Consider the following 72,089-nt stretch of genomic DNA (forward strand, 5'->3'; position numbering starts at 1 on the left):
ATCTTTGGAAAAGCTTCTCCTAATAGGATTCAGTTAGGACCATGGTTGCCATGCCCCCCTCCACTCCTCCAAAAGAAGTCTTTGGCTTACTGATGTTACTAGTCTTTGGGAACAGGCTATGGTATGTGATTTATAACCCATGAGCTGCTTGTCTCAAATTTGTTCCAGTGTTTAAAAATAAAGCCATATGTTCCCTATCATTATTTAGATGGATACGAGCAGTGTAAGGAAGAAGAGATTGCAAATCTGTGGAAAGACACAAGATACCTCTACAAATCAATGAGACTTTGTGGCAGACTCCCAAAATATGTTATATTTCTGGAACCTTCTCTGTAATAATTTGTTTCCTTTAATATCAGCAATATGGATACTGTGGACTTATGGCTGATCCAAAATACCAAGTGTATGCAGTGGACAAATTTCAGCTAGCAGCAAGAGTCATGTGGTGCTGTAAGACACCATTAATTAAATCTCACAGCATCCCAGGGAACTAGGTAGTGATATCTCCATTTAGCATATGGGAAACAACCAGCAAAAGATTAGCAACTCTCTGAGTCTACAAAACAGAAATGGCATTTGAGCTTTTCTGTCCAGTCGCTAGAGTTTCCATCTCCTCAAAAAGAACAGGGAGCACTTGCTTACCTTTTCACTTGCTTTTGTATGCAGATCACAAAATCTCCAAGAGGATACGCAGTACCAGGTACACTATTTCCACACATGGGGCCAAATCCAGTTATACAGCTGGAAATGTGAACAGCTTTCCAGATATCAGATGCCATTCAGAGGGACCTCAACAGGCTTGAAAGATGGGCCCAGGTGAACATGATGAGGTTCAACACAGCAAAGTGCAAGGTTTTGCTCTTGGTCTGGAGGAATCCCAGGCATCCATACAGACTGGAAGGAGCAGTCCTTGAGAGCAGCCCTGCAGAGAAGGACCTGGGGGTCTTGATAGATGAAAAGCTTAACATGAGCCAGCAGTGTGTTCTTGCAGCTTGGAAAACAAATGGTATCCTGGGCTCCATCAGAAGAGGGGTGGCCAGCAGGGACAGGGAGGTGATTGTCCCTCTCTACTCTGCTCTTGTGAGGCCCCATCTGGAGTATTGTGTCCAGGTATGGAGCTCCCGGTACAAGAAAGACAGAGAGCTGTTGAAGAGGGTCCAGAGGAGAGCCACAAAGATGATCAGGGGACTGGAGCACCTCCTCTATGAAGACAGGCTGAGGGAGCTGGGCTTGTTCAGCCTGGAGAAAAGAAGGCTGCAGGGTGACCTCATTGCAGCCTTTCAGTACCTAAAGGGAGCCTACAAACAGAAGGGGAATCAACTCTTTGAAAGGATTGATAACAGCAGGATGAGGGGAAATGGTTTTAAGTTGAGGGAGGGAAGATTTAGGTTGGATGTCAGAGAGAAGTTCTTTACAGAGAGAGTGGTGAGGTGCTGGAACTCTGCCCAGAAAGGTTGTGGATGCCCGTCCCTGGAGGTGTTCAAGGCCAGATTGGATGGAGTCTTGGGTAGCCTGGTCTAGTATTAAATGTGGAGGTTGGTAGCCCTGCGTGTGACAGGGGGGTTGGAGATTCATGATCCTTGAGGTCCCCTCCAACTCTGGCCATTCTGTGATTCTGTGATATTAAATACAATCACACGAGCTCCTACTGATGTAACAGCTGTGTGCAGAACAGTTTTTAATATAAATCTAGTCAGAAGTGGACACTGAACACTGAGAAACATTTCTTTCAAATGCCTTCTTCTTCATAGTTTGTTAAGGACACAAATGCCAATTCTTTTGTACAAAAAGAAAAGACACTCTTTTCAAAAGACAACTGCTTCTACTCTCTCCTCAGCATAGAGAGACATAACCAGACATTTCCTATTAGGAGTAAAAGAAATTATGCAGGCTGAATATCATATGCACCAACATTAAAATTGCTAAAGGATAAGAAGAACGATGGGTGTGCTGCTATTTGTAACACAAAATGATCAGAACAAAAGTCAAAGCTGTAATGCATTCACTTACTTAAAAATGTGTATTGTTACACAAGGCAGTTAAAGAGTTTCAGACTATTCTGTATGCAGGAGACCTAAAATTGAAACATTTGATGATTAAAGCTCAAGTGGCAGTTTTCATTAGAGATGTTAACCCTATTATACTCTCCAAATTCTAAATCAGTTCATCATGTTCTTCCAAAATTCTGTACAGCTTTTATATGATAAGATATTCTTCTCTTCCATTCCTAAAAACTATTCTAAAAGTACTATTCACACCATGTGTATGTATGGTTGTATATCATTTCAATATTGAATGGAGTAAACTTTATATATAGATTATATATTATTTAACAAATTTGACCATTTGATCTGCATAACATGTTTTCCATCTACCTAGATAGAGAAGATGTTAAACAAGAAATGTCTCTCCTCTGTATATCTATAGGCACAGTGAAGAGTGAACTTTTGACTGGAAGAGGATCTCAGCATATCTGTAAATAATAATAATAACCATTTAAAAATGTAAATAGGTATCCAAAACAACTAAATATCAAAATTCAGTTGGTGGACTCCCAAGATAGACACCTAAAAGCTTCACCAAAAACATTTTCTTGGCTTGTTTGTGTTTTGCTTAGTTGTTTGTTTCTTTGTTTTTTCCCAGACAGTCTCTTATTTAGGGGTATACCTCAAGTATTCCAAAAACCCACCCCACACCTTTCAGGTCTCAGAAAAGTCAACTATAGTGACAGAAATTTAAAAAAATGATGCGCTCTTGCACAACAGACAAGGATAGACATTTGGTACATACTTCATCAGCAATGAATTCAAAAATTTTGTGAGCGTGTAGAAGTCATTACTATTTGTGCTCTTCAAAACTGCAGCGCAGCTAAGAGCTGATTTTGCACATTTATACTTTGCCCATCATATCAAAGCAAAAACAGTAAGTAAAGAGGTTAATAAAATAACAGAAATGCTATCTTTTTAGTCTCATTAGCTCATATATGATTCAAGGATTTCAAGAGGTAATGGACAATTAACACTTCTGCACAATATAGGTTTCAATTTGCTAGTGATTTTAAAATCAACATAACTAAAATTACTGTAGAATTTTGTAAAGCATTTGAACATAATCTTGTTACAGTTTTCACTAAAGGCAGAGAGTGAGCTGCCTATGTCTTGTTACAAATATACAGAATTTAGTGGTGACTACTGGCACTTGTAAAACCTCTGTTTTACCTAATTCCATGTTTTGCCTTGTTTTTCAATCACAGAAAATAATTCAGTAGCAAATGCTCTCATATATAAATGCAACTGGAATAGCTTCACCACTACGAATCTGATTGGCTGAATAAAGCAGGCAATGAAATAAAAAGAAAAAAGTAGTATTTTAAAAAACATTCATTCCCAGGAGGACATGGGTGTATTGTAAATATAACACAGTCGTATCAAAGCAACATTTCTTTTGAACTGAATAATGCAAATTAGGTTTACCTTACTTCCATATCATTTACTGTTTTTAATCCAAATAATAAATTGTTTTCAAAAGAAAGCTAGATGTGCTCTGCCCTTGTTTTCTACCTGAAAACTGGGTCTTGTAAACAATTCCAACTTCCTAGCTGTCAACATTTTTTGCAAGGTCTGAAATGCATTTTAAAGTTTATTAATAAGTCAAGGTGGAAAAATAATAATTTGCAGTGAGTAGGGTAAACTTTTGATCATTCCTGACTGGCAATATTTTTTAACTGCTGTGCTGCCACATTCTGCCCTCCAGTAATACACATAAACAGTCCTTCTTGAAGGTAGGGAGAGATCAGAAAGACACAGCCACCCGCCCCTTGATACGCTCCATGCCGTTCCCTCGGGCCCTGTCACTGTCACATAGAGCAAAGCTCAGCGCTGCCCCTCCGTTCCCTGTAAGGAGCTGCAGCCGCCATCAGGCCTCAACTCCGCTCCTCTGCTCTGGGCTGTGCAACCAAGAGGGGCCTCAGCTGCTTCTCACACGTCTTGCTTTCTATACCTTTCACCATCTTCATAGCCCTCCTTTGGATGCTCTCTAATAGTTTTATGTCCTGTGACTGGGGCACCCAGATCTGCACAATGGTGCAGTGGAAAAACTACATCAGTGTAGAATCTACTGCTCCTCATGTCTCATCTGCAAACTTACTTAGTGTGCACTGAGGTTCTATGTACAAATCATTGATAAAAACTTTGAAGAGAACCATTCTCCATGTGAATATATCAGGGTATCTCAATGTTGAGCTTGGTTAAGAGTTCAACTTTGAAAAGTTTGCAGTGTGCATCTTAAGTAATATTTAGGTGTCATGGAGACAGTAGTATTTAAAAACCCATTTGAGGTCCAAATCTGCTCCTTCTAATGTCAGTCAGATAATTTTCATTACACCCAGATGAAGCAGGGTGAGGACCATGTTATATACAAGGCTGTATTCCTCTCTTCAGATTCAGTATGTCTGCCTAAATTATATTTATTATCACCTTGGTATTTTTCCTTGCATATATTTGGTTATTACTTACATGCAGTGATCGTTTATCCTTTCTTCCTATGCTTTTATCCTTTCTTCCTTAGATCCTTTGATATTTAGTGCGATCATTTTGCAGCACAATGAAGAGTGATTACGATGCAGGTCACTCCAAATTACTTTTGCCCTTTTTCTGTTTTAATTATTTCTAATCACCGTATAAAATGTTCAGATTGTGGACAAACTGTGTTCAAAGTTGGTCATTTTTCAGTTTTTCATATTAGGAATCTTTTTTTTTTTTTTTTTTTTTTTTTTTTGCTTATTTATGCCTCCATTCTGTGAACTTGTGCAACATGCAGTCTGTCAAACAAGATCTCTGGAAAAGTAAATTTATGTGTTATTTCAGAGAAGAGCTATGGCACACCTCTGCTGTCAGTGCAAGATGTGAAGCTCACAGAAAAAGAGGAGTGGTTAGTAGAAGATCCTTAAAAATGAGTATTTATGGAAATTACTCCAGACATTCATTTAAACCTATTGAATCATACAAACAACTCTTAGTTCTCATCTCCAACATGAAGAACATTCTTTGATGGGTAGTCATACGTTCCTTTCTCTTTTTTTTTTTTTTTAACTGAGAAGTATGTCTGCTTCATGTTTGCATACACCTTCATTTTGCAAGGAAAAATGCATGTGTAACTCAACCTGCGGATTATCTCTGTGTAGTTCTGCTTATGCACCTTTGCAGTGGACAGAACAATAAGGGCTGTAAACAAATACCTACTCAAGCTGTTCCATTTCCTTTAAAACAATGTATGTTAAAAGGCTAGTCTAGAATTTATCTCATTTTAGCTTTCTAAAAGTTAACTTAGCTAATTGCCCAGGCTCACTTAACTATCAGTGGAGAAAAAAATAGATCTCCATGACACAGTTCATCTGCTGTCTCTAATTGCTATTTTGGGGTGGGGTGATTCATCCTCTTGAAGTACTTCCTACTTTACATTGACTACAGAAGAAGACTAGGTGTCTAACTCTTAGAAGGCTAATGGCAGAAGAGATAAATGGCTCTCTTGTGAAGTATTTTGTACTTGTCTCAAACAAAGGAGTCATATGGTCAAAGAGTCTCATGTACAACTGCCAACTCCCAAACCTGTCTGCAACTCAGGAAAAAGAACTTTAACTCTTACCTGAATGTCCCTATCATTTGGACGTGTGCCTCATTTACTCTGAAATTCATTTTCTCTTTCTGGGGAATGGAATGAAGACCTGTCTTCAGAATCTTACAAGACCAAATTTAAATTGTCAAAGGGCTTAGATAAACCTGAAAGAAGGACACTTGTATGTAAAGGCAACATACTATTTTTATGTGATGAAAAGATCTCATTTGTGAATTACACTGTAGGTGCAGAACTTCTCTTGGTTGTGGTAGAACCTGCTTAAAGGATTCTGAGCACTCTTACACTGTTTTCCATAACCCACAGGCTAGAAATATCATGTCAGGCTTCATCTTAGTTTTTTTTTCTTTTTTCTTTTTTTCTTTTTTTTTAATCTTAGGTAAATACCTGAGATATTTACAATGCAGGTAAGCAGAAAGTAGGAATGAAGAACTTTTTTTTTTTTTTTTTTTTTTTTTTAAATAAAAGTCGTAAATGGATAAAACTTTACAGGCATTACTTTAAAAAGATTATGCCCTAGACAATCTCTCCTACCACTGTCAACAGCGAAAACAAGTTAAAAGCTTGAGTTAAATGGTTTGTATATAATACATTGTCCTTTTGAATAACTGAGTTTGAATCCATTTGAATCAACAATATTACCTGTCATAAGGAACTACAGTTTTCAATATCAGAGCAACTTGAATAAAATCCATTACTTTTTTTTTTTTTTAAGAAATAGAAAGTGATTTTGTTTGTGCTTTTAATAGCAGAAGTACTACTGTTAACTTTACATTTATTTGAAGTGATTTCTCTGTGAATATTTCTTTGCAGCTTTACTGAAGTATCTATGGCTGGACAGTATCTCCTATTGTATGATTCAGTAAGATTAGAAGGGAGAGCTCTGGTCTGTTCTGATGTTGTGCTTGTTTTTGTTTGTTTGCTTTTTTCTTTCATTTGGAATATTTTGTATGTATTAATTCAACAGAAGAGACTCAGGGAAGAGGAAAAAAAAATCTCCTGTCAATTCTTGTAAATGCAAAAGAAGTATTGCTGTTAAATCAGAAGGAACTGCTGCTGCTGTGCGACTGTGACTATTTGCCTTTGTCTCCCTATGTGTTTTGGTCTGCAGCCATTAATAGCTTGGACACCACAAAGCGGGAGCAAAGGGGAGTGTGTCAGAGCAGCAGGCCAAACTTAAATTACAGCAACCTCGCACTTTGCATTAAAATGTCCAGTAAGCAATGGAGGCTTGTAATCGTCTGGATTTTCCTTAAAGACAATGGCCCTCCATGCAACTGGCTACACTCAGTTAATTCATGCTGTCAGCTTCCTTTATTGGCTGTGGGGAATGCAGTATTGATTCTTGAACTCAACAGCAGCACAAAGAGCCACTAGTGCATGGTCAAAATGCAGCAATAAAGGGCTGGCAGCCTGAGAAAAGCAGCCATTCCGTTGCACAAACAAGGTCAATTAGAGGACAGTGCAGCATAATATAAATAGCATTAGCAGCCCTCTTCAACCATGATGGTACCATGCTGGGAAGATGACAATAAACAAAATAGAGTTTAATGAAGAATAAATACAAAACCATTTAATGCAATTTAATTTAAAACCTTGCATCCATTCAATTAAAAAAAATATATTAAAAAATACTCTCTTTTTTGGGTAAAAGTCTGTATAAATTAATTATGTACATGTACATTATGTAGAATTAAATGAGAATGTATTGTTTGATAAATAGTTAATTTTTAAATTACAGATGTGGTATATTATATCTGTGTAATCTCTTTTATTAACACAAACCTCTCAGTGTCATTTGAGAATAATATGACAAAATCATATCAGCATTTTTAGTTCAGGAGTTAAAAAAAGTTGCCAAGGTTCTTTATGTCCTTTAAGATCTTGTAATTATTACTTTTTCTGAGAGAAAGAGACTATTATGCCAGCTCAGAATTAATTGCAAATGTAATATACATCATTCTGCTAAAACATAGAATACTCTAAGCGAATTAGGCTCTTAAAATAGATAATGGGCCTCAGATAGGTGGCTGATAAACCCAGGCCATACATAATTTGAAAAGGTTTTGAAACTATTTAACTATTTAGACAGCAAAATAAATATTTGTTTTAAAACTCTGCTAAATAAAGAACGCACTGAAACCTAATAGAAGAATTAGAACTCCAATCTACTTCTGCCATATTACAATTTTCTGGCATTATAACCCTACTGCTGGACCCCTCTTTACCTTCTTGAGCTCTCAGAGTATTCGTACTGATGTTGAGTGTACTTCAACATCCATTAAAACTGGAATACTCAGATTGAACCCTGTGATGAAGGCTGAATATGAAGTCATCATTCATATCAAATCTTACCTATGATGTAAAGCTGCATTTTGTATCTGCTACAGTGCAGTAATAACCATGTTATTTTACATGTAGTTTGTAAAATGTTATCTCTGCCCCTCCTCAATGGATGGTGACAGAAATAATAAGGCTTTGCTTGTAAATCAAAAAGGACTTCCAAATTATTCTGTGAGAAATGGCTTCCCATACCGTCAATGGAATCAGAAGGAGCTATTTGCCTCAGAGAACATGAAAAATACCTTCTGGACTGACTGGAATTATATTCCGCTACTAAGTGGAGTAATGTGTAGAATACTGTTTCTATTTTTATGAACTTGAAATGTCAGTGCAGCTTGAATGTAGTGAGGAAAGAGAAACAAATAGACTTATGAGTGTTTCTAGCTACAAAAACACAAGGTAAAGGATTGCAAGTCTTCTTAATATGTAGGTTCTAGGCTGCAACTGTATTTTCTTGGAAAATGCAGCTATCCTTGACTCATTTTTGAGGTTGTTGCTTTTTGTGAGATAAGGTAAAACCAGAGGATAAATACAATTGGAAAAAGACAAAGACTAATAAAATACAGGGATTGAACATGAGAAGCTTTAATTTTAATTCTTTGTCACTAGGAGAACTGAGTTTGTGACTTCTTTTCCCGCTATATCTCATTCTGGAGCAAAGGAAAATTACAGTGTAAAAGTTCTTAGGCAAAGAAATGCTTTTAATCACCAACTGGATCTTCTGCATGTTTTTGCTTCTCTTTAGCTCCTCTTCCTTCAAATCTGTATACAACTGGACTTGTGATTTTATTCAGGTACGTCTTTTTTTTTTCTTGACTTTAAAGATGTAAAAAATCTATCAAAAGGGTGCAAGGAAGACAGTGTTTCTAAGAGCTTCTTGATATTTTGGGAATACGTGCATCGACTACTGGGTCTAAGGGATAACAAAGCAATTTTCTTCCTTCCTCTCCTTTTTGCTCATCATTTTTATCCCAATGTCCCATAAGTGCCTATAAAAATATAATGGACGTAAATTACCTCTGGAATATTCACTTGGTGACTTCTGAATACTAGCGAGATGCTTCAAGTGATCTACTTTTAATCTCTTAGTAAGGAGCAGAGACATAACTATAAGAAATGATTAGTGCTCAAAAATTCCACTCACAAAGAGTATGCTACTAATGAAATTAAAATTTTTAAACACTTTCTTTTGCTTCCAATGCCTCCAAACTGCAATTCTCTTTTGGAATGAACTTCCCACCTTCATCTTCATTTGGAGAGATGAGCCTGTCCTGACATACTAGAGTGTTACTCTGAAAAGTAGCAGGCATTCCATTGCTTATTCTGTTTGACACCATGTTATTTCACTCTGAGAAGTAAGAAATAGATACTTTTAAACTTTAATTTTGATTTTAAAATGGGCCTCAAGGATGTTTTTTAAGAATGCAAAAATTCTGCCTTATCTGAATAATATAGACAAGAGAAAGGAAAACCTTAAGACAACACATTTTGCACCTCCAAGCTGATAATATATAAATGACAGGGAGAGGTGAGTAGACAAGTAAGAGCCACTTTGGAGAAACTAAGACAATTTGTTCCTCAGAAATCTGGAAAGCTGCAAGTTTGGTTGCAACTCAGGCTCAGCAAGATTTTTCAGCTTCTGTGAAGGAAGCACGCAATTTGGCAACTCATTTCAGAACATTAAAAAAAAATTAGTCTGGTTACATAGATGTCAGATAAATGCTTGTTCCTTATTCCTGAAAGTGTAAGAAAGATTTATGTCATTCTAGGCATAGGTCATTCTTCAATCTCATCATGACAAGATCAAGAAACAAGGTTGTAAGTAGTTCTCCCATGGGTCAGTATAGTGTCTTTTTTATCCAAGTCTGCAAAGGAAATATATATGGGAAGCAGAATTTGAAAGACATTGATTCTGTCTCCTGCTGGAGGAAATCTGCCTTTGAAGTATGTACTAGTGTAACATGCAGAAACACCTGGGAATGGAATCAATTATTCAAATTTCTGACAATGGTTCTGGCCCGGTTTGGCCTGGTTCTGTGACTAAAAGGGTGGACTCATGCCTTGAGAGAGGAGGAAGGGAGCAAAGATAAGGAGATGGGCCTAAAAACAGAATAGTTGCTGTGAGCTAAGAGAGAAAAACTAATTTACTAAATATGATATAGGAATGCAAGATAACACAATATAATACAATATAAGTGGAATTGAGGCTAATCAAATGAAATGAGAGAGAGAATATAAAAAGACCAGAGGCCTTACTCTAATGCTGAAAGCAAGATGGCTAGGGAGCACACACTACAAAGACGAGCAAAAAGATGGGGTAAGTCTTGTGACTCCCAAGCTGTTTTATCTTTCCCTTTAAATGGAAAACAGAAATGGAACAATGAAGTCTTCTGGAGTATGTAGTTATTCTCTTCTGAGAAAGGTATTCTGGAACTATCAACAATCCGTGGAACTGGAGCATTACCTCTTTAAATCCCATTGCACTACATGATGTTATGATGTGGAATACTGATAATGAAAATCAAAAAGACATGACAAGTTCTTGTGAAATATAGGAATATCATGGTTTGGAGTCTCTGACTAGTTTACAGAAAGTGACCTTCAGAAGGTATATTTTGAAGAAATACTTTCAAATTTCCTTCATAGAGCAATTTTCATGCACAAAAATGTCTTTAGGAAAGGGCAATTCAAGAGTTTTTCTCCTTAGCACATTTCTAATATGGTACTCATAGCCAAGAACGAATGTTATATGGTGAGAAATGAGAGCCTGATTTTTTTCTGTGCATGATGACCAAAGAATCTCAAGAGCTGAATTCATAAGTCTTAATGGGTAATGATGCTTACAGGACAGCTGTATTGCTGGTATGCCAGAGACAATTATTCAGTTCCGAAGATAATCCCAAAAAACATTTTGCACTTAAAAGTAATATGAGATTTCACAATTGGTTTTTTTTTTTTTTTGCTTGTAAAAGAGGGAAATGCTTGACACTTTACAAACAAAACGTCCTTTCTGTAACCTCTCCACTAGTGCAGAAGAATAAGAAGATTCTGAAATGACTTTTACAGAATTCATTTGTTATAGGAACAAGTATGAGTATGCAAGAGTATAAGGAGCCTAACTTTTCTACTGTACAAATATGTTCTGCATCTTTTTTTTTTTCTCATGTATCCCAATTGGGTTCCCAATGGTACTCCTGTATGCTGTATTTTATCACAGAATATCCTGAGTTAGAACTGGCCCACAAGGATCATCAAGTTCAACTCCTGTCTCCATCCAAAGATTAAACCATGTTTCTGAGACCACTGACCAAACACTTCTTGAACTCTGGCATACATGGTGTATGGCCACTGCCCTCGGGAGCCTGTTTCAGTGCACAACCATTCTTTTGGTGAAAAGCCATTTCCTAATATTCAGCATGTCATTTCATGTCTCACTGAATTTTTTCTTCCTTTGGTCTCTTTCTAAAATCTTTTTATCAAAAAAGTCCTTTTACAGGTTTTTAGCTGCATATATATAAACATTTATACATCAAAAATTCTGCAGTAGGTAAAAGCATTTCATTAATGATAGCAGCAAGCCTATTGATAAAATATGTCTGTGAGATGATGAACAAAGACATATCTTTTTAATTTGCATACTGTTTCATTAGAAAATTTATAACATATTTAGCTCAATAATACACAAAGCAAATTCTTATGAACTGTATCTCTTCAAAGATGGATGAAATGAGGAAGAGATCTACTTATTTTTTTTATTATTTATTTATTTATTTGTTCTGAACTTATGGTACAAAGAGAATAAGAATGACAGCACATTCCATGTGACTAATCTTGGTACTATTGGCATTCTCCTGTATTTATATTATGTGTTGTGAAAATGTATGTCCTAGGAGCCTTAGCAATTCTGAAAATCCCCCTCCATGTCCTTTAAATAGCTTCTTGTTTCCTCTTTTCCCTGCTGGCATTAATGGCTTCATTTCTTCCTCCTGTCAAGAATTATCAGAATGAGAAAAGTAAATTGTGAAAAAAAAGAAAACAAAATATGGTTATAATACTGTAATTGGTATTTTAGATATCTTACTAGCAAAGTTAGAGACATCTTTAGAATCATGTTACTTTCTGGCCTCTTCAGAAAAAAAAAAATGTCAAGACCAATTTCCCCTACATATTTTTAGACACTGAAATTCTCAGAACTCTTTTCAAAATTCATCATTTTTAGAAGAAAATCTAAATATTTTAAATCAGGATTGAGTCAAGCCATTAATTTTCTATATCTTACTTTTCCTGGGAAGTTCTGCACTTCAATCTAAGGCAGCATAAGCTTCAGGAGATTATTCTTGAATGCATAGATGATCAGATAATTTATGCAGTTTATCTAACATTGGCCACATCAAAAAACAATATATTAAAGAGGAGTGCATCTTATAGTTTAATATAATGACATGTCTCAATAGTTGTTGGACAGGAAGCAAAAAATCCAGTGCTGTTAAAACCTAAAGTATGTTATTGTATGTCATTACTGAACAAAAATATGTAAGTGAAATGCGTTTTTATGATTATAAATAGGTCACTTCTAAAGGAAATATATTGGATGCAGATGTAAACAACAAATTCTGTTTAAAAAGAAATTACCTTTAGCAGATAAAAAAGAACAGTGAATAGACGAGGCTGCATGAGACTTCTCTCTACTCACAGAGAAATTCCTTGTTTTTTGGGGAGGTTCTGGGGAAGTTGCATGTCTCCCACAATGGGAGCTGTTGCACATTGCATCCAGTTGACTGCATTTGCAGTTTAGGCTGTCCGTGGCATGTGCAGGTTAGGAAGGGAAGATGAAAGGGATGAATACCTAATTACCACTTCTGGCTGTTTAGCATAACTAAGTTGAAACAGAGAATAGGAGGGATTTAAAACAATATAAGAAAATCCAAGGCACCCTTGACCCCATTAGCAGGGATAATAAAGATGATTCATAAATAGAGTTGTGCACATTCACCATGAAGTTTAAGCTTTGCTTTGGGAGTATTCAGCCTTAGAAAGTGAAAGAAATATGATTTTTCTCAGAAAAAGAACTTCACATAAGTAGTTGAGATCAGAAACTGGGGTTGTATCTTAGGATATAGACTAAAATTTAAATTAATGATCTCTGTGTTTGCTTTTTCCTGGCACGCACAATCAAAAGTCATGTTCTTACTTAGTGATGCATAAGAGAATGATAGCTACCAATATCATTAAAATGAAAACCTAAAGATTTTTTCACTTCAAAAGAAAATTCCAAAATGGTGTACAGAAATGATTTAAATCAAACAGAAAACCGAAAGTCCCCAGGAGGGATTTTGTAGGAAGTATAGGATGAGAGTACAGAATGAGAATCAGAGTAAATTTATGAAGCTCTATAATTTATTTTTTTTTAATATTAGTCTTTCATTTAGCATTCAGTGAGACAGAGTATGTATTCTGCCTGGAACTCTGAACTTAAACAAGAATTTAGTCTTAATTCAGAATTATTACGGTAAGCAGTCACAAACCGAATGTTAACTGATCACTCCACCTCTGCATGTGTCTTCCAAAAGGGCTTATCTGCATATGATTTATCTCAAAAATTGTGTAGAAGACATCCTTCTCAAAATAGGGCCAGTCTGAAATGAGCACATCAAAAATTCAGTGCCATGTGGCCACTGTGAATTCTAGGTTTGGAGCTGGAACTGCAGTGCCAATAAAGAAACCAGAAAGATTTTGGCAAGAGCTTTCCATTTTTGGCTCATATACAAAAACTATATAACATTTTTTGAATTTCAGTGCTTACAGTAAATGTCACATTTTTCTGCAGTGGAATTTTTTTTTTTTTTTTTTTTTTTACATTTTTCTTTTTATCATACAAAATCACATGTATAGCAACGAATTATTCACCTGCATATATTCTCATCTGAAGGTATTCAAAGAATTTATATTTCATGTTTTTTCTAATACTATTTTTCTTTGAAAGCACCATATTATAGCTATGGTATTAAACAACATATTCAATTTTTGCTTTCAATTGAAAATCATTGCTTTAAAAAACAAAACAAAACAAAACAAAACAAAACAAAAACAAATATTGTACTCATAAGATACTCAGTTTATTGTCCTAAAAATTGATGATATGACAGCTGCTCTAAAAGTAGTGCCTTCTGTTCTATGATGTCGGTCACAGTGTCAGACGCAGATGTTGGTGGTATGGCAGTAGAGGCTGAACCTTCCCACCAGTATTCCATTACATGTTGTTGTTGTGTGACAGATAATAGCAGAGGGGCAGTCTGACAAAATGGCATCTGACATGGAAGTGTGTACGAAGGAAAGGTGTGTCACTGAATCACTGAATTGCCCCCATGGGGAAAAAATGGCACCTACTGACATTCACTGACTCTTGCTGAACATTTATGTGAGCACAGTGAAGTGAGGGGTGGTGAGTTTCAACAGTAGCAACAACAACATGAACGACAAGCTACAGTCCGGATGGCCATGCACAGCTGTCATGCCACAAAATAAAAAGCATCTCGATCTGCTCATCTGCGTGAGCCAGGTAATGGTGGTGACTATGTCAAAAAATAATGTTTTGTATCTGTGAATTGCTCTATTAAATATTTATTGTGTTCTTTGTATCTGTTGTAGTTTCCATGCAAATAAATGGGAGGCATTACTTTTGGGGGGATCTGAGGTTGCTTTAATCCCAAGATTCAGGACTTCAGCTGAATGTGTCTGGGACCTAGAAAGGATTCAAATGCATAATTAAGCTTCTGGGTCTCTCTAACTTTTTCTTAATTATTCAATACAGACTAGACTTGGATTCAGGACACAGCAGGTAATAGTGATGATAAATATGGTTAGGGGACTCCAAAATGAAGAGTGCCTCAATCAACTGATCTGCACAAATCCAGAGCACTATGCCGAGGGAACTGTATATGGAGCTGAATATCAGCTTTGATGCATTACAAACAATGGTGGCAAGTTTGGAATATCATAAAGGTTCCTCCAGGTGGGTTCCACAATTACTCACACAGGAACAGAAAGAATGCCATAAGTTTTTCTGGACCTAATGAAACAGCACAATGCTGAAGGTGACTATTTCCTGGATCGCACCATTACTGGTGACGTGGCACAGTGCCACTATGAGCTGTAGTCAAAACAGTGGTCCATGGAGTGGTGATGTGAATTCCCCGTGGAAAAAAAAAGTTCAAAATGCAGCCCTCAAGTGGCTAAAGTGATGTGCATTCTTTCTTGGCATAGGTAAGAGGAAATTCTGGATTTCCTGGAACCCAGACAAACCATCAGCTCTGACCATTACCTTGTGATGTGGACTAAGCTGATGGCTCAAACTTCCACATTTGGTCCAAAGAAGAAGGTGGCTTTTCTCTTGCAACACCATGACACCAGGCCTCATACTCATTTGAAGATGGTGAAGCATATTGCCAGTCTTGGCTGGACTGCCCTACCACATGCACCATATAGTCTGGATTTAATGTCTTCTGTCTTCTATCTGTTCAGGCCAATAAATGATGGACTGCATGGACTACATTTTACTAGCAGTTATGGCCTCGTATCAACTGTGAAACAATGGGTCACTTCCAGTGGAACAGATTTTTACAAGTGTGACATACAGGCTCCTGTTCATTGCTGGTAATAATGCATAGCTAATCATAGAATGATAGAATTTCTCAGGTTGGAAAAGACCTTAATGGCAAAAGATCCTAATGGCAATGTCTATGTTGAAAAATAGTGTTTTGTAGCTTAGAATTTGCTCTATCAAATAGTGCTATTGTGCTGTTTGTATCTGTTGTATGTAGGTCACTCCAAATCTAATGCCTTCTATTTATTTCTATGAAAACTACAACAACTGCACAGTAATAAATAGAAGGCATTACTATCGGAGAGACCTACATAGAAAACAGCCTTTGAGTCAGTAATGGGAAAGCAATGATACATCGCACCCGTGAATATTATTTAGCCACACTGTAAGCCTTTGTGGTTTATATCCATCCTAATCTGTCAGTTTCTGACCAAGAAAAAGGACACCAACGTTATTAATTGTTTCTGAACCAACAAAGTAATTGTGTTGAAAAGACTTGTTTATATGAAATACTAAGTAGTGCGTGAAATGGTGTATGAGTTATCTTCAGCCTTGGAACTTCCACATCAGTTTTGATTACCTGCATAAATTCAGTCTACAGTTAAATGCTTTGGTAGTTTTATTTTTCTTTTTGCATGTGCCATGTAGCTTTCCTGTCTTCTTGTTTCTAACAATGAAAAGAACAGCAGTTTGAAGCTTCCTTGTAGTAGTAAACCCATGGCTCTTTCAGTGGAAGTGAGTTTCAAGGTATTCTGAAACTATTAAGCCAGAAAGAAGAGAGACATGTCCTGCACTGCTCGTCCTACAAGCTCTCGTATCCATTAATATCAACTAATGCCACAGAAAAAGTTGCACTTCCAGTCCTGTAGTTTCCTATAGCAAGGATGCTAGCAGATGTAAGCCTGCAAGACATGAGGAAAGTTTACGATTGGGGAAAGTAGGACATGAATTCATTGCCTCTGTTCTAATGCATAAGAAAGGAAACATTCAATAAGGCTAAAATTAGAGAAAGTCACAATAGTTCTTCACATATACTGTGAAATCCATTGGCACAAGAAGATACAAAGATCAAGAACTAACTAAAATGAAGAAAGAAATCAGAATTTACAAATTCCAGTCCAGTGTCAGGCTAATTAGCTACAAGCATGTGACATAATGAGTGTTCAACTTTGTGCTTTGGCATAAAAGCAATCTCAACTCTGTTATTAATTAGGATGAGACTTAGGGTGTGAGGCAGTAACTTCTGTATGCCTGATGCAAGATTTTAAAATTTCCCTCTGGAGTAATGTTTCCAAACAGCTTATAATAACAGATGGACATTTTTTCTGACCCAAGTTAGTAATTGTCTGCTTCTATCATCTTCCTTGATTAAAAAAATAAATTCCATAATATTACCACATTTGGCCCTTAAGTTTAAGTGCAATTAATGCATTTTAATGTATTCTTCTGAAGAACGGACCAATTTCACATAGTAAAATCATCTGGGTTTTATGAAGTTCCAATCTTACCTGCTTAAAGACAAGTAAGTATTTTTCTGTATATGCATTCAACAATTGTTCAATGCATCCAAATAGAAATCCCATTTATTACTTAAAATAAAATTAAGGAAGCCTCTACTATGAAATGGATGACTTTTTATTTATTTGATTAAACTTTATCTGTCTTGTAAGCAGCTCATTAAGATAAAGGCAGCAGCAGTACTCATCTTAATATGGGTTGTCCTCTTTGATTCGGCTAGTAATATGCTGGTGTGTATGAAGTCAAATAGTGACAATAACACCCACAGTAAGAAAAAAAATGAGCATATGAGAAATATTCCCTTAGTAGCTGTGGCTGTTTGTGAAGGCAAAAATAACCCCAGTAGGATATATAAAGGTCACAAATCCCTTCATTTATTTAATGTGATGAAAACAGCCATTTATTCAGGAGTTTGCCTGCAGTCAAAGCTAATTATCATCGCCATACTACTTATTTTTTGTTATATGATATATAGATGAGTAGAAGTGTTGTAAACTGACCATCAAAATCCAGCCTGATCATACAGTGAAGAAATGGACAGCTACCTCTTAAATCCCGTTTCTAGGAGCTGCTGTAAATAAAGATCAGGAGACATAAAGATTCTGAATCTTTGAACTCAGCTATTACACTTTTATTGTCTTCACTAATTCCAAAAGTAAACTTGACTCATGGTTCTTATTACAGGAAAGTAATTATGTGGTTGAAGGTTAACGACTTCTGAATTATATTCCAGGGGCTCATCCAAGGTATCACTGGTGGCAGTATTTGAGATGTCTTTCCATGGGCCCACCAGACAGCACTTCCAAGAAAGAGCACAAACCTCTGGTAACTGATTTGTAAGCACTCATCTGTTTTGATCTCAGAAGCTATTATTTTTATAACTGCAGGATGGTGCTTTACAAAGACTCTTCCAGTTGTAACATAAAAGCTTTATTCTTCAAGGATCTTAGCATTCTACCCAGCAATTCACAGTAATAGATGCTTACCTTTAAGCACTTAAACATTGGTTTCTTATTGATTTCAGTGGTATTTCTCTAATGCTTCAAGTTAAGCTCCAGATTGAGTGCTTTTAAGGATAAGGAAAAATCTGCTCAGTGCCTTACATGACTGAACAGTAAATTTTAGGCAAGGAAGGAGCCTGGCAATCTTTTTTTTCCCCCCTCTCTCAACTCTTTGAAATACGGCTTGTAAATGAATAGTTTTTGTTTCTTTTACAGTTTCCAAGGATGCAATCTTATTTCCTTTTTGTGGAAATATTGTGGCCCTTTTTCTTTTATCATTTTTTTCACACTAATATTTTATTAGATTTTCTTTCGTGTGCTGTTAAAACCTTTCTCATTTGCATGGTCCCCATACATACCTCCACAGTTCAAGAGAAGACTTGTGTTTTTCACTTTAAATAATAATTCAAATTAGAAAAAGTTTCATTTCTCTGAATTACATTCGTCATCCTTGATAAGTAACATTGTGCAACTTCATATGTAAATCTGATAATTATTTTGCAAGTCAAAATTAAAAGCAGAGTCTTTTCAACATTTAAAATTTATGTCAGCCTTTCATTGTTTTTGACTCATGTGACAAAATAAAATAATGTGATTTCTTCAGCACTTTTATATAAATCAAAATAATTTTCTTCATGTGCTTGACTTGAGGAACAGAGGTTGCAATTAAGAGAATTAATGATTGTTCTATCAAGCTGTCATGCTCATATAGGTTACCAGCATCCTTAGGTAACCTTTGAATGGGGAAGGGCAATTCCGTACAGCTTTTCTTTAGAAGTACAGAGGGTTTATTAGTTACAACAGCTTTGAGATTTAAAGGAATCTGAATTAATATTTTAAGATTTTTTTTCTGGTAAATAAACTGGCCTTATTGCCTCTACTTTTGAGACACGGGATTAGAGTGTTCTTCTCCGTGGCTTACAGAGCTCAGGGATGTAACTGAAAATTGAATCATAGAATCATAGAATTGCTCAGGTTGGAAAAGTATTTGGGTCCTGCACTTTGGCTGCAACAATCCCAGGCAGCGTTATAGGCTTGGGGATGAGTGGCTGGATGACTGTGAAGAGGAAAGAGATCTGCGTGTGTTGGTTGATGCTCGACTGAACATGAGCCGACAGTGTGCTCAGGTGGCCAAGAGGACCAACGACATCCTGGCCTGCATTAGAAATAGTGTGGCCAGCAGGAACAGGGAGGTGATCATCCTCCTGTACACAGCACTGGTGAGGCCGCACCTTGAGTATTGTGTTCACTTTTGGGCCCCTCACTATAAGAAAGACATTGAGGCTCTGGAGCGTGTCCAGAGAAGGGGAACGAAAGTGGTAAGGGGTCTGGAACACAAGTCTTATGAGGAGCGAGTGAGGGAGCTGAGATTGTTTAGTCTGGAGAAGAGGAAGGCTCAGGGGAGAACTCATTGCACTCTACAACTTCCTGAAGGGAGGTTGTGGTGAAGACGGGTTTGGCCTCTTCTCCCAGGCAACAAACAGGACCCGGGGAAATGGCTGCAAGTTGTACCAGAGGAGGTTTAGATTAGACATGAGGAAAAACTTTTTCCCTCAGAGAGTGGTCAGGCACTGGAATGGCTGCCCAGGGAGGTGATGGAGTCGATGTCCCTGGCAGTGTTTAAGAGGTGGATGGATGAGGAGCTGCGAGATATGTTTTAGTAGCTTGTGGTAGCATTGGTAATGAGAAGACGGTTGGACTACATGATCTTACAAGTAATTTCCAACCTTCTGATTCTATGATTCTATGATTCTATGACATTAAAGATCATTGAGTCCAACCACAACCTAACCATACTACTCTAACTGTAACAACCCTCCGCTAAATCATGTCCCTGAGCACCACATCCAAATGGTTTTTAAACACATCCAGGGATGGTGACTCAACCACCTTCCTGGGGAGCCTATTCCAGTGCTTAACAATCCTTTCTGTAAATATGTTTTTCCTGATATCCAACCTAAACTTACTCTGGTGCAACTCCAGGCCATTTCCCCTCATCCTGTCACCTGTCACCAGTGAGAAGAGACCAACCCCATTCTCACTGTAAGCACCTTTCCGATATTAGAAGAAAGCAATAAGATCTCCCCTCAGCCTCCTTTTACCCAAACTGAACAGCCCCAGTTCCTTCAGTCTCTCCTCGTAGGGCATATTCTCCAAGCCTTTCACAAGCCTTGTTGCCCTTCTTTGGACCTGCTCCAGCACCTCAATGTCCTTTCTGTTCTGAGATACCCAAAACTGAACACAGTACTCGAGGTGAGGCCTCACCAATGCTGAGTACTGGAGCAGGATTATTTCCCTAGTCCTGCTAACCACACCATTCCTGATACAAGCCAGGATGCCAGTAACCTTCTTGGCCATCTGGGAACATTGCTGGCTCATATTCAGCCAACTGTCCATGACTACACAGGGGTAGAGGGCCTTCAGTGGGTAGAGGCTCTTCAATGTGGTGTCCAATAAAGAAAAAAATCTCTCGGTCCAAATCAGGACCATCATCTAGGTTCTCTTTCTTCCTCCATATAAATGTTACAGTCTCCGAAACACATCAGCTAATATCACATAGAACACACTGAAGGACAGATTAATCAATGTGTTTTGGCTCCGTTGTTCTGCCTGATGCTCTGACAGGCATTTGCTCCATTTATTTGTGAAATTTTGTCTGTCCTGTATTCCTATATAGTGTCATCCTAAATGGTACTAAAGTACCACCACCTGGGTTGTACTTCTATAACATCACCCTAGGAAAAAGTCAGGAAAAATCTTTGTGGAGGTTACTTATTTTTGTCTTCTCTCATCCTTTATAGTCTAATAGTACAGAAAAAAATAAAAATGTGGGAGAAGGTAATTTTAAAAAATTGAAAGCTGTTCTTGCTTGGAAGGATGTGTGTTTTTAAAGCAATGTTTAAATTGACAATGTTAATATTGTACTTCATTCCTCCAAAATGTTTTCTAAAATCACTAAATATTTCAGTCAAAGTTGTATCAGAATCAAAATGTAGATTACAAGTCCTTTATACAATCCTTCTTACTGTTCTTTTTTAATAGTGTGCTGTTGTAAATGCATTTTTTGAGAATATGTAAGATACACTATCAGTTTCTCAGGCTTTGTCTAGGAGAAAACTTTATTTGCATGGTAATATTAGTTATGCGCTAGCAAATTATTACTAAATCTTCTGACTGATTATATGCCAATAATAGTGATCAAATTTATTTTATTTTCTCTTAGTATTAATTCATAAATATTCCAGTCAATAACTTCTGTATGGTAAGTATATTATACATTAGATATTTTCCATTCAGAATTGTAATTTTGAAAATCAGCCAATTGATTTAAATATTTATTTATCTGTAATGATTTCTCCCCCTCAAACTTTTAGATTTCTTATACTTTTCTTATCTCATGTCAGCAGATCTGTTCTTAATGCTAAATTAACTGAAATGTATATTTAAGTACAGCAAATCAATAGAAATATGACATTTTTACACTTTTACATGAGTTTTTGCTTTTATTTTTATATGGAATATTTAATAAGTTTTGAACAAATGGAGTTCCCCGGCAAAAGATTATACTGCTGTGGAGGCAAGACCTAGAGTATACATCTGTAATTTAAAGAGAAACAAATATACTATAACTACCTCCAAATCTAGCATTACACATTTGAGAAAATCAAGGTTATAAAGAAAACCAGATTTAATGATCGAATGAACAAGAGAGGACTTTCAGTTGCTGCTGGAGCCACTGATTAAAATTTATTCTATTTGCTCTGATGGTGGAGTGTCTGTTCCTCTTTTCCTCCTTGCATTTCCTCCTGTCTCTCTGCCCCAGTCACTGCTACAGATGTGTAAATGATGATCTAAATAGTGCCTATTTTATGTATGCAAATACACTTTACTCTGCCCTGTAGCAGTGCTGAGAGTGAGAAAAATCAGCAACATGTCAAAAGGACAAAAGTGTTTCTTTGTAAGTAAGATCACTTAAATTAAGATGACAAATACTAAAAAGTTTTAAACACTTTTTTTGTGCTTGTGACACGCTATTTGTACACTACTAAAATGGAGCAAGAAATTCTCTGCTACAGTACAGCTGAAAATCATAGGCATTGACTTACGTGTGGAAAATGAAAAGACTGTTTTGCATTTTATCAAATTAAATGTATTTCTTCATTTCTCCACATATGAAATTCTTCTCAAGTTAATGGAAAATTTCCAGCTAACAGGAGGTTTATAGCTTAATTGCATGGAAGAGAACATATCAGAATGTGTAATGATCAGCAAGCATCCAATGTCTCAAGCCTGTTATAAAATGCCCTGTTAGAAAATGCCCACTCTATCATGTCTTTAGAAGATTGTAGTCTTGTACTTGTTCTTATGGTTTCTTCTCTGTGTTGTGTGCATCCATATGTTCCTAATGTGTATGTGTAAGTTCAAATGTAAAATACCTACAGAAATATTATAAAATTCTTGCACCTTTTCCACACCAATGTAAGGTAGATAAAGACTGGTGCTCCTGTGCTAATTCATTTTTTCTGTGCATAAATACACACTGGGTTAATAAAATAATATTTAGGATTTGAGCCCTAAAATCTACCTCACCACATCCCGTAGAAACACAAAAATAAATGCAACCCATGTCTACAATGCAGGTACGGAGGGAGAAAATTGCTTCACTGCTATTTGCCTGTAACTGGCTTTGAGCATCACAATGCATGTGTAATTGGGTCTGTACTTGTATTCTTCAAGGGTTCTGCACTATTTCTACTTGAACCTATTTTTTTATATAGTTTAGCTCAGCAGTGCCAGCTACCTCTTGTTATGCAGTTGAAAAACTATGGCCATTAAAAATAGGATACGGTGTGATCTTGTTTTGCAGCACTGCATGGAAAATCAGTTGCTGTTCATAACTGCTCTGTAGTTGGTTGATTTAAAGCAGGAGGGCAACTTCGAATTGACAAGCAGACAGTTCATGAAAAAGGATATTGCATCTTTAAGGCTTCTTAACTGATTGTATTTAGCTGCACTACCCAGCAGGCAGTAATTAGGCAGTAGCTTTGCTGAGAAACTTAAAGCAGAGGCTGTGTTGCTCTTTGCTTTTGAATTAAAAAAAAAAAAAAAAAAAAAAAGCAAAAAAAAAATCTGGATTTGAAAAAATATGTTTTTTTAACTTTTTTTTTTTTTTTTAAATCAGTTTGGGAGCAAACAGAAAGCTCCTAAAGTTATCTTCCTGTGCAGATAGTCTGTAGGGAGCTGTGGTGCTTGCAAAAAGAGGCAATGAGAACCATTATAGAAGCACATGACACTATTGCTGAAGGTCAGAGTGATTTTGGAATAATAGAGAGGCTGCTGATACAAAATCACATGGCTGCTGCATCTTCTGGCCCAGCTCACGATTTTGATTGAAATGTAGCTAAAATGCATCATGAATGTGATTAATAAATAAAAGTACATAATAATCACAATGGATTAACTGGTGTTTCCCAGACTGCTGCATAACAGTAGAGAATGGGTTTCTCAGGCAAAAGGAAGCAAACAAAATGTGCAGTTAATATGCCTACCCAAGGAACATTTGGATTTGAAAATGCTGTTGTCTTTTGAAGGGCACACTGCAGTGCACCTTTGCAAACACTAAATGCAGGGATGAGTTGTCATCCTTCTCCTTTTGAGCATTATAAATGTGTGGCAAAATGTGGAAGAGAGTGCCACCAAGTTAAGATAGAGTTTTTGCATAAACAGCATAGAAGCACCCTTCTTTCCCCTCACAGATCCATTTTCTATTGCTGCTATTTGGATGCTTGTGTTTGGACATGTCATTGGTTACTAGCAATTAGGCTTTGAAAAAAACCCTTCAGATTCTATTACAATTTATTCATATTTCAGCCTTTTTTTTTATCAGGGTAAAAAAAATATAATTAATTTTTAAAAGAAGTTCACTAGATTATTTGATGCTTTAATATTGATAGAAATTGAAGTCATTCATTATCAGCATAAATTAGCCTGTGTTTTGATTTGGTATCAGATAGCAGATATTGCCAGTGGGCCACATTTTAAGTCAGATGAACGTTATTTTTACTGCAGGGACCAAGCTTTTTTGTGAGGTCCAAAAAATCTCTTGTAATACCTATGGATCTGATTCTGATTAAAACTACTCTCCATAGTTCTGGCACCAGTTCTGCAAACTTTGAGGTGAAACCATTAGAAGTTAGCCTCCTTCAGCAAATTCTCTGGTCTGATAAATCTTTTTTTATCTCCTTTGTTCATACATTAACAAGAAAGGAAATTAGTGTGTAAATTGGCAAGAACAGTGTGCCAAGCACCTTGCTTTTTTACAAGACTGCTGTCCTATGATTTGAAGTCTTAAAAAAGGTTTGATCTGGGTAAATTATGAAAGCTTATCAGAATTCTCTGACTGAATGACTGTAAGAGCCAGAACTGCTTTCCAATTATAGCTAGGTTTGCAACAGCTAGATGGATTCAGTGTCACTGACTTAAATTCACCTATCTTTATTTCATGTTTTCAAGGTTGAACCACTTTGTATACTTAATAAATGATCTTTGAAACTGGTATATACAGAACATCAAAGATTAAATTGCCAAAGTACTTTTTTTCCAAGTGACAATGAGCCTAATTCACTGTCAGTTAATGCCAGGTGTTTTTTCCCCCTAGTATTAAGTTCTTCAAAACTGTAGCTGTATAGGACACTATTCAAAGGGGCTTAACGTAAGGAGGAAAATGATTACATTAAGTCAAATAAAATGAATAATTCATGAGATCAAGTTTGTAATCCTGGTGTTAAACATAAAACCACTGGTATATTTTTCAACAAAATGTTTTTGTATCATTTCAGATAGCATATAATACAAAACAATAACTGCATATATAATGTGAAAAGTTCATTAACAAAGTAGGTCCTGCATAGTACTTTTGACTTCAACTAGGATGTCACGATATTCACGCTTTGAGACAATGTCTGCAAATGTCCATCATCTCTTGGAATCTTCTGGGGCCAATAGAGTGACTGTCTTTTAATTCGATTGTAAAATATTGCCCTATCACTTTACCACAAATTTGAAAATCAGTTTTTATGTCTTGCTAAAACTGTGTATCTCTCATTTATTTCTTTGATTATCTTGCCAATAATAAATGATTACATACTGTCTCCCCCTCACTATCACAAGCACGTGTGCACATATGGAAACAGACATCTCTATATAAACATATGTAAACACATACAATAAATATGTACGTAAGAATGAAGTATCTGTAAATTAATTAAAAGACAATATAATAAAAAATATACTCTGTTTTCCAAAGTCAATATGTTTCTTTCTAATTTTCTTCCATGCTTTTTCTGACTTGGGTTATTTTGTGAGTGTGTATGTGTGTGTGTAAATGTGCTTGTGTTTGTGTGTGTATGCATGTGCAATACAGTATTATTTGTTGTTTGAGTTTGTCATCTGGTAAAGCACTTTTCTTTTGAGATGGGAAACCTCACTGGTAGAAGATTGTTTTACATCCTTGGTGGCAGAGTTTCCAGATCAGATCTATTTTAATGATGCCCTTACATGGGCCACTTATTATGTGATATTTCAGGCTAAAATAATTGTGTACCAGGACCATCTGTTTCTTCTTTTTCCAGCACGTTCCCGTGGACAGCTCCAGGGCACTCAATCAGGGCCACAGCAAACTTCTACCAAGTTGTCCACGTATCTGTCTTGTGGGAAAGAACTAAGTCTGTCAATAGATTTCAAAGCTGTTTCACAAAGCATTTTCCCCTCCTGAGAATAGTAGACTTTTACAGCTTTCAGTTGCACACAACAACTAATATGTCATTCCATTAACATAACAAAAATGTCTGATTGTCAAAATGCAATTCCTAAAAGGGTATTATAACAATTTTTTAAATTTAAAATAACAAACCACCAGTTCATCATCAGTCATCTCCAAACTAGATTAAGTAATTTGAAAACTCTGAGAATAATATATATGAATTTCCAAGAAGAGTACAAATATAGCCGTTTTGGATTAAAGTATATTTCTCAAAATGTAGCAGGATTAATTTTATTCATTTTGTGATGTTCCTGGCATTTAAAAATGGTTTTAGCAAATTACAATAGAAAGTGTATCTTATTCTTTTAATTAATCTTTTATTTAAAGAAACATTTTCACCCAAGACACCAAAAAAGAACATTATAAACATACTCAGGAAAAAGGTAATAGATTTAGAGCTTAATTGTGATGTTCCGTTAAGCATTTTTAATAGAAAACCTGATGACCCAATTATACAGTGAAAGTGGAAAATCAGAACAGAGTATCTGGATTTGAATATAAAAATGCTGAGATGCATAATACATAGAAGTGTGATATCTATTTTACTTCTCGTCAAGGAGGTATAAAAATATCAAGAATTAACAGAGAGCAGAAATCAGACCCTGGAAAAGAACTGAGCATTCTGGAGAAGAATATAAATTATATTTTAACTTAGAATAGTAGTCTGCCTCTCCATGCAGGGCAGACTCACTACATATATGTATGTATTTAATTTTCCTGCACTGACATCTCATTTTTAATGTACTATCACAGTTCATAGTGGCATAAGCAAGGCCGTCCCAGGATAAATTCTCTGCACTGCTGAAAGTCAGCTGTGAAATTAGCTAGTTTGAGAAGAGATTTTCCAAGATATCCACCATTACTGAAGGCAGTCAGGAGCTTATCCTTTTCTTACTTTAAGGATATCCTGGAAAGAGTCCAGCAGCAGCGGAGGGCCACGAAGATGAAGGTGCCTGGAGCACCTCTCTTCTGAGGAAAGGCGGAGTGACCTGGGTCTGTTCAGCCTTGAAAAAACAAAGGGGTCTTATTAATGTCTATAAATATCTAAGGTGAGGGAGGCAAAGGGATAGGGCCGGACTCTTTTCAGTGGTGCATGGTGATAGGACAAGGGAAATGGCCACAAACTAAAGCATAGGAAGTTCTGCACAAATGTAGTACATAATAACTTCTTCACAGTAAGGATGACAGAGCACTGGAAGAGGCTGCCTAGAGAGGTTCTGGAGTCCTCCTCACTAGAGTCATTCAAGACCTGCCTAGATGCCTACCTGTACAACCTGGTTTAGGGAGCCTGATTTGGCAGGGGGCTGTATTGATGAAGCCATGAAAAAAAAAAAAAAAAAGAATGGCTAAGAGGACCATCACATCTTAATAGTATATTCAATTATACAAAATAATACTAATCTAATAATACATTGGTGTCCTTTAACAATCATCATGACCCACTGCAAAGTCTGACTGTTCATGCTACTCCAACAGAAGTTTGGAATGCCTGCCGTGTTTAGTTATTTCATCTTCTTTTCCTAAGGAGAGACACATTTGAAATGAAGACCGTGAGGATACAGCAGGAGATAGAAGTAAAATCTATCCTTTATGTGCCAGAAACAACAGAGAATACCGGTGCTTCATCTGTAGGCTGTACTTTGGGTCTTTAATGGTAAACAAAGTAGTAATGTGACAGGTGCAGATGTCATTACTCAGGGGAAATTTAAGTGTTACGCACAACACTTAAGAAAAAGTCCTATGGAGAATATGTGAACATTAGAGTACAAACATCAGCTTCACTTACTGCCTTGAAAGAGAAGAGTTTGAAGGTGTCTTAGCTGGACCCAAACTGTGTACTGGAGAATATAGGACAAAGATCATTTAAGCTTTGAATTGTTCAATGCCATTGCAAACAAAATGTTACCCACTGAGCAAAAACTGATGTCAAGCAAACTATAACAAGTCTCTGGAACACCATTTGATTGTATTATTTTACCTAAACTATTGATAAAGACCTGCCTTTGCTCAATCATATTATCAGCACAAAATCCAACAACTTATATCCAGCCTTGTATGATGATGATTTTGCTAATTGATAGACATGGAAAAACTGAGAGTTGTATGCTTGCAACATTTCTGCTTCAGTATGCACTATAAATACTATATGAAATCAACTTGATAATCCTTGTTTCCTTTCCAACCCAAGCCATCCTTTGATTCTAGGATTCTAGGATTCTATGAGCAACATTATAAAATCTCAGGTTAGGATAAGAAACAACAGTTTAGAGAAGTATTTTGGTAAGACAAATGTTTTCAAATAACCTTTCTGCCATTTTCAAATGAAATTCTTCCTATATATGTGGCTAAAGTAGCTCTCGATTATTTTTAGAGGAAAGATTTCAGAAGACTAGAAAAGGGCAAATGCAAGGTGAATGAAACCAAGGTGAAAAGAGATCCAAGAAATTCTACACCAATCATTTTTACTTCGCCTCTCTGTGAGGGATAATGAAACAGATTATTCATAGGCACCTCAAAGAAGACCAGAAGGTATTTAGCCAGTATGGTTCAAAGACAAACCATATCCCACCATTTCATCTATAAGACAGTTGTACTAGACCTTATGGACAAAAGAGAGGCATTAAGCATTACCGCTCCTAAATAAACAATACACTGCTTTGTCATATGACTTCCTCATAAAGATATTAAACCAAACTCTTTCAAACCAGATATGCTCAAGAGTGATTAAAAAATTTGGTACTATTCTACATTTCATTATTAATTTGGAAGATTAATTAGACAGTATTTTGCTTATTGAATATATATGGTATGGGAAACACTACTCTGGGTGGAACAACAAGCATGTCAGAAGATGGGACTAGAACACAAAACGATCTGGAGAAATTCTCTTGAAAAAATAATGAACACAATTCAATAAGCAGAAATATATAAGTCTGCTCTTAGGCATAATGAGCTGTGTGGATGTGACATCTTACCTCAGATAAGGCACTATGGGCTAGGTTTCAAGTTTGTAGAAAAAGGCTGGCAGACATAGTGGGTCACAAACTGAGTATGAATCATCAATGTCATGATGCAGTGAAAAAAGCAAATATTGACAAATATTTAAGTAGTAGTGAGTAACCCTTCTAATTTATTTGGTAGTACTGAAAATAAGATGAGTTTTTATGCTTACAAGAGAGCAAACAATAATTTAGAAAACAAAACCTACCAAAATATTGAACAAACTATTTTAATAGAAAGAAGAAAAGAAAATGGGAGAGATGTAGAAATCAGATAAATTTGAGGGGAAATGCTGCAATAATTCCACAACTGAAAATTTTTACAGTTAAGTTAGATGAATTTTAGTAAGAAATCGTGTCACTTCACTTGATACTGCTCTGTGGCAGATCAGGTGGAATGGATGACTCCTCAAGATTCCTTCCACTCCTTTTCAATGCATCTTTCATTAAGTAAAGAATAAATTTTACCTTTTGACAAGGATGCTAAGCATTTTTAAGAATGAAGTGAAATTTCTAGTGTGTGTAAGAAAATCCTGAGCTGCTGCTAAATGGTGAGTAAAGATTGATAAAGTGGCCTTTTTCTGGTTCGTTCATGAGCTGAAGAACAAAAGAAGTATGCTATGGTTTTGCCATTGGTAGAAACTCTTAGAAGTAAGATCTAATATTTTCATCCTTGAAACCAGGAAGAAACTGAGATGCAGGTTTGGTAAACTAGCCTCTTTACTCATTGTTTCTCAAAGAGACACACAGAGTTTTCTAGAGGGCTTTGCTATGAATTACGCTGTTGTGGTAAAGAGGATTTTAACAGTTTTTAAGCAGATATTACAAGATGTCTCTTCAGGCAGAAGGAGCCTGTCCAGGATTGGATAGACAGGAATGGTAGAAAGGTATCCCTGAATGAGACTGCTCTAGCAGTACATGGCACTACTGTTCTCTTGACACTGGAAGGAAGTGGCTCAAGATGTCAGCCTGTCAGGATTGTAAAAAATGCATTCATGCCTTCAGGACAAGCTGCCTGTAGGTATTTTCTTGTTATGCTAGTCACAAAAATTGCATGACAGTTTGTCTACATTAAGTGCTCTGGCCTTCCTTGCTCATAAATGGAACTTGAAAAAGAAACTTAAACATATGTGGCTTACAATCACTTGCAGCTTACTTAGTGCACCAGTAAATTGATCGGTCAGTTCACCACAGTGCTTTCTGAGAGGTGATACATATCCTCACCTTCTACTGAAGTAGCTCACCAGAGGAAAAAAATCATGAAATGAAAAAATGGTTGAGGTTGGAAAGGGCTCCAGGACATAATCTAGTCTAACCTCCTGCTCAATTGTAGGTCAGCTAGAATAGGCTGCCCAAGATCTCTGTGCAGATGGATTCTGAATATCTCCAAGGACGGAAACTCCACAGTCTCTCATAAAATCTGTTCCAGTATTCAGCCACTCTCACAATAAAAAGACTTCTGTTATGGTCAGATGGAATTTCTCATCCATTTTAGTATGACTATTGCCTCTTGTCTGCTCACATAATACCACTGAGAGGATTGTGACTTCATGTTCTTTACTGACTCCCATTGTGTAGGTATTCATACGCACTGACAAGGTCTCTTCTTAGCATTTTCTTTTCCAAGATGAACAGATCCCTCAGCTTTTCTCATATAAGAGATGCTCTGTCCCTTTGTCATTTTCATGTCTCTTTGCTGGGATCCTTCCAATATCTTCATACCTGTTGTACAGGGAAGATGAGCTCTCTGAATGTGGTCTCAAACTGAGGATCAGCTTTCTGATTGAGTAGAGCTTGGATCCTATATTTATCATTTACAACCAATTCCATGAAAAATGTCTCATAATTCTAATATAAAAAATGAATAGACCCGCTACCATTTAGATTCTTAAAAACAATGCCTGCTAGATTAAAAATAAAAAATTATTTTTTTTTAAGTTGATTGTTTACATATTAGAAACAAATTTTTAAATGTCACAGATGGGAATTTTTGAACATTTATCTTAAGAAAAAATATTTAAAGAGTTACAGAAAAAATCTCAAAATAAATCGCATATACACTAATCAAGTTGAAAAGTTTAGTTGCATTTTAAGATTAATTCAAATATATTATTAAAGTAACTTGCAGTGAACTCCTTTCCTTAAAGCTGGAAGTTACACAGCCAGTAGCATACAAACCTTAATTGTCACTGGGTTGCTGATCCAGACATATACTGACCTCGCTCCCCTTATTCTTCACACTGAAGATTTTTATGATTCAGTGAGAAGAAAAGGAAACTATTTATTGTTATATGTTACGTGCTATTGCTCTTTTCAAACAGATATTCTGAGGGAGATGTGTATATTTAAATAAGTATATTGCTATGCTAGTTGGAATTGCCTCAGCATCTCAAAAATTTTTTTTTCATTCAGTTGAACAATGTGGAAATAGAAGTGGCAAAATAAAGACAATTAAATAGAAAGCATAATCAATGATTAATCAGCTGAATAATAGCATTCATTTTTAATAAATATTTAGAAGGTTGTATAAAAGTATCAAACTGCATTACTGTACATCTAAAATTTGCCAAATATGAAATTCAAAGCAACTTAGGTGATAACTTCAAATAGTACAATGTGTCAAACAAGCACAGTGTCCAGTGTTGGTTTATTTCTAATTCTGCTTTTCCTGAGAAATATTCAATCTCCTCACTCCCCTGACTTAGCATTTGGCATGTGGAAAATGACTGATTACTTCATACGCAGTTTTAGACACATAGTGTTGCCTTTTAGACAGTGGATTGGATGCTAGCACAAAACAGAGCTCTTCACTCATTATTTCATAAGGCAAAAGTAAGAAGACTAGAGATAAGTGGGTAGATTGTCAGGCACTGAGGAAAAAGATCAGTGTGTCAGTTTATATGTTCTGAAATATTTGTTTGCTTTTTCATTTGAGGATTGTAATCTATTAAATATCAAAAATCAGTGTTTCATGGAAAAATTTTGACAAAATCTTTTTTTTTCCCTGAAAAATAGAGGAAATCATTTAGTCCAAATATTTTAGTGCAGTAACTTGAACAAAAGTCTCTTTAACTAGTCCAGCTCCAATGCTTGAAGATAAGTATGTGCTTAAGTGCCATGTTGAATGGGAAGGCAATTACTGAAAGAGCATTAAAACCTTAAACTGAATTTCATGAATGAGAATTCTGCAGAATAATGCTACATTTACCAATGTAAATACAATGTCACATGACTTTGAAGGAAATTGTTGGGTTCTGTGACTGTCTCTGGCACAGATTTACATGACAATGTATAACTCACTTAATCTTCCTTAGTTTCTCCATCTGTACAATAATATCAGTTCCAGGGCAGTGTTGTGAGACTTAGTTAATTGCTCAGAAATTGTTTAAAGATCCTTCAGTGAAAAGTTATACTGATGTTTTCAAAAATATTATCCTTTTTAAATTATTGGCTTTTATCTCCTCTTAGAAATGACATGAGCCAAAGAAGTAATTCTTCTTTGACCAGTGTTTGTTGTATAACTAAATTTAGTAACAGCCTAGAGAATTTTCATAAGACAAACAGTCTGCATGCTGGAGAAGGGGAGAGGACAGTGAGGAAGAGAAGGAAAAATCTTTTCTCACTTTTTCTTCCCAAGACAGTGGAATTTGATAAAAGAGATGTATATCCACATAGAATGAAAGGATGTGCAGATGTAAACTTCCCCCTCTCCTTGACTTCAGCTGTTGATTCAATGGAGCAGCCCTAATGCTATCTCCAAGACTGCTCGGATGTCCAACCTTCAGTAGGGGCAAAGAGTTGCCATGGTTGCAGAGTGAAAAGCAAGGAATCAATGCGGGGAGGGCAAGTGGATGGGTACAGGAGAAGTAAATCCACGCGAGAAGCAATAACAGTAATCTGAGGTAAAGTGGCACTCCTGTAGAGTGTTTTGTCAAAACAACAAAAACCAAAATTTGCAACAAAAATTATTTTTAATATTTTTCTTGAGTTGCTTTATTAATAATGCTGCCATTCTGCCTGCTGCTATAATTAATAGCTTTTACAGTATTTCCATTCAAAAATGCTCACTCTCTTTTAACTCCCGGCTGAGGGCAGCTGAGTATAGATGACAAGAAAAGAAATGAAGAAATGACATTAATGAAGATTCAAAATGCATGGTTGAATGGCAGAGGTTTATCTTCACAATCACAAGAAATTTAGGAAAATCTACTAGAATGAACATTGCAAGCAAAACTACCTTGCTTGTTTATACCAAAAATTATAATACATGTGTATGTGAATACATATGTATGAACATACAAAAAACGCCAAGTGAACACACTCAAGTTGTGAGAAAATGCTAAGATACCATGGTTACAGGAGACCTTATAAAAACCCAAACAGATAGCAAAGGGCTCCTGAATGTAATAAGCAGCACGGCTGATTAGGCAGAGAGACCACACTGTGCAAGAATGAGGCCTAAAGCAAAGAACAGCCTGAAAGAAAGCCATGAGAGAAAGAGACTTGGAGGAATGAGATAAGTAGACTTACAGCTAGAAACAAAGGCAGAAAGAGATCTGTAGTGCTTGTAGGAGAAGGAGTTTGGTATGCAGCAGACAATAGACGACTTAGAAAGGAGCAGTTAGCCTTGGGCCCTCAAAGAGTTCCAAGAGCTCAGGGAAAAAGGAAGTTAAACAAGGAAATGTGCAAGTAGTAACGAATCGGGCAGAGGCTGAAATAGGCAGCAACACATACTGGGAAGGGAGCACACTGTTTAGAGATACCAAAAACTTCTGTTGGTGAGGTGTGGTCCCCATCTTTAGTTTGTAAAAAATGCAAGATGTTCTATTTTTCTCCTAAAAAAACCATCCAGCATTACTTAGAAAGTATAATTTGTCTTTCTTTCAGGTGCCTGTACTCTAACTTTATGTTTAGACAAAGAGTCAGGATTGGATTTTGGATCTTATTTGGACTTCTGATGTGAAGTTAGAGTAAAAATTATCAAAATTCTGACCAACTTTTACAAATACTCCACAAAATCTTATTCACTCTCATTTTCCATTCTAATACATTCTAGTTTTAAAGACTCAGAGGCAAAATCCAATCTGAAATGCAAGGGCAACTTGACATATACATCCCCATTTTGATGCCAAATGGCAGTCAGTGGGTGAATATTATCCAGTAGCATTATGACCAGTAACTTCAGATATCACATGAGTGAGTGCATGCACACACACTTGCACACACAAACAAAAAGCAATCCTGAACACTCAACTTTTGGGTGGCCTCAAACCATGGCTCCTTGCTTGCAGCAGAAGCAGAAGACATGGTTCTGAATTACACATCTTTTTTCAGTATGCTACTCATGAGTGTAGGATGTTAGCCTCATGTAGACATCTCCACACACATACGTTTCTACATCCCCCCCCAAAAAATCTGCAACAAACCAGTTTAAGATGCCAATTGCCAATGATAGTGGGATATAAGACTCATGCATAAATCTCCTGTTTTTATGTGTTACAGTAGTACCAGTGAAATCTTGCAATTTAATTTTGTTTCTTCTTCCTTGAGTCTTAGCATAATACAACAGTGAATTGTCAAATTGTTATCCACGCATCTTGGTACAAGTGCCATACTTCACCAGCATGAAAGCAATGGATAAATCTGAGTTTAAAAAATCATGTCTTTCAGGAAAACCATCAACATAGATCTTCATAGTTACTGGTGTTTCCATGATTGAAAGGTTTGGAAAATCTCAGCATTCATGGATCATTTATGATTGCCTATGTGTTTTATAGCTGAATCTCTTTTCTTTTGGGTTGCTAAAAAAGTTGTACTGGAACACAGAGTTGTACTAAAATTGACAAAGCTAAAAGCTTAATGTAACAGACAGGCTCTAGGAGATTATTAACAGGAAAATTTTATACTCTGAGACTTCATATAAAGGCAAGAGCTGCTAGGAAAAAAAAAAAAAGTAATAATTTAACCAATGAAGTAATAAAACATTAAGACAGGATGAAATTTTGAACTTTAATTTCAAATCCAAATATATTTCCTGGGAGATCAGTTCATTGTTTAACTAAACTTTTATGATTACATCTCTTGTAATTATAAAATCCTGCAAAACAGTGAATACTATGGAATGACAGTTGAATTTAGTCCATACAACTAAGAAAATATCACTCCTGAACTCCAGCTTCTGTAAATCCATTTTTTAATAACAACTGAGACAAAAGTTGAGGACTGTCGTCCTCAGAGCTCCATTCAGTGCAGCTGATGAGGGAGGAGAGAGAAAGTAATGTCACAGTCTTTACTGGCATCCCAGCAGACAAGATTCCTGCCCTGAGGAGTTCACAGTACAAAACCAATTCAGTCGGCTACTGAAGCTAAAGACTTAAAACTGATGGAAGCTTGTTCATTCAAATACTCATGCAATTGGTAAAATACTTTGTACAAAATAACATAGAATCACAAGGTTGGAAATGACCTATAAGATCATCTAGTCCAACCGTCTTCCTACCACCACTGCTACCACAAGCCACTAAACCATATCTCTCAGCTCCTCACTTTTGAAACTGAGTGTGCTATTAAGTGATTCTATATAATTAATTATCTGTGGCTGTAATAATCACTCAGAGGGTAGTGACACACTGGAACAGGTTGCCCAAGGAGGTTGTGGATACCCCATCACTGAAGGCATTCAAGGCCAGGCTGGATGTGGCTCTGGGCAGCCTGGTCTGGTGGTTGGTGACCCTGCATATAGCAGGGGGCTTGAAACTAGATGATCATTGTGGTCCTTTTCAACCCAGGCCATTCTACGATACTATGATTCTATGATAACCTAATATTTATGATTAACTGCTCGTTTGTTTCTCCATGTGATTTTTTTCCCTTGCTTTGTTCTTGTACCTACGTAAACCTCATTCTATGGTGCTGTTTTGTTGTTGTTATTGCTTTGTTGGTTGTTTTTTTTTTTTTTTTTATCATATAAGCTCCTATACAGGTTCTAGACATTTTATTTTCATATGTGACTGCTGAAAAATATTAGTTTAGGCAGCAGTGACATGAGTTGCCTCTTTGATGCCAGATTTATATTGATTATTAGGTATTCTTCATTCATGTAAATGTGAGGAAAGCCTTTATGCTTCTAACAACAATCTGATACTTAGAGCAGTGAGAAGTATGTATAGATAATTTAGGAAGTTATAAAATTAAATTTAGTGTTATGTTGAAAACATTTACATTATCTAGGAAATAGAACATCATCCTGTAGTACTAGACTCTATATATGATAAATATTGAAAGGTATTTTCTTGAATAATGAATTACCTAATAGCTAATAAGTAATTAGATCATTAAGTAGTTGACTTATTGATTAATTCATTTCAATCAACTTCAAGGGGTTAATTTCCATTATGCTAAAGCATGAGGGCAAGTACAAGATACCAAGCAAGAGTGGACTGAATGTTCATAGCTATACTGTGCCCCAGTAACACAGAGATTACTGAGCACGTCACTGGAGGTTGGATTTCACTTGCAAGGTGAAATCTGATTCTTATATTCTTTCTATTCCTATGAAGGAATATTATTCTTCCAAACAACCAAGGATAGAACACTCAAATCAGCTAACAAAGTTTGAGCCTGTCAGGGGATGCATGGGTGGCCCATGTTCATTTCCTGCATCAGTACACTGTTGGATACACTGTCATGCTGGAAATGCCATTGTTTGTGACAATGACACAACATACTCATTAGCAATTGAAGTGGAAAGGCAGATACTATGCAAGATCTTCAGCTTGTATAAATTGGTGTAGCTCCATTTAACTTAGATGAGAATCTGGCCCAGTACACTGTCATAATATTTGGAAATGCTGAATTGTGTAAATATCTATATGCACTGCTGCATGATTTTTATTTTAATACAGCTGAATGTATTCTATATTATACGTTACATATTAATTTGCCAATTAGTGGAACTTTTAAAATGACCAGATGAAGTTTTCTCTTCAGCTGATTAAAGTCTCCTTGTTTAACAGCAAATCTGGTTTCTCCATGATAGCTGTTAAATATGGGTAGAATAAAATGGTCCTTGAAAATGTAGCATAAATCTGAGATGTATCTTTATGTAGAATGACACTTGTTCCCATTCTTTGATGGCAATTATTACATATAAGCATAAAGATAGATCTCCTTCATTGTTGTATGTGATGAAATTTATCTTTAACTGGAAGTTGTGAAAGTCTGATTTAGAACTGAATGTATAGAAATACATCTTGTGGATCTTTCAAAATATGGGAATATAATTTATATTCCTCTATCTCTGAAGAAAGAGTACATAACTTTGATCTAAAGAATGCTACACCACTGCCATTACACAAAGACGTGAACATGTAGCACCTTCCCTTCCCTTGCCTTCCCTTCCCAGACCAGCTCCAGGTAGGAATACCATACTACTAGGTGAAATACAATTTGAGTGTGCACCACATAGTAATTTTTCTGAGAAGGAAAAAGCTTGCAATGTAAAATTTCATCAGGAGAAGTAGAAGTATGAATGTTTCCCTTTCTCCTTTTATTATTCACTTTATGAATTAGTCCTAGTTTACTTGTTTCAATTGGTGTCGAAATATTTTTGAATACTATTAGCATAGCAATCAGGCCTGTTCTCAGGTTATTGAATGGTGTGTTGACTTCCAAAATGAATAGATATGCAGTGTGAAGGACGAGCTGTCACTTTGGGAGAGCTTTGCTGATCTAAATTAAAAGACACTTCTAATTGAAAACTGTAATAGAAAGAGGGCTAGGGAAATAGTGAAACCACTCAGTCCCTTTCAGGTTTCACACGTCTGTTAGAAGATCCAGGAAGAGGAGGAAAATGAGTATATTATATGACAAAGTAAACCGTAGCAATAACTTAGACTAAAATAAACACACCACAGTTATTTTCATTCCTTGTATTGTACCTTATGTATTATTTCCCTGTGCCAGGAAAGATCATGGAGTAGATCCTCCTGGAAGCTATGCTAAGGCACATGGAAAACAGGGAGTTGATATAAGACAACCAGCATGGCTTCACCAAGGCCAAGTCCTGCCTAAACAACCTAGTGCCATCTATGATGGAGTAATTGTGTTGGCAGATGAGGAAATAGCCACTGATATAATCTATCTAGATTTCAGTAAGACATTTGGCACAGTATCCCACAACAATGTTCTCTCCAAATTGGAAAGCTATGGATTTAATGGGTGGACTGTTTGATGGATGAGGAACTGGTTGCAAGATCATACCCAAAGAGTGGTAGTCAATGGCTCAGTGTTTGGATGGAGAGCAGTGACGAGTGGTATCCCACAGGAGTCACTATTGAAGTTGATACTCTTTAATATCTTCATCAATAATATCAACAGTGGGGTCGAGTGCATCCTCAGCAAGTTTGCTGAGTTGTGTGTTGCGTGTTGCGTTGCTGTGTGGTGTGGTCAGCACACCCAAGGGACAGGATGCCATCCAGAGAGACCTAGACAGGCTTGAGCAGTGGGCCTAGGTGAACCTCATAAGGTTCAATGAATCCAAGTGCAAGATCTTGCACGTGGGTCATGGCAACCTCCACTATCAACACAAGCTGGAGGATGTAAGGACAGAGCACAGACCTGTTGAAAAGGAGCTGGGCGTATTGGTGGATGGCAAGCTGGACTTTAGCCAACAATGTGCCTTTGCAGCTCAGAAAGCACAACCATATCCTGAGCTGCATCAAAAGAAGCATGGTCAGTAAGGTGAGGGAGGTGATCCTGTCCCTCTGCTCTGCTCTGCTCTGGTGAGACCTTACCTGGAGTACTGCAACCAGATGTGGAAATCCTCAGTACAGGAGAGACATGGACCTCTTTAAGCCTGTTCAGACAGGGCCACAAAAATGATGCGAGGGATGGAACACCTCCCGTGCAAGGACAGGCTGAGAGAGCTGAGGCTGTTCAGCCTGGAGAAGAGAAGGCTCTGAGGTGACCTGAGAGCCGTCTTTCAGTATCTAAACAGGAGCTACACGAAAGAGGGGTACAAACTCTTTAGCAAGGTCCATGGTGACAGAACAAGGGGAAATGGCTCCAAGCTTAAAGTGGGTAGATTTAGGTTAGATATAAGAAAAAAGCCTTTTACAGTGAGGGCGGTGAGGCACTGGCCCAGACTGCCCACAGATCTGGCTGATGCCTCATCCCTAGAGACTTTCAAGTTAAGGCTGGATCAGTCCCTGGGCAACCTGATTTAGCTGTGGATGTCCCTGCAGGGGTGTTGGGCCAGATGACCTTTAAAAGTCCCTTCCAACTTAAAACATATGATTATATGATTCTCTAATTTTATTTTTTTGTAGTTTATTCTTACTTACTCAAGTGATCCGATGAAATTTTGGGTTCCTGTGATTTCCACTGAATACAGTTGTAACTCCAGCATCTAAATGAAGCCTCTGCTCAGTCTGGGTTCAGTCTGAAGGCCACTGATAAGAGTGGAAAAATTCCCTCTTATTTTAACAGGCTTGTATTGATTTCTAGCATTACAGTGTTTTCACAGGCTGTTAGTGATACTCATTTATTATGTGAGATTTTCGTAATCTTGCTGAAGGGCGTTTGTGGGACACTACCATAACATAACTTATCCAAGAACATGCTGCAAGGAGCTATGCTTTTTTATCAGTTCTCCTAGCTGGATATTTTTTCAAATGAATGAGTTAGTTCAGTAAAGTACTTATGGAAAGTTAAGACCACGGATTAGACTAATCTGTGATTTATCTTATCTGTACCAATATCCTCTACCCAGAGCTGTGTTTCCTTTTTTTCTCATTCTTGCTCTGTAAGGGTTAACAATTGAGGCCTGTCTATAGCTCATTTCTATAGTAACAGCAAGACTGAGACTTTTTTTATGGGCACCTAATAATTAGAAAGTGCTAGAAGGTATAACAATATAATGAATCAAAACTGATAGACTTGTGGGTTTCCATAGAAACATGTATAATTATGATAATCGGTCCCCAGCGTACCCTCAGAATCGTATACATTCAGTTAAATGCAATAAACATTAGGCACTATTTAGTGAGCTGTGATGCAGATTAACAGTGTGAGATACAGAGAGGCTATGAATAAAATTGCTGTACAGTTTATCTCAAACTAATTTCCCAGATTGCTTTAATAGATGAGCAATGTGGATGTGAAGAATTGGAAGCATATTTTTTGTTAGTGTTAAAGCTAACAAAGATAGTATTTCATAAAGTCGCTGATAGTTAATTTTGATGTGGATCAGAATGTACTGTGGCACATTATTTCACAGGCGATCAGTAAACCCACTGAGCAAATGATGTGGTGGGGCTCAGATGAATTATTTATTTCTTGAATGTGATATAGGAATATTTGGGTTTCCTGTGTTCCCTTTGCCTTGCTGGCTTATTTCTCTTTCCTTGCCTTCTCTTTAAGAAACATGCCCACTAGTATTTCTGGTCTAATATAGTTCTAGCTTTTCCAAAGCAAAGCAAATTTCTAGTGACTTCATGCACATGTGCTCAACACTACAAGAGTCCTGTGAAACTCAGTTTTTGTTTTTTTTTTTTATTTGATATATTTTATATATTATCCATCTGATCTCTCCTTCATATGCCACATAAACCAAGAAACAGCACAAAGAAATTGTGCCGAAGCATTTAGCGATGCTTAAATACTTCCTAATCCTCTTCTTTGAATGCCCAAGTTTTAAATGAAGAATGATTTGCTCCTGTTCTAGTCCTGTTGTAGAATACAAGCTTTACCCTAACTAGTACTTTCTTAACAAACATGTATTTCAAAAGGACAGCAAATGGGTTGTGATGCAACTATATATAATAAGAACAGAGGCACATGAATGCCAAACAATAAAATCTAAGAATGGAAATTAGTGTCCATATGAAAGTTCTTTTATCTTAAATGCATTCTATACCCTATATAATTTTAGGGAAAACTATTTTCCTTAATATACTCTTCTTCTTTTAGAACAAAAGTATTTACTCTGCTATGTTTGTTTGTTTTTTTAACTCATGCTTCTGTCATATACAATATACAATTGTGATTGCCTGTTGTCTGTTGCTTTGAGTCTCCAGAACTGGGGTTTTCAGGGATCCTGAGAACTGGCCTGAGATCTGGGAGGCAGTTCATAAATCCATGTTTGGAACACGAGGCTGCCTGTCTTTGATATACCATCACCAGGCTCTTGTCAATCACTCTTTTCTTTTTTCTTTTTTCTTTTTTTTTTAAAGAGCCTTTTATCAAAATGTTTTTCACGTCTGCTTTCCCCTCTGTTCTTATGCCTCTGCTAGTACTAAAATGCAAGAAGCTGACAAGGTTTCAGAATGCTATTAGACAAATCCACGGAAGAAAATCTATCAAAGGCTACTAAACAAAGAGATAACACCTCTGGGTCAGGAAGTCCCAGAGCTTTGGATTTCTGGTGGCTGAAAGCATACACCTGGGGAGCTTCTTGCTCTTACATTCTTCCCTAGACTATGGCTATTGGCCACTGTTAAAGACAAGATACTTGAGTTAGATAAACCCTTCCTCTAACTCAGAACAGCTGTTGTTATATTCTCATGTAAAAAACCTTGGCTGCTAACACTGATGCGATAAAACATTTTCAAAAGCTTTCAAGAAAATATGATACCCAGACTGCACTGTAAAATCCTTTTTGTTTCTTCTTCTTCTTCTTCTTCTTTTTTTTTTTTTTTTTTTTTTTTTTCCCTGTTAGGAAAGAGGAATGTGATTTACTGCTGACATTCTGTCATTTTGAAGCTGGAAAATCTGTTCCTTCCTTCTTTCCTCTGGTTGAATGCGTGGAGGAGCACTGCTTCTCTTCTCTTTCCTGCTCCATAGGAAGAGGAATATACCCCAGTGCTGGAGGAACTAACAGAAAACTTGAGTAACAGGGAAATTTCCAGTTATTCTTGTGTTTTCCCCGACATTTATTCATGCTACATAAGGAGTCCTTCTTTTAGTATTTTAGTGGTAAATTAAGGGCCCGCAGAATTAGTTCAACACCTTTTTTAGTGAACTAGTGCAGAATAGCAAGTCCTCTATAGACAACACATTGTCTTACTGTACGCTATGTATGAGACTTTCTCCACATTCAGAAAAGTAGACCACAGTATACAAGGTCAGCAAATTGTATAGCAGCCCAGGTAAGTACAAACACTGTTTAAGAAGTATTTTTATCCTGTCACAGCACAGATACATCCCTGTCTGCACTTGGGCTGTCAAGGGTAGATATTTCAGCCTTTGGCATTCTCCATGTGTTGCCATTTCAGCAAGTAGTGACCTTCAGCTCAGACAAGTTAGTGCTGATCCCTGCTGACACAGATCGGGGCTGGATATTTTTGACACATCCGAAGGAATATTAGGATTTGTCACTGCTTTGAGAGTACTAGGTCTCAAACATCCATCCCACATGCATTTGCAGATGTGGAAGGGGAATGATATGCAGAAAGTTGGTGGCCTTGCCTGTGGCAGAGGTTGAAGCTTGATGATCCTTGAGGTCCCTTCCAACCCAAGCCTTTCTATGATCCTATGATCCTACGATAAGGCAACAAGCTCCTATTTTTCAGTATGGCAGAGGGTATCTCTCAACCAATTCACTTCTCCAAAGCTGCTTCTGATCTCCACTTGTATGCCTGCACTTTTGTATCCATCTGGTAGAGAATCGACTCCTGACTAATGAACTGGCCTCCTCTTCCTCTTTTAGGCTGTGTGTTCCTCAGGGCCAGCCCTGAGTTCTTGTAAAGCCTTGTGAAGAAAGGGCTTCTGTCTAAGAGGATATTTACAACCATTTACTACTATCTAACTAATAAAACAGTCATCTTTTCCTAATATTATCCCATGCAACTGGAGTTGCAACTGCTGGGATGAAGTTGGAGACCGGTACCCTTGGTCAAGAACTATCACAAAATCAGAGATGATTTCTGAGAATTTAGTCCACCAAAGCTTGCCAATATTGGTGAAGGATCTTGTTTAAAGATTAAGTCTGCTCCAGTTACTGGCCTCCAGTTGGCAGACGCAGCAATAATCCTCTCCAGTTGTGTTTCTGCTTGTTCTGCGATAAGGTAAAACAAGGGTCTCCTCTCGGGGGAAGTTCCCTGTTGCTTTCTGAATTAAATTTATTTTAGAGCCCCTTTTCTTGACTTTCACCTCTTGCCTGTTGCTAGATTTCTTTGTGCTGGCAAGCATCGCGTTCCCCTGTGATTTCTTTTGTTATGGCAGAGTGAACTCTTTCTCATAGGCTCACTCAGATTGTTCACAGCCATATTTTCATCCCGTTTCTTTGTGAGTCAGAACTCCCTACAGCTCAATTTCTTGTTTTTTCCGTGATTCTGATGTTGATTACCATTGTATGAGTATACATTTCTAACCAGGAGCTGTTTATCACGGCATAGTTACTGACACAAATTCCCATAATTTCGTAAATATAAACTTCAAAATATCCCAAGGAAAGCACTTTTTCTTTTTTCTGAGCCAAATAAAAATAAAAATACATTTAAAAAAAAAGCCTCAATATTTAAATTAAATGAACTCAGATGCCTGACAAATCAGAACATGTTATTATTTTATTTTATTTTGTGGTATTTACCAGTTCAGATTATTTTATTATTGGCTCATGTTTCATTTCAGGCACCCATGAACCCTGGAATTTCCTGTCTAATAAGTGATCTATCTTCCCTCCAGTTAATATAAAGAAAAAAAAAAACAAACACACCCTTTGAAAGTAAGTTATTCTTACAGTCAGTTACTACCCTCCCCAGGAAAGGCAGACACATACTTTAGAAGGTTGTTGAAGACATTTTGAAACTTAATACCTTTTACTAGACTGGAGATTGTATCTTCCTAACTGCATGAGATGAAGTCAACTGCTTTTGCACCTATCAGATGTAGGCTCTCTGGAAGTGACTATAATAGCCTGTAACCTAGCATGCAATTTTATTGCCAGTCTAGCTTAAAAACTAAATCCTGAATGGTGACTAGCTAAATTTAAAATACTTACTATTCTGTGCTGGACAAATATAAACTATTTTCCCTTTCATTTTAGCACAAAGTTCCGTCTTGACACTAAGAAAGGCTATCAGACTGGCTGTGTAGAGTGACAGTGTGATTTGTGTATGTGGAAGGCATAGAAAATGTTAAGAAATACTCAGGTATTCCTGATTTAGCTAAAATATTTTGGTAAAATAGGTTTCCCTCTGACTTTTGGCCCACTTGAAGAAAGGGCCTCATTTTTTCCTACAGTCCATGAAATGACCCAGGCTCAAGACATTGCGTGATTTGGAAGCTCCACTTCTCCTTTCTGCTTATTTTCCTCATTTATCTTAAAAAAAAAAAAAAAAAAAAAAAAAAAAGCTCAGATATAGTCCAGAAACTTCAAATGTTTCCTTGCCTTTCTAAGCCTAACTCAAAAATCTCAGAGGAGAAGACCTAGAGATCCTGCTAGCTTAACCGCTTAGCCTATGGGAGATAGGTTGTGAGAGGACACTCTTCTGAATCACACTTACTGAGAAAGGAATGAACTAATTATTTTCTAAATCATTGGCTGGAATAGCTGTTCCTGAAAATTTTAATAGCTATTCAGAACACTGAGAGCTGATTTCCATCTGATCAGAGATCAGGTCATTATGAATAGCTTCATTACATTCCGGATAATAACTTTGGGTGGGTGATCTGCAGTAAGGGTTGCAGGAAGGAACAGGATGTAACAAAACAGTGTCATCAGTTGCTGGCAAGAACTTTAAGAATATGCAAACTAAACATGAGAAAACTGAATGGCCATAAAGGCAGATGTTAAGACTGTGTGAAACTGGAATGGCCATTGCAGAGACAGGTCCCGTTCTCAAAATAAGTGAAATTACAGTCTTATGTTGTCATTAAAGCATATGAAATACACTGTTGTCATATTATTGTACAATCTCATGCACATGGATGCAAGAAGAATGTACCATTTTCTGTCTCCAATATTATACTGAATTGGTGCAATTTTGCTGCTTCCAATTCCTATATTACTATCATTAGATAGTATATTAAAAGAATACTGCTACGCCTCTCCAGCACCTTAGTAAATATTTTGAGAATTTTTAGGGTAATAAAACTATCAAATGTTTTTAACACAGCATTTACTTTTTTATTCAGGCTCACAAATTAGTTTCAGCATGTTGCAAAAACTCAATATACCACTGCAAAAGGAAAATTTTTTTCATTCAAAAGGCCTCAAATGTATTCATTTTAAATTCTTTTATCTAATTATTAATCATTTTCATGACAGTTGAAAAAAAAAGATATGTGGCTTTCACAGTTCAAACCAGAAGTTATATTTATTGTATTCTAGGAATTATGCAAAGGATGAAACGCTGAATAAAATTGCCACAGTAAATTGAGACTTTGCATTAAACAAAACTCTATAGTTGAACAGTAATTATTATGAGTATAGTAAACATACAGATAATAACTTGTAGCTATTATTCAATATGATTACTATACTCTTATTATTCTTAGGTCTGATTTACTACAGTTTTAGTAAACTACAGAATAATTACAGTGATTTCATTATAATAACTGTAGTTCAGTTTCAGTTTTCTGCTGAGATCTGGAGCATTATTATACAGTAATATTTCTTGAGTTGAAAATATAGAGAGAACAACCATTAAAGATAAAACTTAAAGTGTGATGTAAAACAAGTTTTCATAATTTACTGTATTGCATAATTATACAGGGCAAGAATAAATAATAAAAGTTAATTATATTTTCAATAAAAATCAATAAAATCTTTTGTTTTACTTTCTTTTGAAAATGACTAAAATACAGGAACAAAGGTTTTTTTTTTTTACTTTTTTAAGAGCTAATTATGTTCATCTTACCCTACTCTTACACATACTAAACTTACATAATCCATTACTTATTATTGTTACTTTTACCATGAACGGAGATCACAAGTTCAAATGAAAGCTTCTTTCTTTGCTTTCCAAAAGTGTGTTTGCAAAATGTTGTGTATGTTTATAGCTTTCTGTAAGTTATACATCCTCTCCTGTACTGTCATTATTCATTTTTAACCCCATTTTAACCACAAACAAAGCAGCCCATAAATTTCTGTCCACATCAAAAATGTTAACAGACATACAGTATATCCAGGGGGAGTGATATTTGCAATTGGTATTTGGAGGCAAGAGGATATGTTGCTTTAGTTTCCACATGAGACTTACGTACCTCCATGCTACATGCAAGTTTGTTTCCTGAGCTGATAGTGCCCACAAGTCAGATTTGTTCACTCCTCCTTTGGGCCATGACTTTGTAATTCGCTTTCACAAGTGGCACAAATTAGAACCTTCACAGGATCATTCTCATGTTGTTGTTCCATAAATAAGTGATATAAATCAATAATACTGATATTCTGAAATGGCTGGAGTCCTCTGTCCTCATTTTATCCCATCCTTAATCAAGTACTGCCATCAGGTGCATGACAATGAGGAGTGTGTAAGAGATTATTCTTTCGTGCCATTGCCTCAAAGCTTGCTGAGGAACAAGTCCGAACAAGCCCTTGACCAGGGTTGAGAAATCCTTTGTTTGAGGGACGGAGATGGACAAGGCCAGGGGCAACCAGAGAGAGATAAACCGCAGATTAACGGCCAGAAAGCAGTCTTTTGTGTGGGTTTATCTCGAGGGAGATAGCCCTCTCAGGGGGTACTGCACATGACTCTTAAGCAAGCACTCAGAATGCCACGTTGGCAGAAGGATAAAAAGGAGACCTATAACCATGAAGTTAGGTTTTCTGGCAACAGGATTCCTCATGAAGAAGAAGGGAGTTTTCAGACATGAGAAGCCTCACGTCCTGCCCTCTCCCTCCTGGATCTACTCTGTTGCTGCACCTCATTGTTGCCTAAGGCTGGCCATGTTGCTGTTGCTCTCCCCTGAAAGGTTTCTGACAACAGATACCTCACGACATGATGCCTGCATGCTGAAGAAGAACAAAGGTGTCTGCTATCAGATCCCTCACTATGGAATGCCCGCATGCTGACGGACTCTCCTGGGCCTGCTGCCTGAGTCCTGCTGCTTCCTCCCAGACTTACCCTGCAGGATAAGTGCAGGCTTTCTCCTGCACCTTCTTGCTGCCCAAGGCCAGCCACACTGCTGCTGCCTCCCCTGGCCCCCTCATCCCCCGGCTTTTGCCTTGGACCTATGGAACGGCGTGCAATGGGACTGCTGCTGGATCCTGGTGGTGACTATCCCCACTTTACACAATTCTTGGTTCTTTCCTATCTTTTCTATCACCCTCCTTCCCTTCCCCATCACCCTAATTCATAGTATTCGCCGTACTCCCCTTCCCCATCTCCCTGATTAAGATTTGTAATAAACTGGTCGGATGAACATTTGAACCGTTGTGTCTTAATCTCACGTTGGGTTTACAGATATCAAAGAACCTCCTCTCTCTCCTATACATTGGAGTGAGACAGAGTGGAAATCATGTCCTGCAAATCTGTAGCCAGATCAGTGGTTATATGGGATCAGATCTAAGGGCAGATGTCCCAAATGTAAATTCCTGATTTTTAGCCCTATTTTTCAAAATCTACTGCTACCTGGGGGTAAGCAAACCAGTTAGGAAGCTTACACTTAACATATAATTTAAATGAATTTAAATGAATAATTTAAAGAATTTGAAACCCTTCTGCCCTCATTCTGCGGTGTTGCTTGGGATTTGTTCTCTGAATTTTCTCTGCTTTTCCACATTTGCCTCTAAACGAATGTAACTCTCAACTTTATGAGTCGTATTTGTCATTTGATAAATTGTTAAAGGAATACTCTGTTCAGTTGTTGTTGTTCAGTTGTTCTGAAAGTAATGCCTCCTATTTCTTTCCACAGAAATGACAGCAGATACAAAGAGCATAATGACACTATTTGTTAGTTCAAATTCTCAGCTACAAAACACTATTTTTTTTCGGAATGGTCAACACAATTAGCTCTGCGTTTTCACCAGAGATGAACAAGAACCTGCATGATGCATTCATAAAAATCTGCACAACAACAACAGATCCTCTGTTGCTGTTGTCACTGCTGAAACACCACCCACCACCTCACTATGCTCACATCTGCTGTTTGGTCTCCGTAAACATTCGGCAAGCATCAGTGAATGTCAGTGGGTGCCATTTTTTCCTCACAGATAAATTCAGTTCCACATCTTTGATTCATGAGCACTTCCATGTCAGATGCCATTTGATCAGACTGCTCCTCTGCTGCCATATGTCACATGACAAGAAAATGTAATGGAATATTTGCAGGAAGGTTCAACCTCTATCATATCATCAATATTTGCCTCTTACATTGTGGGCAACATCATAAAACAGGAGGCATTACATTCAGAGCAACTCTCATAAAATAAAAAACTAGAATTTTAGATTAAGAGTTAATATGTGGCTAAATGTTCCAATCCTAGCTATGCAGGAAAAGAAAAAAGGAGATTGAAATTTAATTGACTGTTACAAAAGGCTACTAGGACATCCGCCTCCTGCTTTCCTTCACTCATCATGCCCACTGTTGCAATTCCTACATTTGCCTTGTAATCACTGACACTTTCTTCACAGTCAACAATTCATTAACATGACAGTTAGTAAATGAACAGAGACTGGAGTTCTGCAACCACTGGTTATTATATAACTGTTCCCTGTTATCAAGCTCTTGATAATAATTACCAGCATCAGCAATAGCCACATGTTTCTATTTCCAAGTTTGAACACTCCTAACTACTGCTACAAAAACACTTCTAGCAGCAAAATATTTCACTCAGTTCAGTAGTTCACAACCTGCACAATCAGTGCAAACATATCAAAAGCTCACGCTCCTTCCACGGTTGCACAGGTGTTTGTTTTTATGTGCCCCACACAGTATGTTTTCCTCAAGCTCAAAGCCAAAGGTGGAAAAAATGTTTTCTTCTTTATTTGAGGAACTCAAAACTTGGAAAAAATCTTTAGTTTCAGGGAAGTTGTGTCTGTGTAGCGATTATCACATGGCTGGGGGACATGGCATACAGAGCACTTTTGGATAGTTTTAAAATATGCTATAATCAGCAGAGCAGTTAGTGCAGGGGTAGGGAATGAGGCTTTGCAAGCCGCTCTGGGATTATATCTGTTTAGGGACTTCTCTCAATTGTTGTTTTCTTGAGGAATAGATTATAGGTTTACAAAACTGGGCAATGTTTTTTTAAGGGCAACAAAGTAGTTTCACCTTAGAGTATAACTGAATTTTCTTGGCTATATCAGTGGAGAAAAATTGTTAGCTCCATAAAATGATTAGTCTTACTGCTCTTGGAAGTGTATCTTAAAATGCAAATGTTAAGTGAAATTGATTCAGGCCAAGAAGCTGATGCGAGTTAAATTAGCACCAAAGAAATTGACAAAATTAAGCCAATTACAAATACTATGGTTACAACAAAGCTTTTTAATTGTTTGGCTCATTTCACCAGAAGTTTTGCATCTGCATCTACAGATTACACAAAGATACTGTGAAACCTAACCTCCATCCATAGGTCTTTCCTGGAGTATTCCAAGACTCTTCAAATGAGAAATAGAATAGTTAAATACTTCTTTGAATTCCTAATCTGGCTATGAATATTTTTTTATATTTAATATTTAATACAGCATTTAAAATAGCTCAGTTTCAAGCACCTTGAACCACAACTAAGATGATTCATCAACTGGCGTTAATTTCTTAAATCTTATTTGCAATGTAAGTATAGATTTAGAGATGGATAAAATTATGAAACTTACCAAGAAAATTCTTCTAATCTGCCTTTCCATACCACTTCAACTTAAGTACAGCTGCAAGGCTCAGCCATCTATGTTTGGAAAACAGAACAGATAGAAACGAAAAGTAACAAATTTAAAAGAAAGAGAAGGGATAGAGCTGAAAGCATGCCAAAGAAAAATCATGGACTGAGCAAATTTTTTAAAAGTTTTTCAGTTGTCCTTTTTGCCTTCTTTGCTCAACCACACCAAATTGAAAGAGATTATTTAACCTAGGAATATGAAATGCAAGTATTAACTCTATTTGATAGTTTGAAATTAATCTCTTCTTGATGTTTACATATCTCTGTTTAATAAAGAACAATGTTGGGGCATACAATGTCCATCCAGGAAAGGAGAACCTTGAATTGCCCTTTTGGGTGATGACGTTATTCATTACATTGATTGTTATGCCAATTCTGTTAGAAAGTACTAAATCCCAAATAATGAGAGTCCAGCATAAAACTATTACATTGAAATAACTCTTACTGAAGAGTATTTTAAATTTAGATAGTTTACTTCCTCCAGATTTAATGCAGAAGTCCATTTTTTGCACTAACTTGAAGGAAATATTGTGTTCTTACTCACAAGAAAGCAAAGGTCATTGAAATTTTTCTCAGCCTTCTTTACTAGCACAATATGGATTTAATCATTATATTTTTAATATATATATTTTTTTGTTTGACAAGCCAACATATATTCTGAGCTGGATTTCATTCTGAATAGCTGGTTCTACAATGCAAGTCTAAGATCAAGTTAAAATTCTGCCTACAAAAATACACAGTTAAAATGGTTAAGTTAGTAAAAATGTGAGCATTCTTCATAAAGATAATGCAATTGCAAAGTCAATGGAGCTGGGTTTCTAGCTTCATTTTTATTCATAACCACACACAGAAAAAGAAAAATAAAAACAAGATAGAACAAACAAAAAAAAAAATCCCAGAAACATGGATCACAACGAACTTGTAGCAGTAACAAAATTATTTCACCTTACATATATTCTGAATAAATCAGATTTGGATTCAGTAGATAATATATCACTTTAAATATAATTTTTCAGTGCTATCTCTGCATTTTGAACGGATGAAATCAAACAAAAAAAATTCATTATACCCCCAAAAATGTTATTCGCCTATCAATATACCTACTCCTAAATGGATTTACATCTTAATTTTGTGCTAGTATTGCAACATTAGTATCACGGAAGTAGTATTAGGCAAAGACAGAAGATGTAAAATTAAAGAGAAAGAGTGCCTGGAAAAGAATTTGGAAAGATTTAGCAGAGGAAGAACATCTTTTTTTCTGATTCCTACTGCGTCCAAGGAAACACAATTTTGTGTATACATTCTATGTCCAGTTAAGGACTTAAAGGAAATTTCTAATCTGTAGTTTCTCCTTTGATTATTTATAAACTACATGAAAGTGAGATAACTGATTATATCAGAAAAGACTAAGTTAAGCATGCAAGTTATGAGATGATAACTCTGGTATTAAGGATGGAAAAAATAATTATGAGGCCCTTAATAATAAAAATGATCAGAATAAATTAACACAGGATCAAAAAATGTGCAAAAATATTCACTACAGACATTCACAGAAGGCCTGAAAAACCTGCTCAAGTCTGAAGAAAAGCTCCTCTAGAAAGAGTTCACAGGTAGAAACAGAATGAAATATTATCAGTCAAACTGGGAACGTACCGACAATAGGAGAGAAATGCTGTCCTACTGTAGTCCTGGAGTGGAGCCAGAAGCGACTAGAAAATGGCCAGCAACATCCTTGCCATGGAACCCCACTCTGATAAGTCAGGTATGGAAGGTCCAGAAAGCAATGGTTGTGTGAGATGTTGGTAAGAAAAGCAAAGACAGCAGATATTTGAGAAAATGGAGCATGGTCTAGAAAAGAAGATGTGTCACAGCAGTGATCCACTGAATGTAGACTAACCATAAGCAGAAGACTGTCATCAGATTTGTACTTCTCTCCTATCTCATTTAGAACCAAAGCAAAGACCCATGCATCCTATTTTAAACAGCAGAAGATCATTCACTTGCAGAATGCCAGGAAGATTTCTTTGAATCAAGATGAGATCAAGGCTGTAATGAGTCAATTGGAAGACAATAAATGACAACTTATGACCAACGTGGTAAAGGAAGTGAATCCACAGATGTTAAAAATCCTTGTGATATGGTTTGGTGATGAAAAAAGTTTTTACTTGAGTTTTGTATAACAGAAAAACTGTAATTCTTTCAATAGAATGTAAGTTGCTCTTACTGACCAATATTCCAAGAAGGCAGTAAGAAATGCAGAAGATGGAACCTAAAAATCAAAGTTGTGTAAAATAAATTTGTCTCAACTAGTTACAGAGAGAAAAAAATATAAGGGAAAACTACTATAAAAGAGGTTTCTGTAATTTGTAAAGAAGGAAGCTATAGCCTACACAAAGTCTAAAATGTTTTATGTAAAAAAGAAATGTGGAAGGAAGAAGGTGGATTATAAATCCAACAAATGTGGGATCATAAGCCATGTTGACTTGAGTAAATAAAGCATTGTATAGGACACAGCTGAGAGTCAAGATCTAATTTATAAGCCTCAGCAAAAAAAAAAAAAAGCAAAACAACAACAACAAACAGTGGAAATACATTATTTTGGAAAAGCTGCCTCCCAGGAGTTCTGATATTAAACTTAGGGAATGTAGTATAAGAGATTTGATACAAAGATGATTGTTTTATCAGAACAAAGGTATAGGTACTATCAGCAGAGTGTACAGAAGCAAAGAACTTTTCTCAGAAGTACACTGAAATAAGATTTTTCTTGGTAGTTGAAAAAAAAGAAAAAAGAAAAAGGAAAAGAGTCTCCTAAAAGATACTAAGAGAGAAATAAACATAGTTTGATGAAAGAATGTCTGACAGCAGAAGGTAACTATCACATTTGTAGCTCTTCTGTTTGTGGTGGATCTTAGTTAACTGCATTTTGGATTACTTTAGTGCATAGAGGAGTAACAGTTTGGTAGAAGGTATTGTAATGCTGTGAGTAAGACTTACAAAGCTTTAAGCACTGTACAACAATAAGTAAGAAAAGGGACAACGTTTACTGGAAAATTTTGACTGGATCCAAGAGATTACTTTTTCAGTAGGACCATCCTAATTTGGGAAAATAAATAAATAATTAAAGACTGGAGCTTAAACCTTCTGGCCATGATCCAACATAAGCTCTGTGTCTAACGGTGCCAAGACATGACATCCATTCTCCCCGCTCACCAAAATCTGGAGTTATGGTTTATCATGGGGTAGGTATTCTATGTGGGATCTCTCCAGCTGAAACAAAAAACATATTCTGGCTTTGTGGCTCAAGAAGAATATAACTCCAATTAAATCAGTAGTTCACATGCACTACATTGTTCCATGCTTCCAACCTGTAATTAGCTTAGACAATAAAAAATTCAAAACACAATAAGCCCAATCAACACAAGCTGTTTAGTGTTACACCACAAGGAAATTCTGCTGATGTTGTATCCTATGAGCTGTCACTGATCCTGGCTCTGCAATAAAAGCTGCTCATGAATTCTCTTCTTGAGAAGATGAGGATACACTAGGCAAAGGACAAAATTAATTGTAGGTGCATTTCATCTTTTCTTTTTGACTTTTCTTTCCCAGAGAAATAGAGACTTTTTTTTTTTTTCCCCAATTATATTATCTTTTCAGACCACTATGAGGCGATCTAAAATCTGCTTTAAGAAGTATATCTTTTAAGGTAAAGGAGGCATATTGAATGCCTCAGGAACCTAGCAATGAAATATTGAATCCTAGTCTATGTGGTTTTGGCCCACGTAAGTAATAAGCGACATGTCTCTCTGGCAATGGCTGCTTAGTAATTCATATAAAGCATGCTATACTTCCATTACATGTTCTAATGCACACAAATTTTTGCTTTCTATAATTGACAACAATGAGAACATGGTCCCAGAAGAAAGGTGCAAGTCTGAATCAGGTGAAGCAGAAGTGGAGATGCTCTCCTGTCATTTCCAGTTGTGTATCCTCTTGCCCAGTTCCAGTAGACTTCCCGCAACCAGTCAGCTGGTGGTGGAAGTGCCTGACCTGCTGCTTTCTTCACTAGGTGCAGCTGAATGAATATTTCTGTAATTTAACCAAGAGCATTGTATAAATGAAATGGTAGTTTTCATGTAAATCAAACTAGTACTGGGCAAAAATAAAAGTAGAAGGTACTGAATAGAAAAGACAGTGGGACAATATGAGAAAAGGGCATTTTTTGTTGCCGCTTCTTTATTTTAATAGTAATAGTGAAATTTGCTACTAAAAATGAAATATGTGCTATTTACTTTCAAGAATGCAATTTTAATTCAAATCTCTATGTCTGCAAATAGTAAAGCACTGCTGTTTCTCTTAGTGAAACTGAATAAGCAGAGAAATGGAATCCACTAAAGAAAATGTTGAATGCCTGTAACAAACCCTGATAAATAAACATATTTTAGTCTGCTTAGCAGTATTTGAATCATCAGTTTGAGATATGCAGTATAAGAAGAGCCATTGCAGCCTTGTTTTTCCTATCTTAAAAATACAAAACAGGCTTTACACTAGGTATAAAATCAGGTTTATCCTAGCAGCAGGTTACAGTAGCTGTGTAGCACAGGTAAGTCAACTTGAGTTTTGATATCTGAAGGTTTTGCCTAAAGGAAGAGAGAATAACAAAGTCAAAAATGTTTGAGTGAGGGAAGAAATAAGTGGTAATGAGCACAGCAAAACCTAAGCTCAAGGATAATTGTGATTATTGCAGATCAGAGTCAGAAACGGTTTAATGTGAGTTAGAAATCATACCTTTTATCTGACCAGTATCTTCTGTGATATGAAAAACAAAGAAAAAAAGAGAAAGAAAAAAAAGAAAGGTGTATCCAAAAGGAGAGAGTTATTTTAAAAAATTGAGAAACAGATTCTGTGTAATAAAATGTTGGTTCTGTCATTCATTAATTCAGAATGCATTGGGAAACACAAAGTTTGAAAAGAAGTATCTGAAATTTGTAAGGGGATTAGCTGCATTTCAGTGCAATTGCTTATTGGCTGGAGAGTCAATAATTATTCAAAAAAGCTTTACTGCCGGGTGCAAATAGTAACAGCGCTGCTTCCAAAACACTTTGTAGGACTTCCATTGTCTTCTATGAGTTTGAGACAAAATCTTTGTCAAGATGAGCTATAAGTTCTTTTTTTAATTATTTGGATTTTAAAATGTGAATTTTTGGTTTGCACATTTGTTCCTTACTGAGCAAAAAGATTAAACAAAAGGTTTCCATCTGGGAACTGCTAAAATTTAAGATCCTTGCCCCATGGTTTGAAACTGGATTTAAACAGAACATTAACCATTTTTGGTAAGTCAAATTGTTTCTTTCACAGCTTCTCTTCTTATTAAGTGTGCGTGAGGGGCCAGATCTTTTATCTCATAAGCAAGCCAAGAAATTGAGATTTTCATAAGCAGCAAGTTGAACTTAGAATCTGAAATGCACAGTAAGGCACCACAGTGCTAATGACTTCAGATATTTTAAGTATGCAGACAGACCCACAGAAATCAATGAGGTGTTCCTACCCAGATGCTCAAAGTCAGATGCACAAATACGTCTGCAGATCAGGGGCTCTATGTAATGCTTTAATCTGGCTCTAATGGCTAAGTTTCCAAAGCAGCAAGCATCCAGCAGAACCTTCTGAGCCTGATAGGGGCACAATGCTCTTTAAGGGTAATGCCACTGTTTAGAAATATGCAGCTGAATTTAAATTGTATGCCTCTACTGAAAAGTCTGTCTTTTGCTCTGCATATGCTCACAATCTGCTTCACCTCTGCTCAATTTCTGCTGTTGCCTTTAAATGCTGAAATATTATTATTGCTGTTACTCTTTTCTTTCCATCCCTTTGTTTTCCACTCCTGACTTTTCTGTCTTCCCGTGTAGCTCCCTATGCCTCCTTTGTTTAGAGAACCATGTAGCCACTTAAGTTCAACAGTACTTCATGCTTCAGTGAGTTTTTAAAAGAAAAATCATTCCTGAAGTGAATTTTCTTACCAAGGCTTTTGTTTTCAACCTTCTTGGTACCTAATGGTGTGATTAAAAATTCTTATTTTTGCATCCTTCTCAGTGTAATTAGTTTATTCCCCTTCCTCCGATCACTTATTTACCATCCTGTTGCAGTCCAATTTTGTACTCCAGTGTGTGTGCATATTATAGGATGCCCAGACCTCAGATTCACTGTCTTCTTTCCTAAAAGAGTGTAACCAGTATGATGCTATGCCATCTGCATCTGAATCAATGCCTTTTGCAGTCTTAATTCTAGCTCTGATTTGTAATGTATCAATCTAGGAATACATCCCTACTCTTGGTTGAATTCATCATTGAGTCTGAACACTGGGTTCAAGGCTAAAAGGATATTGTTTTTCAGTAACTTCCAGATCATTTCTGTGATCAGGATGGCTCAGTTTTTTACCATTTAGAAAAAAACTTCCTCCTTTTCTTTCCCCCACTTTATTTTAAAACCCATAATCTTGCACACATTATCAAGGAACTGTGTATGCCACCTATTAGTTCAGGTACTTGTATGTATTTCCAGTCTTTCTTGGACATCATTATTTGCTCCTCAATTCAACACGATCTGCAAGTACTGGAGGATCAAAACATGGTAAGTGCAATATAGCTTTATGTTTTTAAGTAGAATCAGGCTCAGTCGGCAGTATAGCTGAGTAAAGATATATAATGAAAGAGTAATCAAAATATTGATAATGGCTTACTTATACCCCCTCACATATCTATGCTGTACATAATATACGTTTCAGGGTAGAATGGGTAGAATTGGGAGCTGTCTTAATATAAGACTCAATACTCAGCAGCAATAAGTGGATTCTACATTATTTAAAAGTAGATTTTACTAGCCTATAGAGTTCATATTGTAATACAGGCGGAGACATCATCAAAGCAATTCATGAGTTTCATGTAACAAACACACGATGTTCCCTGGGACAGTGTATACAAAACCAGATTCTCATCTGGTGATGTTTAGTAGAGCTCCCACAAAGTCAGGCACATTTTGGGGTAGGCAAATACTAGCACTTTTAGCTCTGCTGATGTTATTGGCATTTATTATTAACTATCAAATTCTGCTGGGTAAATAGGATTTCTCAGGGATTTATATTGTTTATCTGAATGAGAGGGGTTGCATTACCAGGAAAGAAAACTACATAGTTAATAACATCTAAATATATAACAACCCCAGTGTCGGACTCTTCATTTCCATACAACACAAAGACAACTACGTTAGTATGCGGTGCAATAATGCCACTAGAAATCATGTCAGTCACAAACCGGCTAGGTTTCTAACGTAACACTGCATAACTAAATACAAACTCAATTTCTCTGCCAGCATATATAGCAGGATACATAGACATTACTGATACTTCAAAAATGTGATATAAAGGTTATTTAACCCATTAAAAAGGAGTCAGCATGCCATAATTACACTCTCAGGAATAACAATGAATCATGTTAATAGTAGAAGTCCTGCTGAAAAATAAAACAAAGCACAGAAAACGGAAAATTCTAAAGAGGACTTTGCAAACCTTCTGATTACATTCAAAGTTAGCATACTTATTTAACTCTTCTACTGAAAGGTAGAAAATAGAAAGATTTTACTTTTCCAACTGTATTGAGAAAATTACTGGGCAAGCAGTCACTTCAGAGTTTTTCTGATTTGGGTGTGATTCACTGATTATGTTTCATTCAAGCTTATTTATTAGGTCTTGAATTGCACAAAACATTTCAACTGGCCATAATATATAACTACAAACAGGTATTTATTCATGCAGTTTTATCTCATAGCCTACAATTTCAACCCTGGTAAGTTTAATCCAGAGTATGGTGAGTTAAACAGCTTCCACTGTTTTCAAAAGTCATCCTCCAGCAAACTCAAACCTCATATCAGATACCAAATTTATATTGACAGAGGATGACAAGTCCATTTTACACAGGATTTTGAGATTTAGAAATCTAGTTTCCGTTACCTGGAATAAATTCAGATAGACACCTAATTCTCTGAAGGAGAACTGAAAATAAGAATTTCAGCTTGTCTTATAGTTTTGCCCCAACTTTTTGAAAAATTCATATTATAACACATTTAATATAGCACTGAATGAAAACCTTTTTTTTTTTCTTTTTTCAAAATGAAATAATACATTTCAGTTTAAGTATAGGTGGTCCTTTTTCTTTAGAATAAGGTTCCCAATGGTCTTTTCTTAAGGGTGTTGAAGAGTAAATATTGACTGTGTACAATTTTAGAAAAGATGATACACTCATACTCAGACTATACAACTCAAAATGGTTAACTACATAGTTTTTCCCATCATTGTCCAATATATATCTTAAAAAATCAGTATATGCTTATCAGGAACAAAGCGTCTGATACTAAAACTTTCATTATCAAGACTGAGTGAGTTTCTGGAGTTTGTAGCAAACACATTTCAGAATGTCTTTATATAGCTTATCCTAAGGTCAACAGCCACCTGGTCTAACTTCTTCTATCCTTTCCTTCTCATCTGAGAGAGAGCCACTTGCCCAGTTTTGCTCTGGAACAAAAACAGTGTCCAAATTATGGAAAATTCAGATCATGCTCCTAATAGACATTTTACTACTCTGGGTATTATACAGATATATTCCTGCCACATTTATTACCACAAAGCTATCCAAAAGTTCATAAAAAGATCGTGGGAAATTAAGGAAGGAATATGGATTGCACTAGCTTCATGTTAAGAATGAGAAAGCTCATCAATATATGAAAGCTTAGTACTGAATACAAGAAATGCTTTGACACCTTAATAAAACTTGCCAATAGATGTTTCCATACATCCTTGAAGACTGTTTTTCTTCTCTTCCTTTTCACTTTATAAATAAATAATATACATAACATATATCTTGACATTGTTTCCTTCCAAGAAGATGTTAAAAAACATCCATGTGCTAAATTGCATTTCCTAATAATTTCCTAAGCTACACAGAGCAAAATGTATGTATATCAATCTTCTTACTCTGTTGGCAGAACAAATATTGAGACTCTGAAGACATCTTCTAGCAAGAGAAGGCACGCAGCTTACAAAATATCACAATGATGAAGTTAAATATGCAACTGTATACTATATAACATGTATAAATGTATATTCCTGAATATGTTTTGCAATTTATTAAACACAGCCCTACGTGGTGGTATTCAGTGCTCTCTGTAGGAAATTAATACTTGCCATGGAGAACGTTATACATCACTGAACACGGCTGTCTTCAAGAACAGATTGTTTTATTCTTCTCTATCACCTTACTGCCTGATTCTCTCTTTCAGGGCCTTTTCTTTTTTATTATCTTTCCAGAAAAAAAAACCCTGAGGGATTAAAGCAAAAAATGTTTCAGAAGTCTGCTCTGGCACCATAGGAGGAGGACGTATGGTTTGTTTACTCATTTAGGTTTCTTTTCTTTATAGGAATATTTCTTGTTAATAATTTTTGCTGACTCGTTGCTTCGTTTTCCCCTTACTTTTCTGCTTTCCAATTTATGTGGTTGTTGGCTAAGAAATAAGATGCAGAATGGATAACATTCCCAACATTTTTGGAAAGCAATGTTCAGATCCTGTGACAGACTTCTATGTGGCTTCAGACAATCAATTTAACCCTTTTTCCATGCAGTTAGAAAAATATAATGCTGTGTTGCACAGAATTGGCTGAAGGAGCCAGTTGGAGTACTGAAAGAAGTACAGGTGATTGAGCTTGGCAACTCATCTGGACATTTTATAGGATGCGAATAATCCCCGTTGAACAATACAGCTGCGTTGTTTCAGACACCACGAGTATACTAAACAGTTCGCAACACTGTACTGTGCAGACAACTGTGTCCCAAGCTAACAAACTGAGCCCTTCTTTAGAAGGTGAAGAAAAATTGAAAATACTTAGCTATTATAATGATAGAGCTGATAAAAACACTTAAAATGGCTTTGTTAAACTTGGTTAATTCCTCTATGACATAGAGATAGAAATGAGCTACATATAGGCACTGAAATTCCATACCCTTGAAGGTACTTGTGTCTGAAAAGTTGGAGGTAAGTCCACAGCTATTTTAAATGTTTCATTTTGTTAAGATTTTTTCCTGTATGATTAAGTTTTTGAAGGAGAACCAGAACTGAGATATTTGATATTCTGATATATTTTCAGATATAATGAAACCCAATAAAGGTACCTCTTCAGCTGAAAGTTGTTTTCTCGCTTGTGTGTCTTGATGGTTTTGCTATACTATTATGTGAATCTAGAACAAGTGAATTTTTTTTTTTTTTTTTGGATTGTTTATTGAACAGAGAATCTGACAGGACTTTTTCTAGTTACTGAACACAGTGGATTGTGAGAGTTCAAATCTATTGTGCAATAACCTGCCCATTTTATCCGATTCAGAATTCAGTGACTGAAAATTTAACCACCCCTGTCTAAGAGGACAGAACTCAAGCTTACATTCCCAACTAAACATGGCAAATGAACATCTCTTTTATTTCACAGTGATGAGAAATCTTGATTTTCTTTTTTCAAATGTTTCTGGTAAATTTGAAATCTCAAAGTAGAAAAAGTTCTACTGGTTTTGATGGTTTCTAACATTTATTGTCAGTAAACAAAACCATTTATATTAACCATCACTGCTATTTTCATAGAAAAATATTTTTGTGAAGCTAGATGAAAGAAAATTGAAAATCTATGGCATATGTGGTTTTGTGAGATATCTAAAATGCTGTATTTTGTTTTTTTCTTGGCTTTTTTTCTTTGTGTCAGTAGGGACAATTTCTCTCACATGCTTAATCTCAATCTCCTAAACAGAAGGCAGATAATTTATCTAAAAGGCTAAAAAGTCTTTGATTAATAACCTTGGGAATTGCAGGTATTAAAATCACCCCCAAGTGACCCCATATTGTTCCATGAATCCATTAGAAACTTATTCTGAATTACAAAGAAAAATTAATTAAAAAGTATAAGAACTACAGAGCTCAAATAAAGTATGCTCCCCTGAGTTCATATGAAGATCTATATGCATGCAAAATGTCATGAAATCAGATTTAATTTACAGTACAATTTTCTTCTTCACCAACAGGATGAATACAAGAACAGCAATTTTTGTATTTTTTTTTTATTAGAGTTGAGTTTTCCATAAAAAGCCTACCTATTAAAATGACTCTAGCATTAATGTCAAAGAAGGAGGGATTAGAGAGAAGTGTCATTTCAGTAGTTGGAATTGTAGTAATGGATGAATCCCATCTGGTTTGGTTCAATTGGACAGCAAACCATAATGCTCTTGTCTTGGTTTAAATGGATGAGTGAAACTTCAAATGAGTTGTAAGGAGCTTTGCAGATATTTTTGCAAATTTTGCTTATGTACTTTACATGCCTGTCCTAATTTTATACATATTTTGCTTATATTAATTCTCAATTTGTTTGCTGTTCTTAGTAGCTCATAGCCATTTACAAATGCTTTTAGATACTCAAGAATATAGGTAGGTGACAGAAATGGGTTTGTGTCTCCTATCTCCTATCCCTCATGCGTTAGCATTAGCCAGGTACGGTTCTCAGTTCCGTTCATTTTCAATACACTGTGATCAAGAGAAGTATAAGGATTGCTATGGGCTTTATCGGCTTGTTTAGGGCCTTTTGAAAGAGACAGACTAATGGTGATGTCTGTCTTGAAACTTCATCTTCTTAAATGTCATGAAAATCTTGGATGGACTCCTATCTATCAAATTAGTGGCTTGTGAGCTGCTGTGATAGCCTTACTGAGGAAGAGCTTTTTTAAACCCACACTGCCCAGGCATTACAAATGTGAGTCTTTGAGTGCTGTCCTGCTCAGAAAGTGGTACCCTAAATCTGTGTCGTTAAAGCTAATGAGTCTCAATGCCTAAAAGTGGTTAAAGTTTTCTGTGCCCTATAGGGTGCTAAAGAGTTTTCAACTTGAATACTATGAGAAATTAAAATATCTATTACTTATAGACATGCCAGAATGCAAGTGCAAATCAACACAAGTTTCTTTTTGTGAAATGTATACTAGTGCTGATGCTGTGTACCTGTAGGGATTCAACAATCTTACTGAGCCATGTAAAGGTATAGAGCTGAAATAATGCTGCTACAATATTGCTGATGTAAAGTAAAAGTGAGCTGGATCACAAAAGATTGAGGTAAGAAGGTAATGCTGGAAATTTGGTGCAATCCCTTGTGCTCAGGAATATGTCTAGTAAGCTTCTGAATATCTCCAAGTTTGAAGAATTCACATACTATCAGGGCAAACTGTGCCAATGTTTGACATCTCCACAGTAAAAAGGGTTTTTCATATTTTTAATTGAAATTTCCTGTATTTCAATTTGTATTCATTGTATCTTGTCCTGTCACTAGTATTACTGAACAGGGTCTGTCTCCCTCTTTTTCATTCCATTCCAGCAGGAATTATAAACATTTAGAAGATTTCCCAAGCCTTCTTTTCTCCAGGCTGAACAGTTCCTGCTTGTACTGTTGTACAAGCTGCTCCTTGTACAACAGATGCTCCAGTGCTTTAATGATCTTTGTGGCCCATTTCTGGATTCTTCAGTATGTGCATGTCTCTAATGTACTGGAATGCCCAGAGCTGGACACAGGACTCTAGAAGTGTTTCATCAGTGCTGAGTAGTGAGGAAGGATCATCTCCTTAACCTGCTGGCAACACTCCTAAAACAGCCCAGGAAGCTGTTGGGATCACCAGGATCTTCTGAAAAGTTGCTTTTCTGCTGGTCAGTTCTCAGCACATACTGGTGCACAGGGCTGTTCCTCTAAGGAGGCAGCACTGCACTTTATGTTTAACTTCATTAGGTTATTATCAGACTATATCTCCAGCCTGTCCAGGTTCCTCTGGACGCTCTCACAGCCCTCAGGCACTGCTCCCAGTTTTGTATTGTCTGCAAACTAGCTGAGGGTGCTCCTGGTTCCACTGGCCAAAACATTAGTGAAGGAATCATAATAACAGATCCAGTACTTACCTCTGTTGTACACCATTAGCACCACTGATCACAACTGTTTGAGCTTCAATATGCAGATATTTGTTCTTGTACTACTGCAAGGATTTAACTGCTGGAGTTGAAAATCAAATAAGTTTGTTTAGGTTAAGTATTACTGGATGAATTCAACATTTTATTTATTTATTTATTTTTTGGCTTGCAAAACTTAAAGATTATAAACACACATAACAATAACAACAGCCTATATTACTTTTTTTGTCAATGCTGTCATTTATGTTCTGAGAAAAGTGGTACTTTGGAAGCATACTAATTCAGAAAATACAGGCATAAAATTTTTGTCAAAACAGGTGCTATTTATATAAGCAAGAAATGTGATTTCATTCTCTTTTCCTTTTTTTCTCAGCCCAGTTTGAACTCGGATCAAGTTTATTTTCATTCCTTCTGCTGTTTGCTGTAATTCCTATCTGGATCTATTGGAACTGTGGTTATAGTTACAAGGCGTGAGTCTCTCATCCTCATATCAAATACAAGTTTGTAGATGCAGTCCCACTGAAACTGAACAAAACCAGTCAAGGAGTAAAATGTAATTCAAGAGAAGACAGAGTGGTAGAATCTGTTCCATCCTTAATAATTTAGGGCTAGATGTGCCACAGGAATGCAGCTTGTATTGTATTGAATCTGCAGAATACTGTGCCATCCCAGAAATGAAGGCATGTGCTCCTTAATGAACTTTTATCATTGAGGTCAGCAGTACTTCATGGACATGTAGTTCCAACACCACACTGCTCACTGGTTCTAGTATATTAGAAAATTGAGAACAGATCATAAATTTTATGTGGACTACAGCCATTTGGCTTCTCTTCATTTTTTTACTCAGGAGGAAAAAGAAGTACTCTCAAAAATCCTTTTACTTTGGAGTAATATTCTGTGTGCCTCAGGATATGCCCTCTCATGTAGTAACAGGGATTCTAACTCACTGGTGTAAGGAACATCCAAAATATCCAGTGTCCTGACTTTCATCATCACATGCAAATAGATATACCACAGATCTTCCTATGAGTTGTCTAGCTACTGTAAGCTAGTATGTCATCTATCATGGGGTCCATCAGATTACACAGGACATCTATCTGACCTCAAGAAGGATGCAGTACATCACCTGTTTTCTACTTAGTGTTCCTTGCACAGGTTTTTCTCAATCCATGACAGTATTTGATTGTGGCAAAAATCCAGAACGAGCCTTGGATGATTGTGCCCCAGAAAGCTGGATGTGTGACATCATCCACAACATCCTCCTTGTGATCTATGCTCTGCCCCCAAATTGACTGACTCATATTGTTAAGAATAGACCACTAAAGAATAGAGGATGAACAGGAACAACATAGAGTCAGAGTCACGTTTCCTTCTCTGTCACCTTTGCTTTAATGGGCAAATAAATTACTGCAGCTTCAATAGGCTGTAAATATTATTCCTGATCAGCTCTCAGTGTAGGGAAAAAGGAAGTAAACAAAATTAAGCTTCATGCATTACTTTCCCTCTTTTCTCCCTGTGTTTTTCCGCATGTGAGGAAATCTCTCTGCAGAAAAAAAATGCAACTCAGCTTTCTGACAGAGGATCAGGTGCATCAAAATGTGGCCACCTCAAAGTACCTTTGAACTGGAAAATGGCTCAGGTCCTTCTCCTAAAAGCGGCAGGTTCCAGAAAGGTGGACAAGGACAAAGAGGGAAAAGGAAAGCACAGAAAAATGAAGTTCTACATTTTGAGAATAAAGCATCAAAACCACAAAAACAAATGTTTACTCAAGATAGAAGAGAGAGCAGCTGCCCGAGGCATTTTGCTTGGGTTTCCTAAGTGCTAAAAATAATGCTGTGTATTTGAATTTAACTCAAGTTAACTACAAAACACAAAACCAGAATTGTTTCAGCTGCTCTGCACATGCTCCCTCTTTACTTTCACTGTCGTAACATCCCTCTTCAGCTTCATTTTCAGCTGCTTTCTCTTGAATATTCTCCCCCCTTCCTGTCGTGTTTCTTATGAAACTTTGGATTTACTGTTTGCAGCATTGCAGCTCACTGCCTGCCCCAGAGCAGGCTGCCATCAGAGGCAGCCTTCTGAGCCATCTGGAAAAGAAAACTCCAATGGAGTAAAGCCTGAGGCTTTTCTGCAGAGCATAAAAAGCTTTCCCAATTCAAAACACAGCCCCAGCTTCTGTAGAAAGTCCATTCCTCTGCAGTCAATTATTATTATATAACAATCAGTTGAGTGTTTCTCCTGTATATCAAACTCAGCTTTTAGAGATCCTTGCTCAGATGACTCTGAACAATAGTAATTTACTGGATGTGCCTTGGCAGCCTCCCTCTAAATCAGTACAAAGAAACAGTCTCTCTCGTTTTCTCAGTATGGGCACTACTGTGTTTTGGTACCACATAGTCATTTTCCCTACTTATTTTATATTGCTTTTGAATGAGTCCATGAATCCAGAACCTTCCACACTTATTTCTTTCTGCAGTATCAGCATTCTAATATACTGAACTGACAGCAACGTGTTGAGTTTCATTGCAGGAGTCTGATTGTGAAAACCCGGGCTGTACAGATGAGGGCAGTCACCTTGAGAAGTTCACCTGAAGCCTGGCAAAGAGATCCTGCACAATCTGTGCTGTACCGCACTGGCTGAACATTTTGGCTGCCGTTCACTGTGAGGAAAAAGAAGCACAGCAATGCTAAAGGGCACATCCAGATTTTGTTATTTGCTCCATGCTGGAAGTAGGGCAGATAAGGACTCCTTTTAAAGTGGTTTCAATTTTAGTACCAATCTGTTTGAATCCTCAGTAGTTTTAATGTTCAGCATCTCATAAATCTTCCGTGTAGGATTCCACATTTAGGGGACAAGGATGTTTTATGTGAAGGCCACTCAATCCAGGCTACTGCCTAGTATTTCCTTAAAAACAGCAATAGCTTTCAGCTCAGCACCAGCTAACAGTGACTTGCAAAGTTTTAACAGCAAAGTAACTGTGAGATACTCAGTACTCAAGTACTAAATGGCAAGGATTCATTCTATAATAGGATCCCCAGACTTTGGATTTCCTTTTCCTTAGTAAATACCCTAGCCCTGGCCTACACTTCAAACGTGCATTTGCCCCAGGTCATTGTGCCCCAGGAAGCTGTACTTAAAGGTTATCTGTTCTACCTGTTTTAATATCTGGCCTCAGAAGACAACAAAAAACGGTCAGTGTTCCATCTGGATGGAAATGGTTTATTTCTGAAGAGAGTCTCAGGTATATCCTTGTGTCTGTGTATGTCTGGTCTTTCCTATTCATCAGTAGGTGGCTGGCTGAGAAGAAGTGTGGGGTTTTTTTGGTGAATAAAGGTGAAGACTACACCAAGTCAACCCACAAGAAGCAACCTCCCAAGCTTTCTCTTTCTGAGTTACCTTACCAGAGACAAGAGATTACTCTTTCAGTACTTCAGTGAAAGACATCTGGGCAAACTCTCTGGATTTTCCTAAATTGTATTAAACATAGTAAAGCATACAAATGCACTTATAAACAAAGTAGAAAGACTTATTTCATGGTTTAAAACTGCACATAACTGCAGCCTGATGCTGCTATGGAAGTATGAAAGACTCATCTTTTTTCCCCTGTTTTTGCTTATTCTTATGCTTCACCAGTTCCAGTATTACAGTGGAAAGAACAAATGTCTTTATATTTGTCTGATACATCCTGATGGCTGTCTGTGACATGCATATACAAGCAGTATTAAAATTGATCATGTGCAGGGCAAAACTGCAACTCCAATATTGCCCTGAGCTTTGTCATGATGCAGGCCTTACTACTGTTTGTTTCCCTCAGGCAATTACCAGTTTGATAAACTGACTATCAAGCTTGCACACCAGAAATGACCAGGCATAACAGAAAGACAGAGAATGAATTATGTGTGAAATAGAATACAGGTTTCTACTGTGGAATTTTCCAATGCAACATGAAAATCCTATTTGGATATTTATAGGAGATGAAATAATACAACTCAGAGAATTTTCCACTGGGTGAAAAAATCATTAGCTTTGTTTTTTCTTTCCTGTGTACTTCCAGCAATCCCATTTCTGTTCTTCAAAGGAGACATTTAACTAAAAGTATCCGATCCAGAAGAGTTACATAACAAGGTGCAGGGTGTTTTGTAGGTTTTTATTATTATTTTAATGTTCTTATTGTGTCAGTGGTTTAGAAACTATTTCAAGGGACTGACAAAGCTGGATAACCTTATGCAATTAACTAGGTTTATATAAACCCACCTCATACAAAAAAATTGAAGATTGTGCAATACAATGCCTAGATCCCATACACATATGTTCAAATACACCAATATACTCTGTTTAAAATTTCTGAGTTCCTGGACTTGAACTCATGTTAGGTAATTGGATATAGCAAATCACTTTGTTTTTTTCCTATGTCTAAAGATAATTTCCAAAGCCATCAGAGGTTAATGACAAACGATTTTATCTCAGTCGAGGGTTTCAGAAAGGTAAAAGACTACCAGGAAGAGGTAAGGTGATTAGCAATTGATCTTGTAATGTTTCATGCCATTATAATTGAAATGATTATAACAAAGATTTTTGTCTTCCCCATCCCTGAGAAAATAATATGCAATAACGATTGTCAAAAACAAGTTTTACTAAAATACATATTTGACCATACAATTCAGGCTGTTGTTGATTACCCAGTGGCTATTTCTTTCAATGTTAATTTCTCTTCACTGTCTTTTGCTTCTAATAGTTAGCAGATACACAAGAAAATAGGCAGTTCAAGATAAGCCTTCTTATGCTCCTTCCTTACAGCTAAAAGTTCTCAGACACAGGTCATAACTGCAACTTTCCTAGGCCTCAGAGATAGGATCGTCCTTCATGTTCTGCTTACAAAGAAGCAAAATTGCTTCTGACAGGTTCTTGATGATATCAGATGAAGTATTTACAGATCACCAATAGGCATAAACAGAAAGAATAACAACTCATCCAAGGAAAGGAGATCTCTAACTAGAAAAAAAGCAGCCCCAATCTAAGAGATGCTCTCCCTCCAGTGGCTGGCCATTATCTGACCCCAGGGTGGCTCCACCCTGGATCCACCCTCTTTGGTCACATGGGGAACACGGGTGATCCCTGAGCCAGCAACACTCCTTCACCAGTTGCTCAATCACCATTTCAAGCCAAGACAAACAGTTCCCCTGCATTTCAGCCTTGGGCTTTTGTCCAAGGTTTTCCTACCGATGGGGCTGTAGGGGTGGCCTCTGTGAGCAGAGCCCACCGCTGCCCTGTCAGAGCACTGCCAGCTCCAGCTGCTCTGAAAGAGATGCACTGATGCCAGAGCTGAGCCATGAACACCTGGTGTGCTCTGGGAGAGCAGATTTAAGGAACGGAAACAGTACTGGGCAACAGTAGCTAGGAGAGAGAGGTGAGAAATGGGAGAGGACAGCCTTACTGCTCTTAAGGTCAGTGCAGAGGGCAGGAGGTGTTCTAGGCATAGAGCAGAAGCTCCCTTATAGAGAGGCTTATAGTGGAGCAGGCTATTCTCCTGCATCCTATAGGTGCTATCCAGGGCAGAGCTCCATGTGCAGCCAAAGAGGAGCCCGCAGGACAGCAGTGGATGTGGCTGAAGGAGCTGCAGCCCACGGAGAGCCCCAGAAGGAGCTGTGGGACCCTGTGCTGGAACAGTGCACTTCTGAATTGTGGACCTTTGTGGCAGCCCCACACTGGAGTAGTGCTAGGAGAGCTGCAGCCTATGGGAAGCCTATGCAGGATCAGCTGGGGGAGGACAGCATCCTGTGGGAAAGACCCACACAGAGCAGTGGCAGAGAGTGGCCATGGAAAAGTAGCAGAGATGAAGGGTTATGGGCTGACTGCTGCTTCCATTCAGCGTTCTACTGTGCAAGGGCACAGTCCTGTCCTTATCTGAAACCACGAACTTTTATTTCATTGTATATTCTCCTCCAGTTGTTTTAAAGGCATCGTGTGGGAACAGTATGGTTATGCTTAGTGATTTACAGGTGTGAAACCTCAGGAATGTCAGTTAGGAGTATAGTGAAAGAGCTATTTTTACAAAGCTTTTATATTTTTCAAGGAGGAAGGCTGTTAAACTTTCAGCATCTCTTTTTTTGGGAGCAAATAGGAAATCCAGGGAGTTGGGTGATGAGAACAGTGCTCTTCTGCCTCAGGGCTGTGTCTTCTGGCATTCACACAGCTGGGAGTGAATGGAATGTCTGCACTGCATATGGCAGGCATAGAGTAAAAGGCAAAATTGCACTGCAGTGCCTTCTTCTGGAATTTCAATGGAAACTGGGTCTAGTCTGTATGCTCACGTCTCATCTGATGTGGACTCCTCTGAATGAAGCAGTTTAATTAGTCAGATGATATAGTGGGATGGGTATTTTCAAAATACAGAGGGACAGGCATATATATTCCTTATTTCTTGCTGTGTATCCTACCCATGCCTTTGAACTTCCCCCATTAATACTTGTCCTTGGTTCCAGCTGAGCTTTTCTGGAACCTATTGCTTGAAGTGAGTGCTCTGTCTTAAGTTACAAATCCAAATTCATGCTCGGCTTCCTTGTTCTCTCAAATCAACGGTATGTTGGAGTATTTCTAAAACCAGACACGTGAGAGAGAATTCTACAAATTACAGCATGATATTTTTGAAGGCTGTTAAAGGGTTTTACAAAAATATTTGGGGATTTATGCCTTGTGAACTATGTAATCTCAAATTAAATAGATACTGTATTAAGGCATCAAAGCAACAGCTTTAATCTGTTTTCCCTGTTTCAATAGTTTAAGAGCTGAGCCTTATCAGAAACAGCTGCTGTTAATGACAGCCTAACATTCACTATATATTTTCCATTATTTTTCCCCCCTGTATTTATCTCTCTTAACCTATTTAACCTATTTGTAAAGAGTGACAGTTTGGCTGATGCCTGAAGGAGGGGGAGTGCAAATTCACTTGTTTTGTACATCCAGTTTACATATTTAGAAGTCTGTAACGTGGAATTGGTATCTGGTGATAATGCAGAAAAACTGTACTTGATGTTTACCTGCAGTATGAATTAGAAGGAAGGTCTTTAATTACTTTCATAATGCGCTATAGTGATTAAATGTATACATGGTTATATGTTAATTTGTAGGGTTTTCTACTTAGCTTTGTGACAAATGGCATTGAAATTTGTATGGTAGCAGCTATCTGCAAAACTGATCTTTATACTGACAAGAATTTCCGCTGCCCAAAGAGCTGGTGAGCAGAGAAGCCCATCTTTAAGAAGATGAGAAGGGTTTGATGACTTGCTTTACAGCTTCTCCCAGTAAATACGGAGTCACAGTAAAATACGCATATAAACTGTACACCTGGAATATGTTTTTACCCCCATTTGGTGAAAGCTGTATGAGGGATTGTGTGGAGCCCAGGCAGTACAGAATACTTTCTAGGCTTGCTGTTTTATGTTTAACCTCTTCAAAAAAGTGAGCTAGGAAAACGTATGAAGGTATTTCAATGGAAAATAATGTTATGGAAGAACAAAGGGACTTTATCCTTATTTGTACATGATTTGAGGCTTACACTGATGTATTTCAAAGCAAAGCATCATTTAAAAAATATAAATGTGAAGATTGCATGATTAGAGAAGCAAGTCCTGTTCTCTTGTCTGCAATTTTTCTTCTGTTTGGCTCAACTCTAATGAGGATGAACTTTTATTCATTTTGATTTTATACTGTTTTGATGATGTTGTATAGTACCCCAAGCACCTCAGTCATGCCAATGGGGTTTTATAAATAAGTTATTAATTATTATTTATGTATACTGAAAAAGAGAACAGCTTCAGAAGGAAAAATAATCTTACCACTTAGAATTGCCTTCATGGAAGGAGTCCGATTAGTAATATGTTTCATGAATTTTTAACTGCTTTTGAGATGATTTAACAGCAGGAATCAAGCAGAGAAGCCATCATTACGGGATCTGTCTCCCTCTAAAGACTAGAAACAAGCCCTCTGCAGGTCACAGATGGTCTGTGGGCCAAAGTTTCAGAACCAAAGATCTAATCAATCAGGAGAAGCAAGACAGAACCATCGATCATCTTGGAGAGCTCATTCTTTCATCCATAGAGCTCTGACATTAGTTTCTCTTTAAAAAGAATAGCTCCCTTAAGAAATACTTTTAAAAGCAATTGTCTGTTCTGAGTGGAACAAAGTTTTATATGTATTAAAGTTTTTCGGGGGGGGGGGAAGAAACAGACTTTTTTTTGAACAAGACCGGAAATGAATGAGTAGGAATACTCATTTATATCATGGAACCATACCACTACACGGAAGGAAAAGAAGCTCCTAGTCAGCTCTAGGCACTATTTCAGAAAGCTCCTATGGAAGTCATTGCTTGCCTCCCTAGGAAATGAAAGGAAAAGTTTGAAGAAAAAGAATGCCTAAATTGTTTTGATCTCACCATAATGATAAGCCATGTAGAAAATGAAGAACTTGATGAGATAAGCATCAGAAATGAAAGACCAAAAAATAATAATTTTTTTTCAAAAAAAATAGAAAGCTTTCGATATATTTATTTCAGAATAAATACAGTTTAATTTTTCTCTAAGACTAACAAAGTGATTTAAGACTTTAATTTTAATGGCTTCTTTTTGTTTGGCCTTCAGTATGGCATTGTAAACATACCAAAGAAAATAGTAAGCACATATTCTTCCATTTAAAAAACAAACAAAAAAAAACAAAACAAAAAAACAATTTGAGCATATACCATGGAGATTACAACCTGGAATTCCATATAAGCAGGCAGTCATATGTTAACAGAGCACTGCACTTGCTTCTTGTGTGTTTAACTGGCTTCCTGCTTTTACCTAAATTGGAGTGAAAGTGTGTCCAACAGAAAATTTTGAAGGTTGGAATGTTTGCCATGATTTTTTTTTTTTTTTTTTTTTAATTTTAATTCACATGGCTCTTGCCAGCGGAGTGCACTGGAACAGATCTCTTTGACACTTTGTTTTGTCATGCAGGAGCCTAACCTGAGACTTAGAGCAGAACATTGGTTTCCGATCCTGTTCTAAAATAGAAGCACCAGCACCAAATTGGCCATCCAAGCAGGAGTGTGGCTGCCTACAGCTGCTGGTTGCACACAGGCAGACCCATGTGCCACCAGGGAGGGAAATTTTGCTGTCTGTCAGGGTCTGCCTTCTGCAAAGTACTTAGGTCTGGCAGTCTGCAGGGGTGGGGAGGCTGTCAGAAACACAGGCCAGAGTTTCCCAACCTGTTTCTTCTTTTGTTTCCTTCACTTGTAGGTTCACTGGTTATTATTCAACCTTATGAGAGAAAACGGATGAATCTGTTTTCTGTCTG

This window comes from Meleagris gallopavo, chromosome 3 (assembly GCF_905368555.1).
Source record: "Meleagris gallopavo chromosome 3, MGAL_WU_HG_1.1, whole genome shotgun sequence".
Taxonomy (NCBI): Eukaryota; Metazoa; Chordata; class Aves; order Galliformes; family Phasianidae; genus Meleagris; species Meleagris gallopavo.